Raw genomic sequence first — 72,089 nt, 5'->3', positions numbered from 1 at the left:
TCAGGATGTGAAATGTTATTTCCCAAATAGCAATTATTATACTAAAAGAACGATTCTTGTTCTGTGTATTGGTATCTCTCAAAATAAATTTTTCCATTCTGGGTTTTATTCAGTGGAAGGGAGGAGCTGAAAAAGTGAAGTTTTAATTTTTTTGGTTTTAAAAATATTGCTTGAAGAGTAGTTGATATTGACCGTTTCTGGCATTGTCCAGTGGGACTTTTCTACAGCTGCAGAGAAAGATGTGGTATTTTTCCTATTTCAGTCATACTAATTTTTCATGATGACAGTCACAACTCAGTGCTCCTCAGCAATCTAAAACAGCCAAGCTCAGGAAGAGGAAGTGAGCAGCACTGGGACAACAGATGTGACCCATTTCTTACCTCTGTTACAGGTGAGCCAATAGACTCAGACTGAGGAGGAGCACCTATTTTTTCTACAGTTATTCATCATTATTTACCTTCCACCTGCACTCCCAGTCAAAGCACTCGACCACTGAGTCTACATGTTGGTTTTACTTTACTTAATCTAACATGTACTATATGTATTTGAAGTTCATGGAATAATTGATTTTATAGGGAAGGGACTTCTGGCAAGGCCAGTGTCATGGTTTGATGTGGAGGGGGGGTGGTTCTGGTGGCAGGAGAGGGGTTTTTTTCCCTGCGACCTCCCCGGTTTTGGAACCAGGTTAGGCTTAGTTCTGGCCACCAGATCAGACTGCCATCCCCCTCGGGGTTGAGCCAATAGGGCGCCTCTGTGAATTGCCCTATTTAAGTCAGGACAAAGGAACCGGAAAAGGTGCTTCGCCCAGGATCGAGCAGAGAAGGGAGGAGGGCACTGCCCCTGCTCCCTGGCTCCCAGCCGGGCAGCTGCCTGCGTTGGGCCGGCGCCGCCCACGGAGGATGGCATCGGCGGAGCCAGCTGGGGATCTTGGGGGCACCCCACTCCCGGGGTGCCCACTGGGCTGAGTTCACCTGGAGAGGACTGAGATCTGAGAGAAACAGCTGCATCGACAGCAGGTCAGTGAGGATGGAGCGGGAGGAGGTGTGCCGGAGCCGAGTTTCCCCTGCGGCTGATGGTGAGATAGCAGGCGGCCCCCCTGCAACCAGGACGGCCTCAGTGGAGCAGAGACCCACTCGCAGCCCATGGGGAGAAGATGCCTGAGCCTGAGGATGGTCGTGTTGGGGTGCACGACAAGGCAGAGAGGCATCTGGAGTCTGCGTGACGACCCACGCCGGAGCGAGTGACTACAGCTCCCTAAGTACCCGAGACTGTGGTAAAGCCCACACCGGAGCAATCTGTGGGGAGGATTGTTTCCAGTGGACTGGACTCACGCTGGAGAAGTTTGTGGATTTTTCCTCGTGGGTAGGGGATCCACTGGAGCAGGGGAAAAGGGTGTAAGGACTCCTTCTCCTTTAAGAAAGAAGCAGCAGTAACAGCACGGAATGAACTGACCTGCACTCCCCCAGTCCCTGCCCCCTGTGCTGCTGGGGGGAGGAGGTAGAGCCAGGAGGAAAAGGAAGGTGGGGGGGGGAAGGTGTTGGTTTTAAGATCTGGTTTTGTTCTTTCTGTCCTCTCGAGTAATCGGTTTTTGTTTCCCTTTGTCCTTCTAAGTAATCATTAATAAACTGTTTTGCTTTGAGAAAAGCCCTGTCTGTTTTGCCCAGGACCATGGTTGGTGGGTGCTCCCTCTGTTCTTGTCTCAACCCTCAGTCCCTTTGTTGTTTTTTTTTTCTCTCCTCTCTACTTTACTGGAGAAGGAGAGACTGTGTGAATTTTAGTTGCTGGATCAGCCTAAAACCACGACAGTCTTTTTTTGGCGCCCAACGTGGGGCTGAGGAATTCAAGATAAGAATAGTGATTGGGAGAGGTAACGGGCAAAACATGGACTTCACAGTGCTGAAAAACAGAAGGACCTTGGGAAACTTTGATTGTTGTGACTGGTGAAGGGACAAGGGGTGGATTGTTTGTAAAAATGTGTGTTGTTCTTCAATGTTCTTGTGATACTGTGTTCTCTTTCTGTAACTAAAGTTGTGCCTAAATATGGAATTCGCAGAGGTGAGGGGTGGAATGTCATGGTTTGATGTGGAGGGGGGGTAGTTCTGGTGAGGAGAGGGGTTTTGCTCCCTGCGACCTCCCCGGTTTTGGAACCGGGTTAGGCTTAGTTCTGGCCACCAGATCAGACTGCCATCCCTCTCGGGATTGAGCCAATAGGGCGCCTCTGCGAATTCCATATTTAGGCACAACTTTAGTTACAGAAAGAGAACACAGTATCACAAGAACATTGAAGAAGAAGAACAACAACATACATTTTACAAACAATCCACCCCTTGTCCCTTCACCAGTCACAACAATCGAAGTTTCCCAAGGTCCTTCTGTTTTTCAGCACTGTGAAGTCCATGTTTTGCCCGTTACCTCCCCCAATCACTATTCTTATCTCGAATTCCTCAGCCCCACGTTGGAGCCTATTCATGCTGCAGTCAATGTGAATAAGAGAGTCTATAATCACTTCAGTATCATGTTATTGCTATGATTATCATTAAATGCATCAAATGTTTCTAAAAGCTTCAACTTCCATCTTTTCAATGGCAATGGGGACAAAATATGTAGGTAAAGAAGTGTTCCTATGCAGGACATGCATGACAATTGATAGGCAGTCCCATATTCTTCAGCAGAACTCACTAGATGAAATGTTTTTGACTTATGGCTATTCCAGAACATGCCTCCAACAGGTAGATCCCAGCTTACATGGCTTTTTGCACAGGAAATTGTCTGGAAATCAATAAGTTTATCTGTGATAAAAAAAATAGTCGTATCAATAACAACTTGGTTCTACCCACAAGCTTTCTGTTAGTTTACTGAGACTGGGGAGTAGCCAGTTGTCGTGGTTTTGGACTGAGGGTCGAGACAAGAACCGAGAGGGAGCACCACCCACCGTGGTCCCGGGCAAAACATGACTCAGGCTTTTTTTTCTTGAAACAAAACAATTTATAACAGTTACTTAACAAGAGACCAAGGGAAAAAAAACCAGTTACTTGAGAGGAGGAAAGAGAAAACAAGGCCAGATCGTAAACACAACAACCTCCCCACCCCTATTTCCTTTCGTTCCTGGCTCTACCTCCCCCCCGGCAGCGGCGGCGCAGGGGACAGGGATGGGGGGAGTGCAGGTCAGTTCATCCATGTTGTTACTGCCGCTCCTTTCTTAAGGAGGAGTCGTCCTTACACCATTTTTCCCTTTGCTTCGGTGGATCCCCTACTCACGAGGAAAAAAGCCCCAAACTTTTCCAGCCTAAGTCCTGCCCGCAGGATTGCAATCCTTCCCATGGATTGCACCAGTTCGGGCTTTACCAGTCTCGGCCTCTTAGGGAGCTGCTGCCACTCGCGTCGGCGTGGGTCGTCCCACGGACTCCAGATGCCCCCACGACCTCGTCGTGCATCCCCTGCTCCACGACCTCTCCTGGGCTCAGGCATCTCTTCCCCGACGTGGGTTTCTCCATGGGCCACGAGTGGGTCTCTGCTCCGCCGAGTACACCCTGGCTGCAGGGGGGCCGCCTGCCATCTTCACACTGATTTGCAAGGGAAAGCTTCAGCTCCAGCACACCTCCTCCTGCTCCATCTTGACTGACCCGGTTGTTGTGGTTGTTTTCTCTTAGATCTTAATCCTCTCTAGGGGAGCTCGGCCCTGCGGGCACCTTGGGAGCAAGGTGCTTCCCGAGCTCCCCATGTGGCTCCCCCGGCGCCATCTTGAGCACATGGCGCCGGCCCAGGCCCGAGCAGCCGCCGGGCCGGGAGCCGGGCAGTGCCCTCCTGCTCTCTCCTCGCTCCTGAGCAAAAGACCGCGAAAAGGCCTTTCCCGCCCCTTTGTCCCAACTTAAATAGGGCAATTCGCAGAGGCGCCAATTTGGCTCAACCCCCGGGGGGATGGGACTCGGATCTGGTGGCACAAGGAGCAAATCCCCTCTCCTGCCACCAGAACACCCCCCCACATCAAACTATCACAACATAGTACTCCAGATGCGATGTTGCAAGAACCAGGTAGAAGGGAACAATCATTCCCCTTGACTTCTTGGCTATGCCTTTACTACAGTTAACATCAAGCAAGCATGTCAAAACCCCAGCTAACATTAAGGCATAAGTTATTGACTGCTTCTGTCTTGTTCATCAGTTCTCCCACCAAATGTTGTTAAACGCACCTATTTCCTCAGAACCATTAGTTCATCAGAACCTCAGAACCTGGACCTGGCTTAAGGGGTTCTCCAGTTGAACTGCAGCTGGTTTTGCATACCAGCTTTTAGATTTCTCCCTGGATACATCCCTTAATGCTAAATTCAAGTTTCCAGGCCATTGCGTCCCGACATCAGAAGCTATATGTGTTCTGCCAATCATAATAGTTCCGCTCACATGCTAGGCAACGAGAATTAAGAAAGTAGGTGGTATTTTCTCTCAATTTGGATGGTAAACAAATCTTTGCAAATGTGAAGAGATAAGCATTTCCAACTTCTTCTCTGCCTCATCTCTTGGGAGCAGTGCCACTTTTCAGAGCAACAACATGTATACTCCTGGAATCCAGAACCCTCTAAAAAAATTAATTTCCTCAGCAGCTGATCTACAGATGAAGAAAGAATCTGTCAGAGATAAACAGAGTTGGAGATGTTCTCCCTACAGTCAGCTCCAAGAATTCAATCCTCTGATATCTCAACATCTTTTTCCTGTGTATCTTACATCATTCCACTTGTTGCATACTCATACCGCTCTTCTCTTATCTTCTCTTATCTTCCCTGATAAGACAAACATGTTAACTTTTCTCTACTTCTTGTCCTCCATCCCCTTTAAGAGAAGAAATTGTGCATTTAACACTATACAGTGCAAGATGATACATTGATTCAGTAACAAACAATGTCCATCAAAGCTTGCTGCTGCGTTTCTGAAATTTAGGATGATGTTACAGACAGCCATGAAGGTGGCCAGCCACTCTCCTTGCTCCTTCAGGAGTCAGTATCCAGATCATACAACTCTTTAACGGGAGAGGGGCTGCAGCGTTTCAGATGTCTTCTGGTAAACTTGCCTCTCCTCACTGATTAGAGTGGACTGTGTCAAATAATGCAGTCAAGTGAGTGTGGTATGTAAAGCTTGATAATATGAATATTGTATTAACAACATACAAAGGGCTTTTCTGCAGGGCTGGAAAGGAGTAGTGAACTGCTATAAGCATTTGTCTAGTTTTCTGGCAGAGGTGCACTGAATTGGGGAATAGATGTTTTTTCCAAACTTAAAGTGGAAAGTGCAAGTCCTAAAAATTAATTCATTGTTTGTCCTCTTTGAAAAGAAGGAAATAGATTTTAAAAGCAATGCCATTGATTCTTCATTATAGTGTAGGATTATGAGATCCTAGCCGTAAAAAGCTAAGGCTCTTTCAGCATGTATTGGATTTAGAATCAATAAAATAATTACTTGATTCAATCTTCGGTACTAGGTCAATTCATTATATTTAAAATATTATTTCTGGCTTCAAGGATTGTTTTACCTATATTGCACAGCAAAGTAATGATATAATTAGGAAGAAATTAATCACTTGGCCAAGGTAGTTTTCCATTGCATTGAACAAAAAAAAAAATAGAATGAATGAGTATTTCAGTCAGGATCACTATATATATTTTGCACACCTAGCTAACTAATCAAGAGTATCACCATTACGCCACATGTACAGGGAAAAATTCACATTGTCTAAATCAGATAAGGATCAAAGCAGTTTATTGAATTGCTAATGCATGTAATTAATTGGCATCAGGAACTATACATTCAGGATCAATATCAGCAATACAACCACATAAACCATAATACTATGCACCCTAAAAAATGTTATCTAGGTGCAATAATTTCTAAACATTCCTTTATAACTAATTCCAGGATTTAGAATCGCATATGCACACGTTCGCTTACACGGTTATGTAAACAGACACCCCCCACACACACCTCACAGGCCATGTGGGCTACCAGCATCCCTCTCTTTGGGATGTACGGTCCCTGCTTGCATCCCTCTCTCATGGGAGATGTGTATGATCCAGCTCTATGTGCCCATGTTGCTCTCCCTGCAACCCCCCAGGCCCACGCAGGGCAGAAGCCCCTGCGAGGCCACAGGCACACGCTCAGGGGTCCCTGCTTGCTGCCTCTGGCTCTCCCTCTCTGGCTGGGTGTCATTTTCCCCAGCGTCCCAGGGGAGGATGCTCAACCCAGCCCGGGCAGGGTGGTGGTGTCACAGGGTGACTTCTGGCAGCATTAAACCGGTTTTAAACTACTGCTCTGTTTCAGTGTCTCTTATTTTCATCTTAATGACTGTAGCATCAGCGTCCAGGTAGATTCTGACTATTCCATTTACATTTTGACTAGACTGGTATATTCCGTTGTGTTTAATTCATGCCTTTCTGTGCTGTTGATAGAATGACTGTTCATTCTATCTCTTTTAAATTTCTTTTTCAAGACCAAAATTCATACACTATATTCAAAGAGGTCAGTCCCTTGTTCTGAAATTGCTTAGAGTTATTTTTCCTTTTTCTTTTAGAAAAAGGTCTTTCTATCTGCCTTATAAGTGTGTCTTACTAAACCAACCACAGCTGCCTCAGCTTTGTTCAGGGTTGGCAAACTGTTTTCTAGCCTCAGCACCGATCTGCATGGTGTGGTTTATCTTTGCAGACTGGCCTCAGGCTCACCATCACCGGTCCCCATAGTACCAGCTGCTGATGGCACTGAATGGTAGAAATAGGATAATTGTGTGGCAAGAAGTGAGGAACCTGAAAACATTTGCCTTGCCTAGCATCTTGAAACACACATTCGCCTTGCCTTACCCTGAAGTTTTCAGAAAAAAATACAAATCTGAAAAATTTGCACAGATGTTAGTATTCTCTCTTCATCAGATTATATTGAGATAACAAAATAAGACAAAGGAAACTTGTGAAACTAGGAATATGGAGGAATTAAGGAAACTTTTCCTGTAAGTTTCATCTCGTATGTTATTGACTTTGATGTTTAAGAACATATGGACTTTGAATGAAGATTTTCCACAATTGCAGGCACTTCTAGTGGCTGTATTTTGAGAGGATTACCTACTGTCTAAGGAGAAATAACTATATCCTGAAGCATTTTTCTGAGTGGCAGCATGTGAGAGATTCCTCTGCTCTACCTACCTACTATATTTAATTAAATTTGGAGGAACTAAATAGGTCTGAGATGTTTACTCTCCCTGTAGAAGTCAATCAACAAGATTAAACTTTATAAAGGAATTGGAGGGACAGACAGGCAGACACATACATACAAACTGTGTGATGATTTTTAAGATGTTAGATTAAAAAAGGAGATAAAGGGGGAAATGCTTTGAGGATTTCGCAAGTAGACACATTTTTTCTCATCATTGAAGAAATAAAATAAAAACAAATCCACATATAAAATTAGAATGGAAAGAAATTTTTTTTTTTTTTTATCCTGCTTGGTATTTTTATCAGAAGCAGATACATCAGCTCTACCTTTTAATGATGTTCAAAGCATAAAATATCGGAGGATTTAAAGCATTCTAACTTTTATTTAAAACTGTCCTGCAGGGACTTCTACTACTGCCAGCATTTTCATTACAGAAAATCTCCCATCATGTTGAAAAAATCCTCTGTAATTTGAAAGAAATTAAATTAAGTTAGTTCTATAATATGTAAATAGAGGTTTAGATTAATTAACCCCAAACTGCACAAAAAAATAATGAAGAATACGAATATGGAGTTAAAATCATCCTATAGAAAACAATATAATATTATATCATTACTCTAGGGAAAAATATCATCATTAAAACTCTAAAAGTTTTATATATGCTAAGAGTTCTTTTATGTAGAATTTCATAGTACTAGCAGAGAACATTCGGAAAACACAGAGCTGTTTTTAATAAAAAATCTACTTCTTAAAGTCATTTTTTATTGTCCCTCCCTTATCTCCTCTAATTTGGCAGCAATATTATTGTTAAGGACCAGATTCTCCAGGGTTGTAACAACCTTCCATTGAGTCAGTGGATACTAAGTAGCAGCTTGTAGGGCTCTGTGCCTGGTTGCAAAAAAGACCTCCAATCAACGACCCGTTTGAAATAATCAAGCAAAGAGTTCTGTGTTGCACCCTCACATTATGCAGTGGTACTACTTAGTGATCCTGGGAAAAGTACTCTTTTCTGTTCTATAAAGATGTGAAAGTTGATTGCTTAGCATAGACAACATTGTATTTATATTTTTTTTCTATATTTTTTTCCAGACAAGCTGTATTGAAAGCTCTTTAGGAGACAGAAGATTTTCAGCTGTTTACTTCAAAAAATTAGTTGCTTTTTTCCCACTGCTAAGACTGTTGCTGTCATCAGCTAAAAGTGTATAGTGGTACATTTTTTCCATTTGTTTCTAGATATTTCAATGTATATTGCAGCATGTTTGGCTTGTACATTTTCTTCCTCAGCAGGTAATTGACCTTCCTTTTGCTGAGACATCAGAAATAATTTTAAACTCTTCACTTTGTGCAAGTGCCGCTGAACCCAAAATGAAATAACACCAGTGAAATGTCAGAAATGGGTAGTGTGAAACTATCAATCAGATGCTAATCCAGACAATATTAACTCTAGCTAAGCTCAAAGAATACTTTAGGAAGAAGATTTCAGTGCTACAACTTTTCAAATTAAGAAAAATTATTTCACATGTGTTTAATGCTTTGTGTTAATTTTGCAATAAATAATAGCAACAATACTATAATTTTTATAGAAAGAAATTACCCATCGTGCCCTATGCAACCTAAAGTTTGACGGAGATCATCAGATACTCAAATTCCTAAATAATGTACTGAACAGACAATCTCTTTGATACCATAAAGAATAAGCTTACAGAAAAAGATATCCAAACCACACTATCAGCCAGTTAATTCTGAGTTCTGCCGGGCAGCCTGATAACTAGACTTTTTGTGTAACTTCTCAGTAGTAAGAAGAAAGGAAAGCAGCTCAACGATTTCAAAGCTGAAGGCAGAGGTGACAACTGGTTTGTATTATGTCAGAAACAGCTATATGGACCACAGATACATACATACAGTCCAAAGGAATAAAGGACAGAGGATGTGTCTAGACTGCTTAGGTCGCTGATAAGCATCTCTCATGTTCACATTCAAAAATCATAAGGCCCTAGGTGTCTGATTTCCTAAACAAGCCGTGCTCTCCTGTTTTATTTTTTCTGCTTCGATCATTCTTCAAGCTCTTTTTCACATTTCTTTCACTGATTTCGTATTTCTTGATAATGAGTCATACGCAGTCAGATATAGAAAAAGTCTTGGCTGCGCTTTTGTTGAACACTTGCTTTTCATCACTAAATATCCCTTGACTGATACATCGTAAGATTGCACTTGCCCTGTCTGCTCTTGCATCAGATCGGTGGTGCACATTGACCAGACTATCAACTGAAAGTGTCATCTCCGCGCAACAAACATCGTTCGTGCTGATAATTCTTCTTAGTAGTCACTAAATTTATCAGAATGCCTTACATTATTAATTGACTTATAACATATCTTACTTCAGTCCTTTGGGTCTTTCTATGGTCTCCATGTTTTATTTCTCATTCTCATCACTGCTTATGTCTTCAAGCACTATTATATGGTCATTTTATTAGCACATTCTTATGGCAAAGTCATTAAAGGAGGTACAAGTTAAGCTTGATCTCAGCACAGTTTTTTTGAGAAAAAAAAAAACCCACAAGTCACCTCTTTATATTCCTGAACAACCTCTTATCATTTCCCCTTTAATCAGTTCCTAGTCCATCCTTCAATTTCTACTACTCTAATCCAGTTTAATAAGTAGCCTATTAAGCAGCATCAATTTCCTATGCTTTGCTGAAAATATAATAGATATTTTTCAATTTCTTTGTCTAGAAAATAAATTATTTTAACAAGCAAAAGCTATCATGTCAGTCTGTCATGTTCTTCTGCATTGCATTTTTTCCCTTTCTGTATATCTCAGTATTTCTAATTATTCTTTCCCATGAAACCTGCTAGTCTTGCATATGGCTGAGGCTAGTGTCTATTTCAATTACTCCCAGCTGGCCTTTGTAAATATTTATCACATGTGCAGTTCTGAAATCAAGCTTTAATATCCTCAGTATGATGGATATTGATACAAATTTACAATTAATCTAGCGTACCATTTATTTCAGTATTCTGCAGTAGTGTTTATCCATTTTACAATTTGCACTTGCAATTTGGTTTACCTTGAGTGTGGTAATTCAGTTTATAATTTTCTTCTTAATGTGTTTGTCTCAATTATATAACCTCTGTGTATCTTGCTTTGTACCACATCCTCCTTTTCAGTGAAAGACCAGGTATATGTTTAAGGTTTGGACCATACCTATTATTGTTCTTTTCTTGTTTCTTTTCTAAATATAGGTAAAAATCTTTATTAATCTCTATTTGTTCTTCACAAGGTTGGACTCAGCTTGACTTTTGACAGCTTACATTTTATACTTACTTTGTCTGAATCAATTTCTGATTTGTAGGACTTGCTTGGAGTTAATTTCCCTTTTTCCATTCATTGTAGATGCTCAGTTTATACATAATATCATTGTTGAAGTTGATATTTATCCAATTCAGTGTGTACTCCTTCTCTGCTTTGCTACCTGTTCATGGACTACAATTAGCAGATAATTTTATTTATTTTTTTTTAAAGATATTTGAAGCTTCCAGTAAATTCAAGCCTTTGATCTTGTTTTACTGACTAGTTTTCTTGATTTTTTGAAGTTTGCTGATTTCAAATCACAAAGGGAGAAGGCAGGAAACATATTCACTGATTAAAAAAAACCCAAAAATTTAAAATGAAGAAAGAGATTGTTTCAAAAGGATGAATGTCCATGCCAATGCAAATCAAATAATGCAGAAGACAGACTTAGGGCTCTGTTAAATGTTGCTTTCCATTTCATGTGTGTAAGGCTTTTTATCTGTCACTCTCAGAACAGTTTGTAAAATTAATCAATTGAGAGCCATAACCCTCTGCAAGGTAGACAATTATTACTCTCATTTACAGATGTGTAAACAAACATTCAGGTTAAGTGACTTGTCCAAAGTGAATCAGTGGTGGAAGAGCAACTTCACGCTCCTGAGTGACAGTCCTGTAGATTATACCTTCCCACCCACTTAATGTTACCTATGCAAACTACTGATATGAAGGCAGATTTGCATGTCATTTTTCTACGACCTTTTTTTACCTATCTCACATTTAAATTTACCTGCTCCAAATGGACACCAATCAACCGTTATCATCACAACGATAGCATGAACATTCAACAGACACCTTTGCAAAGCCAACAAAGAGAGCTCAATGGTGACTGAAAATCAATAGAGCAGAGAGAAGAATAAAAATTATTTTTGTAATAACTTCTTTTGAAACGAGTATTCGAGTTGCATGAGAACTCATGACTCAAATAGTGTTGCATGGTCTTATGAATAGTAATGAAATCAAATCCTAAACAGAGGTATTAGATTTTAATTGAGCTATTCTTTAAAAGACTTTTTTTCACAGTGTCAAGGTCATATTCTCACAGATAAGGAGTTTATTATACAAGAGGAACAGTGATAATAGGCACTGGAGACATATTGAGTACATGTGGCATGCCACATGAAAGAAGAGAGAAAATATACTAAAGGCAATAATTGAAGTATACACAGAAGACATTCTCATTGATAAGTAGTTTAAATTATTAAAGCATATAAGAGGTTATTAAGTAGAGAGTGTATAAATTACTTTTTTGCTGAATATAACTTTTGTTACCCTCCAAAACTTATTCTTCTTTTAAAATGAAGTTTAAATGCAATTCAATTTTTAAATGTCTTTTGAAATTTCTTTTAAGATGGATGAGTTATTACAAATGTAGCCCTGATGCATTTGTGATCAGGTCACCTGTACGAGATCTTTATTGTCTTTAACTGAGAGTCTGAATAGCACTGCTTTGAACAGAACAGACATCTTGGCTCTGAGGACTTCCCAAGGCTTCCCCAGACTCAGCAAAGCCTTTAAGCATGAGCTAAACTTTAAATACATTAGAAATACCAACTTCCTTAAGGATTTAATCATTTACTACTGAAGTCAATGAGATTTAAACCAGTGCATAAATGCTTTAGTATAACAACTCCTTTGCTTTCCTATTTGTCTGCATTACATCATACTAGGATTCATGCTGGTTTATATTGCCCTATGGAGCATCCAGCACGTAGTGTCTGCCTTCTCCAAAACTTGTGCCCCATATAGCCATTATTTCTGGTATTACATCTGGACCCTTTTTAGGTTTCAAAGCACAACCTTTTTTCAATATTGTTTTTTGTTAGTTGATACAGTTCAGGATGGTCCATTCCACAGGGAAAAGGAAAAGTCATATGAGTCTGTGGCAAGGAGTTTCCAATTAAGCTGTGGACTGTGCAGAAGAGTGCACAAAAATGGGTTCTCCATGTTAAACTGGCTGTGTCAAAGGAGCACATACATTTTCCTGAAATGGAGTCCAGTTTTAACTCCTTCTCCAGAACCTTCCACCTGAATGCACACCAAACCATCTGCCTGCTGATTTGCAATGCTTCACAGAAAATGTATTTTTAAAAATGTGAGTGTCAGAGTCCTTTCTGATTCATTGGCATAATTTCTATTGCAGAGAGGATACCATTGTCTTTTTTTCTCATTTAACCTTCCAATAATCATATTTTGTTTATTTCAGCCAGAAGCCGTACTAATAATTATAACACAATGTGCTCATACAAAAAGGAACAGATAATAATCATGGAACAAAATTAGAAAATATTCATGTGCCCATATGGCACACAGAAATTACTATCCCATTAGCTGTTAGCTCTCCATTAGTAAAAATTGGAGTCAATTTACTACTGACATGTCCATGCAAACAACCTAACTTCTATAATAACTTATCCATAATTTTCTAGTCAGGAATCATTTCAAGCACAGCAACAGAGTATTATCCGTGTCAAGATTTCACTTCTTGCAGTCTCACATCTTCACTGTTGACATATATTTGTAATCACAATTGACATCAGCATTTGCAGAAAAACTGGTTTTATCTCATTGTTTGTCTCATTTTCACTTCTTGCAGAATTTCTGGATGCATTTTCTACATTAGTTTTAGTTCAGTATTAGATTTGGAACTGTCTCTACATCAATTCTTCATTAAAAGTTATTTATCAATACAAGCACTTAAGCTAAGCACCTAGACATATTTCTAGATTTCAAGTAAAAATCTCTTTCATTGCATTCTGGGATTTTCTCCAGTATTTTTCTGAAAGTATCAGAAAAACGTGTTATATATTCAGAATGTTTTTTTCCCCTTATATCTCACATTTAACAGATAATTAAAAAAAATGCAGATATTGAATTAATTCATATATAGGCAGAATCTAATTCCAAAGATATAAATCTTTGAGAAGACGAGGGGTAATGGCTTTATACTGAAAGAGGGTAGGTAGATATAAGGAAGAAATTCTTCACTCTGAGGGTGGTGAGTCACCTGTTTCTGACATACCAGAAAATTTAACTATTTTGCTTGTGTAAGGAATCGAAGCATTAATTCTTATTCTCTTAGTGGAGTACAGAAGGATTAACTTTACTTTTTTTTTTCCCCTCCCCCCTCCCTGTTTTCTCTAAATACATAATTTTCTTCTTGACACTCTGAAAAGTTCATTAAATTCTGAAGGAATATGAATATCATCACCAAGTGCTGAAGACCCTAGTTGCTTTTGTAAAAAGCTTTTATCTATTGTTTCATGGCTATGTAGGATTTTTCTGAGCCATGAGACAACGGATATCTCCCCGTAGTTCCTCCAAATAGCATGGAATTCTAAGTGGCAGTTAGAAGGATTCTCATGGCCATGGTTCCCATTGCTCTGAAAATATCTGATATTTATTTCAGAGTGCAATTTTCATCTACAATTTTTCTGGTAAGCACTCTACCTTTAGATGTATTCAAGCTAGCCATAAGCATTAAATTCTCTTCTTTTTTTACTTTCATACTCTATTGCGGCAGATTCAATTACCACAGGAATGAGAAAATATTACAAAAGTTTTACAATGACATATTCAGTATTTGCTTTAAAATTAACCAGAATTTCTAGTGATTTTCATGTACTGATATACGAAATGCCACTGTTTTCACTGAGCTTAGAAATGAATATATGTCTACAATGCCTTATATATTATGTAGTCTAAGGATTAATTTTGAGCAAATACTAATTATTAAATATGATTTCTTTTTTCATTCCTCTTAGCCTTGGACACAGTGTGATATTCATGTTGATCAAAGTTTTTGTATATTTACTGGTTTCAAAGACCAGCTCTTTCTGTGCAATGTTACTTATTAATGACTGATTTTTCACCTTCTTTTATACTTACCAGTATGGTATGTTTAAGAACAGTATGGATGTTTAAGAATAGTGGTGTTTAGATGGATAGAATTTACAGAAACTGTATCATAACCAGTTTTTATGGTGTGAAGACTTTAATACCTACAACAGTCTATGTGGCAGAGGAAACATGACTGAAATAATTTCTGCTTACACTAAATCAAAGACAAACCTTGATATAAAGTAAGGATCTGCTCATGTGGGTAAGGTATTCAACATTGTAACTAGGCCAGATGGTAGACCAATAACACACGTTTCACTGAAAGGTCTGAAGTACTGAAATAGCCATCTCAAGGCCAGGTTGGATGAGGCTTTGAGCAACCTGGTGTAGTGGAGGGTGTCCCCTCCCATGGCAGGGGGGTTGGAACTAGATGATCTTTGAGATCCCTTTCAACCCAAATCATTCTATGATTCTATGATTCTATGATAATGTAGATTATGTCCCTACATATGTTTTCCACTGAGTGGTTGAAGACCAGCATAGAAGCCTTAATGCAGCGAGATTTATATCCTTTCTTTCTTATGACTTTTCTAAATTCATTAAAGTTATGGTAAATGTATGAAAAACTTTGACTGGTTTGGTTTTCAGGAAACGTCATAATTTGCATTTGATCTTTAACTCCGAACACATTAAACCATGGAATAGTATTGGATGGGTAGTAATATTCATCTTTCCAAAAAATTACTGATTTTTCTACTGAATACAGTGCTTCTTTCCTGTATTCCAAATGAGTAATATATATTGCAAGGTCTATTAAAAGAATCACTTGGAATTTTGGGGCAGCTATATCTTTTTTTTTTTATAGTTATTAAAATTTAAAAAATTACCTTCTGAAGTTACTTTCAATCAGTTTCAGGTGTACTAAAGAGGAAACATTTCTAAGGAGTAATTCTTTGACTTTTAATGGTGTTTTCATGCATCCAGTTTTAAGAAATTATTATAACCCAGTAGGTTATCTAGCTCCTAATTGCTCCCTGTAGAACCCGGAGAGTGACAGACACTTCCAGAGAATGATTCAGGTTAGGAACATAAACTAAGTGCTTGCACAAGGTTACCCAGCTGCACCATCTCAGAGCCAGCCCTGAACGTCAACAGCCAAACCCCCTGGAGTGGGGGAAGAGGTTGAGGAGCTGCCAGAGCTGCACTCAGAGCCCCAACAGCACCAATCTGTGATAGCCAGTGAGCCTGAAAAGGCTGCACCTGGTGCTGAACCCTTGTGATTTCACTGCTGCAGGAATGAGACATAATGAGGTACATTCCAAAGATCAGATGGAAGATGCAGAGGTAATTTGTGCTCACACGCATACACGATGGAGTCTTGCGCGTAAGATGTGCTGAGGTTTCACCTACATGCCTTTCATGTCTCCTGTCATCTGTTGAAGAACTGCAGGCAAATTAACACTCAATCAATGTGATTGACAATAGGTAGTTTTTATTGTGTTCCCAATGACAGAAAAAAATAGCCTACAAATCATCTATTCCCTGCGTTTTTATCTTTTTCCTTTAAAGCTATTGTCCATACAGATGGTAGTCCTCATTTACTTGTTTGTTACAAACAAATGTCAGATGACACTGTAGAATAAGGGCTTTCTGAGAGCTGTTTGTGGCAACCAGTCAACACTTGGTTTGTGTGATTGATTAACTACTCTGGGATTTTCAGAAACGAGCGGGACTTGATGTTCAACAACCAGAAATGGGAATGAATTTTGAAAATAACCTAGATGGGCATAGCAAAAGAATGATAAATAAAAGGCTTTCTATGTCCTTCTATCTCTCTGATAGTAATTCAGGATTTTTAACATGTGGGCCCACTTATGGACATTAACTTTAAGTGGCCCACCAGTTAAAGGACATTTTTTCCACAGTTTTCAGCTTGTACTTATTAACACTACAATCCATTTCTGCAAAGAAGATTGCAGCTTTTGCTGTGTTCATACCATAATAAAAACTGAAGGCTCATTTAGGTACCTAAAAAGGCCATGAGCATGTTGAAACTGTGGCCTTAAAAGTGAGATTCAGTGGAAATCTACCGGAAGTTCCAGCCAGAGCTCATTTCATTCTCACACTCTTTGACTGATACAATTTTTATAAGAAGGCAGAGATCTTAATTAATGCTGTAGGGTCTAAGGAGCATGAAGGAGATAGAGATCATAACAAGATGATAACTGGGACTATGGAACAGGAAAACACTGTAAATCATTCCCTTTTCCCTTCTCGTTTCCCTTCCTCTTCCTCCTCCCCTTTTTTCTTTTATCTTTTTACCTTTTTTTATAACCTGTCTTTCTAATGATATATATGAGAATTATCAAAATGTGTCATTCCTTCCCTGACTGAATGAGAAAGCATTTAGCTGCTTTTAAATTTTATATTTTTCTTGACGCATTAACTCAGAATAATTTCATTAGAGTGCATTAAATATTTCAAAATGTTATTGTTGACAAAGTTTGTCTTGTACGAACATTTATGAAAAACTAATAAAAATGGATATTATTGAAGTATATTTATGTGTTTTGTTGAAGAAAAAAATTGCAGATACTGTATCTTTTTATGGTCTTCATATCAATATCAGTAGAGCAGTATCAGTGGAACATCAGACCTCATCTGATGAAAGCAGCAGGTAAGGTCTCCAAACCTCTTATTCATCACTTACATCAGCCCTGGGGAAGGACTGAAAACTGTTACTTACTAAAAGGTTGAGGGACTTCAGCTGCTTCTTTGTGTATTGTTTGTGTACCCTAGCATTTCCTACATCTTCTAGAACATTTCTGGTTTTTTTGTTCCTCAGGTCCCCTTTCAAAACTGTATATTTATTGCGATCGAATGTACATAACTATATGCAGCTCTGTGAATAAATGTTGGAAATTAATATTTCACTTCACTGAATGCTCTTTCTTGAGAAAAATAAAGCAGCAGTTCCAGGAAAGACATGGACTTTCCTACTACAGTCCACTATAGTCACCGAAAGATACAGTTTGAACAGATTTCTACCTCTTCAGCTGTACTTTGCAGACCAGTCACAGGGAGATATGGTTAAAAGCAGAGACACACACTGCAAATGGGATTATTCACTCAACTCCTTCATGGGTTTTGGCTAACACATAGCTCATGCAAAAGCCTGTTGTGTGTTGAGAGCACAACGTTAGGTCAAAGTGAGGGCAACATGTAGGCAGGACACAGTAGCCAGAAAGGGCTAATGGTCATTATGGAGCTATTATCGCTGCAGTTTGCTGTCTCCTGCAGCCATAATCCTTGTCTATTGATTATCTGGCAGTTTATAAGGCTAATACTTCTGTGCTACTGTACTCTGTCTTCTCGCTCCATCTATCTCCACTATCTGGCTGTTTTCTCTGTGTCATGTCTCTGCATGATATCGTTGCCAAGTACCTCATCGGTTCTCTGTATGCGGCCAGTATAAGAAACATCATTAACTGTTGTGATATTCTAATATTAGTACTGGTCAGTCAAAGGTATTTCTGATGTAAGAAAAATAGAAAAAATACATGAGCTTCTTGAGTGTATGCAGAGGTCTTTGTATACATTTATGGATTTTGTTGATCTTCTGTTGATGTTGTTAGTAGCATACTGAAGAGCTACAACCTCTTTTGCCCTTTCATTTGGTGACATAAGAACAGGGAACATGGCTTAAATGCTCTATTTCCTGGCTGAGTTCAGGTACACAGATGAAAAAGCAGGCTGATCCTCAGTCTTGAAGAAGTACCACATGGTGAACATCCACATTCATGCTGATGGTTGTTTTGCATATTGTCCTTTACTTCCTCCACAACAGCTGCTCATTTTCCTGTAGGCTTTAAGGAGAAAGTCATATTTGCTATTTCCCTGCCAAAAACCTCCTTCCTCCTTCTTCCAATTCTCAACCCACAGAAAGCTTTCAAAAAGGTCACACAAGCACATGTGATATCAATGTTTGTGTGAATACATGCTTGTATGCATATTCATGAAAATTTCACTTTTGACAAATTTTCCAACAAACAGAATTTTTCTCATATGAGTGCTTTAAAGCAAATAAATAGGGTCATAACTATCATGAAAATATTTTTCTTGCATTTGAGGGGAAATGCTTGCAGGTACCATAGCATTTTGCTGGGCAACGAACAGTATAAATGAATGTGTCATGTAATGAAAACTGAAGGCAATGAGAAAATTAAGTCCGTGAAGCTATATCAGCATATAGACCAGCCAGACATTCTTAGGAGAGAATACTGAGCACATACTATATTCAGACTAACCTCAAGAGGAGCATAATTTACCTATACAGCAGCTCAGATATTTCAAGCCTGTAGCACTTCAGTTTCTTTTTTTTTACTGAGAACTAGATCTGCAACAAAATGTCATAAATCAAACTCCTTTTAAAAATTGATCCCTCTACCCTTTTCCTTGTTTTCATGAGGTCACAAGGAAAGAATATAGCAGAAAATGATGTTTATGGCATATGAAACATCCATTTCAAATGCAGTGTCTTACAGGAAATGACCAGGAAAAAATGTAGATCAACAGGAGGCAGATAGAAAAAAAAAAGTTAAAAAGAATTTCATTTATTTTCTACAAGTGTGTAAGATCCAGCAGAGTGTTAGGTGATTTTCTCTGTAGAGTTCCATAGCCCGGTATGAACTTCAGACAGATACACAGTGTGAATCCCTGCGATTTGTGTTAGTTTGCCGTACTTTTCCACTTCTAGGAGTCAGGGGACAGATACTGAGCGCTATTTTTGTGGGAAATAGGAGCTAGCATCATACTTGTTCTAGCATAGTCTCGCATTTATGATCTTCAGAAATATTAATTACAATTTTATTAAAGAAAACTAACAGGCTAGAGACTGAAAGAATAAATATTGGTATTAGGACAACAGTAAATGTTGCAGAAAAGACACTAGCTAAAAACCAGGAGATAGGTTTGGCCGTTTAGATGTATTGTCAAAGCATAGACCAGTGACTTCTCTGATATCTTTTTTACCTCCCACTCTTTCTCTGTAATAGCTGCTTAGAAGGACAGCTTGCTGAAGTATTGTCTGGCATATTAGGGTCTGAGTCTCATTATGTAAATATTATGTAGATTTCTAAAGAACCAGATGCGGTTGCAAAGTCGAGAGAAGGAATACACAGTTAAATGACTGCTTTCATATTATGGGACCTAGCATATATACATCTCTGCATGGTGATTTTAAAAGACAAGGTGTAAGATAAACTCTATAAGCTTTCCTTTTCCAAGTATATGGCTACCAATTAGTATGTGACTAAGAATAAATTTCTTGCTTAATTACTAATTTTTTCCCAATACTGTTCTCATAATTTCATTTTATTTACCGTTATCTTTCTCCTTTGGCTCTTTCCTCCACTCATCATAATCTCATCAGAGTCATAAGTTTTTATTATGTTTTCTTTTCCAATATGACTAACTCACATTCTCCTTCTGAGAACATATTTAGTACTCATTTATAACCACAAAATACAAGCCAATCTGTTGGATTTTAACAATTTAAATCAAGGGCAAAAGAGTCTTTACTGTGCTCTTCTCTCAAACAGAGTAGAAAATCAACTGTTTCACAAGTTATAAGTTAAATTCCTAGCTACATTTTCAGAAACCTTTTTTACAGGTGAATTTATTCCAGAAAAAGATAATCAAAGCCTAATTTCATTCTAAAAGAGAAGCATATTAAGATTTGGATTTATTAGATAGGCAAAAAGAAGAAACAAAAGCTTCCATTTTCCAAGAAAGGAAAAATGGTCTTCATAAGTTAGGAATCCTGCTTTACACTAACCTGGTAGCATGTTACGGGTGACTACTTTTATTTCAGCAAAAGAATAACATGATACAAAAGTCAGTTCTAAGTAGTCTAAGCCTACTTAGGTGCCGAACAATGGAGACAGTAGTATCCTTTTACAGTAATTTATCTATATTGCAAGAAGCAACAAAGTAGCTGTCTTTAAAAAAAAAAAGGAAAGATCCTCCTCTTGTTCTAGTTTCCAGGTAATTGTTAAAGATGGGGTATCTGGCAGTTTTGTTGACTAGATTTGATTGGTCTAATGCTCTATACATGTGGATGTTCACTTGTAGTTTAACCAAAAGAGAGAGAGGAGGCTAGTATATCAAAACAATCAGAAATTCCTTTGCATAAATTGAGGTGTTAGCTGCCCTTTGCAGTTAAGATGTTGCCTCAATGAATATTAGTCATGAGACAATGACAATGTTAACTTTTTCAAGTATAGTTGTTCTTTTTAACATACCTGCCACCCACATAGAAGCAGTTTAAAATGAACTACTAGACCTTTCCTGTTGGCATCGATTTGTCATTATGCAAGTTGGTATCAAACCAAAGGACTGCCAACTCTTAGTTGTGATCAGCATGCACATATTATATGTTCACATTATTTATTCAGATCAGGATTCCTGGTTCATAGGTTTCTCAGATGAAAGAACTCATTGCTGAAAATTGGAGTTTTCTATTCATGTAGTACCCTTAAATAAAAGCATGTGTATTTTTTCAGTACTTCAATATTTGTTCATGTAGTGAAGAATGTAATTCCAGCAAGTACACAAGGGAAGTAAAACAGCTGAATATGTAGGACAGATAAACTCTAATACTGAATAAGCAGGACTTAAGTTACTTTTACAATCACTATGGCCCACTTACTAGGATGCTTTCTAGTAGCAATAAAATAAATGTTTTCTGAAGGGAAGAAATATTGTGGTTTGTGTTGCCTGAAAACCACTGTGCAGCATATTATTGTTCTGGTTGTCAAGTCTCAACATCTGTTGTACAGCTTAAAGACCATCACAATAGATACCTAAAGCCATACTCTTTGTCAGAAAGGAAAACAAGGTAAAATTTTTTGTTCTCTTATACTGTGTTTTTATTAAAATATATTTAGCTTAGGTCAAATGCTGTTCAACAAATGCAAGTCAGTGATTTTGCTGCTTTATCATATAATTTATTCACCTCATTCTTGTAGTATTCAGGCATCATGAACAGAATACATTATTCAACAAATACCAACAATTACTCCTTGAATAATTTAGTTGATGAATATTTTATTCTTGTGTTAAGACCAACTCCATGTGAGAGAAGTAATACTCGTGCACAGCCTTTTCTTCTGCTGGATCTTTATGAAAAGTTAAGATAAACCCAACAGCTGATATAGAACTTCTTTTGTAGCTTTGGGGTGCAGAGGAAGGTAAAATGCATTATGATGCATTCTGAATCTTGTAGAAAAATAAGTGACTGGATATCTGGGTATTATTATTTAATTACTGCCTGGGTTTGATTGTAGTAAGTAACGAACAAACACAAAGTACAGAATGACTGACATCAAAAGGATGAATGTTAAATATGGCAGGTAACTGAAGGAGAAATAATAATATAGTCCATTTGAAAAAGAAAAACATCGAGGGGAAAAAACCTGAAGCAAGAATTCAAGAAACCTTAAAATGTCAGGACTTAATGGACTTAAGTTTTGGGATTTCTTTCTAAATAAAATACATGAAGATTTCTATGATTTGACTGCAGCTACATCTTCTTCTGTCAAGTCAAAATATTCCATGTGAGACCAGGTCTTCTTGCCTCTTCCCAGACAGCCCCTTTCAGGAGTCAGATAATTCATATGTACTCAGTACAGCAGCATTCTCCAGATCTGACAGAAGATTTGCTAGATATAGATGAACAACCTGATCTGTGATTGGCTGAGGCATTTGCCTATCCCAGAACAGGCAAGAAATTGTGTGTCACACAACAGTAGGAGCACGCGTGGTTTTTAATAGAAACCCTCTCACAGTGCAACCTCGCTGGAAACAGATTCCCAGCTGTGAGGATGTGACACATCTGGGAGCATGCATCCCAGATAAAAGGACGTAAATGCATATGACAATCATGAAATCGGACACATCAGATGCCTGTCAATAGGCTCTCCCTATGTTGTATGACCCACTGAGTAGTCTCACACACTGGGTCTCTATGACAGTAAAAGAGCTGCACACAAGAAATCTGGAAATGAATTCACCTGGCAATTAAAACAGAATTTTGTGAATCCCAGTCCTATGGCTTCATTACAAAATCAATAATTTTTCCTGGGTACTAGCATATGAATTGGTTAAGTTCTTGCAGTGCATGCTATATATTACTGACTCGGTGTCTACTGATGGATAGTTTATCAGGTATCTTCCTTGAGAGTGCAGTGGCTGTTGCCTTAAAATGTTCACTAAATGTAGACCTTCATCAAGGTGAGACTGTCTTCTGTTTAGATAAAATGATTATAAGTGTTTGCTTTTGAGATTGTAATATCCTCTGTATCAGTTCTTCTGCAAGTACATAATTAACCTGTCAGCCCACCCTGCAGTAGTAAGTGTGATAGACGGGAAATATATTAGGAAATAACCTGCATGTGATATGCTTGCAAGACCTACTTTATCCTTCAACTATTTTTCTTCTTAATTAGCACCCAGGTAATGACAGACCTTAATGAATTAGCATATAACTGCTATCAATATACATTATTTTTTCATTCTGAACTGCTTATTCAGATGAGATGTAAAAGATCTGCTCTGGGTATTTTGGAAAAGATAGCAGTCTAAAATAAGATGGACATGTACTTTTGAAAAGTCCAGGACTTCCAGTATTTGCAAAGACTTCCTTGATAGATAAGATGTAGCATGAACTACTAAGTAAAAAATCCTGAAGAAGAAAGACCAGCAAAAACAGTGTCTCAAAAATGTTATCATCAGAAAAAGAAAGTGTTTACGAGTCAAATGGAAAATGTGTACAAAATCTAGCTTTGAAATAATACACTGTCACAACTACTGGAGGGCAAAACAGGTATTTGGTGGAATTGATGGTCTGAAGATATCTGAGTAATGTGAAAGTTTGTTTCTACCTGCTGCTTTTGTATGCACTTCACCATTCAATGTCAAATGAATGTACTCATTTATCTGAGTACCTTTTCACTAGATAAAATTTTAGAGGGTTCATTTTGGATTATCTCTTTTAACAGTCAAGAAATGGCAGCAGAAGCAAAGGTGGGGGTTGTAGTGGCTATATCTTCTAAATCTTAGAAACTAAGTCTCCCCCCTTATAATAGTGGAAACAATAAAAACAACCAACTAAAGAAAAAAACTATTCAGAGGCTGGAAAACAAGTCTTATGATGTGAAGCTTAAACAACTCGATTTATTGAATAGAAAGGTTGAGAGGTGTCTTGATCACTGTGAATAGGTACTGACCCAAGGAACAAATACTTGATAGTGGAGGTCTTTCAGTCTTGGAGACAAAGACCTAACAAGACCAAATGGCTGGAAATTGGCCAGCAGGTCGAGGGAGGTGATTGTGCCCCTCTACTCTGCTCTCGTGAGACCCCACCTGGAATACTGTGTTCAGCTCTGGAGTCCTCAACACAAGAAGGACATGGAGCTACTGGAGCGAGTCCAGAGGAGGGCCACGAAGATGATCCGAGGGCTGGAGCACGTCTGCTATGAAGACAGGCTGAGAGAGTTGGGGCTGTTCAGCCTGGAGAAGAGAAGGCTCCGGGGTGATCTTATAGCAGCCTTTCTATACTTAAAGGGGGCCTACAGGAAAGCTGGAGAGGGACTTTTTACAAGGACGTGTAGTGATAGGACAAGGGGCAACGGATTTAAACTGAAAGAGGGGAGATTTAGATTGGATATAAGGAAGAAATTTTTCACTAAGAGGGTGGTGAGGTACTGGAACAGGTTTCCTAGAGAAGTTGTGTCTGGCCCATCCCTAGAAGTGTTCAAGGCCAGGTTGGATGAGGCTTTGAGCAACCTGGTGTAGTGGAGGGTTTCCCTGCCCGCGGCAAGGGGGTTGGAATTAGATGATCTTTGAGGTCCCTTCCAACCCTAACCATTCTGTGATTCTAAATTGAAGCTAGACATATTTATTCAACCTTGAAATAGCACAATAACTGCATTTTCTTAGCAGTAAGGGTAATTAAACATTGCACAACTCACCAGAGCTTCGAATCCCATAAGAAGATTTGATGTCCTTCTAAAAAGGCATGCTCTCATCTGACTTCTCAGGAAAAAAGTATGACCTGAAAAAAAAAACAAAAATCAAACTTAAGATCGTAATTTGTGAGTGAGAGGTCTATATATGCTACAGTAGCCACTGTCTTCTAGTGATAGCAAATATAGTAGACACAAATCATGAGACACAGGGTCAATTCGTGTGGGTGGAGAGACACACTAGGATGGCTACACTATCATAGAAATAGTCTGGATAAATATAGACAGTTCTACACACCACGTTACAACCAAATGGATTTCTGTATCATAAAAAGCCTTTGCAAACTTTTCCAGGGAAGGTGGAGAATGTGTTTTCTACTCTGAGATCTGTTGATGGCACCATCAGCTTTATTTCTAGCAAGTCCTGCTGTTATGACTTGCAGAGCAGTTACTGGAATTCTGGCCCTTCTACATGAAATGGTGGTCGATCTTCTGCGTTGTTGCATACAGTCACGTTTTAGTACTGTGGTGGGTTAGGCCGCTCCGGCAACTAAACCCTACGCAGTCCCTCTCTCACGCTCCCCTGCTCCCAGGGATGAGGGAGAGAATCAAAGAGGAAAAAGAAAAGAGACCTGTGGGTTGAGATAAGAACAATTTACTACTACTGCTACCAATATATATATACAGATATGTACAAGGATAAGCATATACAAGTGAGTGATGTATGGTGTAATTGCTTACCACCCCTTGACCAAGGCCCGTCTCATTCCAAAGCTGCCATCCCAAAATGGATAAAACTTGATACTGCAGTCCCGGATGAATGGGAGGCCCCGAGACAGAGAGCGAGAGAGAGAGAGAAAACACTCTTAGAGCCCGAAAGTGAGAGTCCCGGAAGGGCAAAAAGCCCTTCTTTCCGACTGACCCTCACTTTTACACTGGGCATGACGCTGCATGATGTGGAATACTAATCGGCCAATTTGGCCCTCAATCTTAAGTTCAGGTACAAATCGTAAGGAGAGTCGTGGACCCCTTGTCCTGGCTATGCTCCCCCCTTATCCTGTTGTGCTCCTGCACACTGGCAAGAACACAGCAAGCTGAAAAGTCCTTGAGACCTCAGTGCCAACTATAAACATCAGCTTGCTATCAACATTCTTCTCAGAGTGAGCCTCTGAGTAAAACCAAAACACGGAGCTCTTCTAGCTGCTAAAAAGAAGAGCTAACTCTTTCCCAGCTAAAACCAGGACAAGTACACCAGATGGAGTGACCACTCTTTGTGAGGCTGTTAACTCTTTTGTGTCAGTCCAGGCTACCCTTTATTCTCTCACCTGGATTTCAAAAAAGGTGATAATTGTTTAGGCTTATTCTCTAATAAAGGATAAAATTAAACACTCCTTTTAAATAGAGATGTTTTACCCGTTTCTGTCAATATTTTCCTATTAAGCAAAAATAAATACATCTCAAAAACTTGCTAGAGAATATATGCTGCATTTTGGAACACTTACTGGATCTGGATAGAAGTCATGTTTTTTTGAATGAGAGTTTATATCATAAAAATATGTGATACTTCGTCCTCTGTAAAATCGTGCTGGATAAAGAATATATGCCTAAAACTTTCATCTTCAACTGTGTAGCAGTAATTGCCATCTCTTTCCTCCTCAACTTTCTAGACTATAAGTGTAACTGAGCAGCTATACTTCTCTGGGAGGAAACTGATTAATAAGCTCTCCGTTCTGCACAGATTGTCAAACAGAGTTTGTTTTCTGTCAGGAGAAACACATCATTCACATCACACAGAGCCTGAAAAGCGTAAGAGAGACTGGAATTCATGGCCAGGTTCCCAGATGGAGCTGGGCAAAGATGCTGCAGTCTAGACTTTCATGAGCATTGTTAAAATCGCCTTTCTAAATCTCAGCTGTAGTATTGTTACATGGTAAGAAAAAGAGGAGCCTGAGAAAGACATAGGAAGTGAAAGGATGTTGGACAGGGACTTCTATGAAACCACATTCCCTCAAGCATTTGTATTGGAGCTACTCTTAACATACCTCTACAACAGATTTTGTTAAGTTCAGGAAGCTGTGAGGACTGTATATTGCTAACTTGACGTGACGTCTCAATCATCTTATCAAAGGGTTTAGCTGGGACAAGAGCAAGAGATGAGCAGCTCATGTACATCCGTCACAACTAAGAAATGTTTGGATTACAGGAGACATAAATTTGGAGTATTCTAATCACAGCTACAAGACAGAGAAGGAAGAAAATAATGGATTATTTTTAGCTATTCCTATTGTTAAAATTTGCATTTGAAATATCTGAGGGGCAGGTCAAGAGTTTGTCTTTTTAAGTCTTTCCCAGATATGACACGTTAGAGGAAATGGATGGATAACTCGTGCCTTCATATGACACCTATTATTTACACATAATGTTTGTCCTCCAAGGTGATTTTATTTTTCATTTTATTAATCCTTATTAATATTAAGAGAGAATAGTAAAATACTTTTTTTTTCTGGAATGTATAAATACTATAGCTAATCATTTCCCAACAATTTATCATAAAACAGCAGTGACATTTTCAGCTCTTCAAAATTATGCAAATTATTGAGTGGGTAAGTACAGTAGCTCTTTTCTCTATTAGAGCACTGCTGTTTTAAAGTGGTATTGCATGTCAAGGAGGGCACGATGTGAGTAGTTTGATTAGAATTATCCACCCTCCACCCCATCTCTCTGCTTCATGCAACTACATGGTACAGACACCCACTGTCCTTTATTTAAATCACATTTGCATTTGTACATCATGGAGATGGGCTAAAAAAAAAAATGTTATGGAAGGAAAGTAGGCAATTCCGACCTGCATTGTTTCATATTCCACAGCACCATCATGCAGTGTACAAGTAGGGAGTCTCCACACTTCCCTTTATAGCATGAGGAACAAAAAAAAAGGAGATTTTGCAATATAAAATCGAGATTAGATTTTAAACCCGGTAGTTCATTTTGCTCTTCATAAGCTGAACTCTTTCTCTTGTCATAAAATTATGTTGATTGTGGAGTTACTCAGATGAGGGCTGGTAGAGCTGAATGGCAAAACAGAAAGAGCGGACCACAGTCTTTTCCTGTTCAGTTCAACTCTGGAATGGTGGAAGTTCATTTCCATTCACCTGGAGGTCAGTTTCAAAGATGACTGATAAAAAACACATCCACTGTTTTCCACCTTACTAGACTTAGTGCAGTAGTTCTTCCCAAATCCCTGAAAGAAGTAATAACTTTCTTCACCCCTTTCCTGTCTGTAGTGCCTTAGCTACCCAGCCTAAGAACACTCACAGCAAAGCTGCTGCTCTAGACTGCTCCACATCATCCTAGCTACGTGCATCCACTTGGGATTCTCCCATCTGTTTTCTGGTAGTGTTTGTTTGTTTATTTGTTGTTTGTTTTGAAACCATCTGCCGTCTCATACCTTCCTCTTCAGCTCCAGCTCCATTAGTGCTTTGGAGGAACAGGCTACTCTTGAGCTTACTCAAGGCATTGGTGCTTCAGGCAGTTGCTGTGTGACCTGGTGCTCAAAAGCCCTGCATGTACCAGTGTGCCCACAGCATACAGTGCAGCTTTCTTCAGAGGTACCAGCCTGAGGAATGAAAGTGGTGCTGGCATGAGGTTGTTGCCTGATGGAACAAATCCTGCTCATCAGCAACACTCTTTGGGTCAAACAGATCCTGTTCATGACTTTGGAGTTGTCTCTGCATGAACACATTTGATGGTATCTCAGTAATGTTCACTATGCAGCATAGATATACCTTTAATTTGTATACTGTCAGAGATGACATTTCTGTCTCAATCTGTTCATAGAATCCAGTACTATAGGTCCATTCAAGAAACCTTTTAGTTAAATATAAAGGTCTACATGCAATTAACAGCATGAAACAAAAGGAAGTCAAACTTGAAAGAACCAGCTCTTCGTCCTTTAAAAGCTAGCTACCAGTTGCTTTTTCCTGTCCTTCTAAGCCAGTTAAGTGGAAACATAGCTCCCTGGAACAACCTACATGTGAAGGCTGTTAACATTACCTGGTGCACATTCCTACTCTGTCTCTCAATGTCTCATCAAGATATTAAATTCTAATAGCTAAAAGGTCTCATTTCCTTTCTAGCATTTGGACAGATGGATTTTTTAAGCTTTTCAATAGAAGAAACAAAGCCAACTATACACTTATCTTTTATTTGCATTTAGCTTCAGAAATTAAAATTTCTACCCTAATTATCTACAACTTTCCAGTGCTTTTTATTCTGTGTAACCTGAAGCATTTTTGTTTCATTTTAGCTGTTTTCCAAATGATTTCATGGTCACAATGGACTTCCATACAGTCTGTTTAAGAACAACGAAGCGTCTCTCCTTCCAAAGTAATGCTGTGGTATTCATTGCCAGTTCATGCAAGCAGAAAACAAGCTATAACATAAAAGCTCTTCCTATACATGGAAAAGTACTAGTTCATTCAAGAAAAGTGAATATAAACAGAAAATTCATTTGCACATTTTTATAGAACCATACAGTAAATTTAAAGAGTTTTGGGGTGTTCTTTTCTGTCATTTTTCTTTCTTCCATGTTGAAAATTAAACTCTGTAATACAAGCCCCAACCCAAACACTGATATATTATATTCTTAAGACAGAATAGACTTTGTTTGCATATTTTTTGTGTGATTTGTGTTTTCCCAAGAATTTACTGAAACGGTTGGTCTCTGCCTTGCAGCCATATTCTGCCCTCCCCACCTCCAAACCCCTGACTACGGAACTTGAATTCGATAGTGAGGTACAAAGACAACACACAGTAATATCTGAAATCCACAGAAGAGCATCAAGGTAAGTTTATGTAAGTGAATGAAACAGTGTAAGGGCTCAGACACCAGGCAGCTCAGACATCTACACTGTTCAGCTGTTAAACTGCTCTTGGTGCACTTTTGTCCAGGGCCAAGTTAGCACGCTCCCAAAGCGTTCCCAAGGGTGCTCAGGGGGTCAGAATCAAGGAAGGGCAATTCCCATTAGACAGCTGAAACTCAACCTCCTGGTTTTGGAAGATGAGTATTTAGTAGAATGTATGTGGCTAGATGGTACCAGTTTGCCTCAGGGTCAAAAACCTGTTGCCCCCACTATTCAATTTACCGGTATAGGTGCTGTCGCAGGCTCCCACCTATTTCCAGAGACAGAAATAAAGTCTATACAGGCTTTTCTTTTCCCTATCATAAGGACGCAACACTCCTGTTGACATTTGTGTTAGATGTGAAATTGGCAGGATGTAACCAAACAGGAAAACAACAGAAGGTATTGTCCAAGCTCCATCACTTGAACAGCTGGTTCAAAGCAAAAATTGCACTGTGAATAAAGAACTTAGAAACTAGTGAAATCGAGGCTTGTCTACCCCTTGCAGACAGTCCTTTGAGCTCCATGCAGACAGAACTGCCATGTTTTGAACATTAAAAACAAAGTGCTTTTTTTTCTCTGTCTGTAGGGGCATGTGCTCCATGTTGCATTGCAGACATGAGACCGCTTGTGCTTTCACCACACCTTGTTGCTGTATCTTTTTATGTCTGTTGGTTGCACTGGGAGCAAGGATATGGCAACCTTCTGTGTAGGTACCACAAAGATGAGACAAATAATATCATTGCTAATACTAGACATACTTTAAGACATCTTCATACAGCTAAAAAGGCTCTTCAGTGAACGGAAGGAGAGTGAGAAAGACCTAAAAATTTATCCGTCACAAAACATAGAGCTGAGGAAGAAATGTTCAAGAGAAAGTTAATACATAAATCTCACACCGTGAAAGAAGAGTAGGTACTTAACTTCGGGGCAGGAAGGGATGAGGGTGGCGAAGGATATTCTCCATGTTTAAGCACCTAACCCAGCTTTCCCCCTCCGCCCCTTAAACATTATCATTACTCTTTTTGACCAATGACAAAGCATTTACTCCAGAAATATTCTGGTTCAGATCCTACCTGAAAGTTTTCATGCCCTACGTACCAATAGGCAGAAATTCTTTCACACAATTAATTTCTCTTTTGGGGCTGAGATCTTCTAAATTTAAAAAAAAACGTGAGTGATTCAGATTTTAAGTTCCCAGCTTGTGAGGTGGTTATGTTTTCTTCAGGAAAGCAGAGTCAATAGCACTTGGATTTAAACTTAGGTTCAAAGAGTATTTTACTGAATCAAGGCTGTAGTAGCTCTGACGACGTTGATTGCTCAGTCCATAACAGTCCAAAACTGATGTAAAGATTTAAAACAACAAGAGCATAATTTTCTTTTTACTTCTGACATTTAAGGAAGGAAAAAAAAAAGTAAAAAATGAAAGACCTCAGTTCATTTAAACTTGTGTAAGTTGGTCTTAGGAACCTGGACCCTCAGTAGACCTCTAACAAGGAGGGCTACCCACTTGCTCTCCAATACTGCCTGCCTGTGAAAGCACTGAAATTTCACCACGCGTTATTCATGCTCTGAAATTTACTTACATATGTGCAAACGTGGGGCACAGGTAATCTTTCTTCTATCCTTCCAGTTGCGAGCAGTGACACTGGAAGAAGCAATGCATCTGGTCGATTAATATGTGGCTAGTGTCATCGCCACAATTATTTCAGCTTTTTCGATAATGGGATGGGCTACACAACACCAGACCTACTGGCACCAGATGGGACTTGCCTTTCTCAGAGAGGAACAAGGGTCTTAGCGCAACAGCTAGCAGGGCTCATTCACAGGGCTTTGAACTAGATTCGAAGTGGGAGGGGGAGGTAATATCAAGAATGATAAAGACATGCTGGAAGTACCTGAAGAACAGCAGAAAGGAATTCCAGCCACTCCAGCCAGGAAGTCAGATTCATCTGGGGCCCAACTTAAATGCCTTTATGCCAATGCATGCAGCATGGGGAATAAGCAAGAGGAGTTAGAAGTGTGTGCACGCCTGTTGGAGTATGATCTTATTGGCATCACAGAGACGTGGGGAGATGAATCCTATGACTGGAGTGTCAGAATAGAAGGGTACAGGCTCTTAGGAAGGATGCGCAGGGGAGAAGAGGAGGAGGAGTTGCCCTATATGTCAAAGACCAGCTGGAGTGCGTGGAGCTGCACCTGGGACTGAGAGGAGCCAACCAAGAGCTTATGGGTCAGGATTAAAGGGAGAGCAGGGACAGGAGACATAGTAGTAGGGGTCTGCTACAGACCACCTGACTAGGAGGACCGAGTGGATGAGGCCATCTTCAGACAGATAGGAGCAGCCTCACATTCACGAGCCCTGGTCCTCATGGGGCACTTCAACCACCCCGATATCTGCTGAAGGGACAACACAGCAGGACATAGGCAATCCAGGAGGTTCCTGGAATGCATGGATGATAACTTCCTTCTCCAAGTGGTAGAGGAACCAACAAGGAAAGGTGCTTTGCTGGACCTTGTTCTCACCAACAAAGAAGGGCTGGTGACGCTCAAGGACAGCTTTGGCTGCAGTGGTCATGAAATGGTGGAATTCAAGATTCTTAGGGAAGCAAGGAGGGTGCACAGCAAGCTCACTACCCTGGATTTCAGGAGAGCAGACTTTGGCCTCTTCAGGGATCTCCTCGCTAGAGTACAATGGGATGAAGTCCTGGAGGGAAGAGGGGCCCAAGAAAGCTGGTTAGTATTCAAGGATCACCTCCTCCAAGCTCAGGAGCGGTGCATCCCAACAAAGAGAAAGTCAGGTAGGAACACCAGGACGCCTGCATGGATGAACAAGGAGCTCCTGGACCAACTCGGACACAAAAGATGGCCTACAGAGGGTGGAAGCAAGGACAGGTAGCCTGGGAAGAATACAGAGCAATTGTTCGAGCAACCAGAGATCAGGTTAGGAAAGCTAAAGCCCTGAGTTAAATCGGTGTTTACGAGTGGTGTTCCTCAGGGGTCAATACCAGGGCCAGTGCTATTTAACATCTTTGTTGGTGACATGGACAGTGGGATCGAGTGCACCCTCAGCAAGTTAGCAGATGACACCAAGTTGTGTGGTGTTGTGGACACGCTGGACGGAAGGGATACCATCCAGAGGGACCTTGACAGGCTGGAGAGGTGGGCCTGTGAGAACCTCATGAAGTTCATCAAGGCCAAGTGCAAGGTCCTGCACGTGGGTCGGGGCAATCCCAAGCATAAGTACAGGCTGGGAGAAGAATGGATTGAGAGCAGCCCTGAGGAAAAGGACTTGGAAGTGCTGGTGGATGAGAAGCTCAACATGAGCCTGCAATGTGCGCTGGCAGCCCAGAAAGCCAACCATGTCCTGGGCTGTATTAAAAAAAACGTGACCAGCAGGTTGAGGGAGGTGATTCTGCCCCTCTACTCTGCTCTCGTGAGACCTCACCTGGAATACTGCGTTCAGCTCTGGAGTCCCCAACACAAGAAGGACATGGAGCTGCTGGAGCGAGTCCAGAGGAGGGCCATGAAGATGATCCGAGGGCTGGAGCACCTCTGCTATGAAGAGAGTCTCAGAGAGTTGAGGCTGTTCAGCCTGGAGAAGAGAAAGCTCCGGGGTGATCTTATAGCAGCCTTCCAGTACTTAAAGGGGGCCTACAGGAAAGCTGGAGAGGGACTTTTTACAAGGACGTGTAGTGATAGGACAAGGGGCAATGGCTTTAAACTGAAACAGGAACAGGTTGCCCAGAGAAGTTGTGGATGCCCCATCTGTGGAAGTGTTCAAGGCCAGGTTGGATGAGGCTTTGGGCAACCTGGTGTAGTGGAGGGTTTCCCTGCCTATGGCAAGGGGGTTGGAACTAGATGATCTTTGAGGTCCCTTCCAACCCTAACCATTCTATGATTCTATATACACACGTGCAGAATACCAGTTTTTGCAAAAGAAACACTTAATTCTTAGAGCGGACCTGAGGCTGCACCTGCACTGGAAAGTTAAAGAGGGTCAAAGTACATGGATGAGCACTCTCATGTGGTCATCTGTAGTGTGAAATCAGTAGGAATGAGGCAATTTTAATCCAGATGCATTATAACACTTCAGAGAGCAGACTCGGGAGCATCACTCTGTCTCCTTTTGTTGAAATCAGCTCTTACTTGATGGTCCAAGCACTCTGTCAGACATGGAAGATATGACTGAGCTGAGGGAACTGGAGACCCTCACACTCTGTAGGGAAAAGATACAACGGGGTGATAAATGGGCAATGCTGACATAATTTTTTTTTAAGGGAACATTTCTGTTAGAAGCTATCAGTAGAAAGTAGCTCACGTTTCTTGTTATTTCCCTGCACTGTGAGAAGAAATATTGCGCTTAATTTAAGCAGAATGGATCACCCTGTAGTTTTCTTCACTGACTTTATTGGGAATGTAGATTCCCACTGACCTGCTGAAGATGAAACATCATCTTATCTAGGTGCCTAGGTTACATACACAACCAAGGCTCTCTGCTCACTACAGACCATACAGCAAAATTCAATTTCTTTGCAACTGTGTTCCTTTGAACTAGCTCTCCTCTTAACCCCACTGATGTTATGATTGAAACTTGAAAGCTAACCCTCCCTTTTTGCTCCCAAAAGAACAGAAAAAAAAAGTACTTCACCAGGTCACCTTTTCACTAAATTCCTTTAGTCTGTTTTAGTTTCTGTCTGTCAGAAGCACATAAACTTCATGTACCAAAAGGGAGGAAAGCTAGAAACTCCCTTCAGCATTTTTCTAAAATGTTTATCTTTTAAAAGCTTCATACTATCCTGAATGGCCTTGAATTCAATTCACTTTTGACTGGGATGCTATATTACTATTTTTTAAAATCAATTTCTCCCCAGGCTCAGTGGGCTAGTGACTGAAATCTGAAAGCTTTGGAGAAAAGTGTCTAAAATAATATTAAAGAAAATGTTCATCCTATTTACTGCAAGTCCAAAGTCTGTTTTGGTGAGTTTTCCTCCATCCTCGTCCTTTAAGCATCAGGAGACTAAAGTGTTTGTCTTAAAATATAGTATTACCTTGATATATCATGACATAGAACACCAAGTTTACAAATTACTGCACTTTTCTCTTTCTCGTGACATCCTGAATGGTTTTAATCCACAGCCATGTTCAGACATGTCATCATTGGTCAAACTTTCTTCACAGCTTTGCAAATTGTTACAGCCTCTTGTGCAGACATTTACCTCTGTAATGTGGATGTGAAACAGTGCTCACCTGAAGTTATCTCTGTACCTACTGCAACGGTATTAACAGCAATCCAACACGTAAAGCTGGGGAGAGGAATGTTTTCTTCTTTCTAACAGTGGAATGCAAAATGGTCTTACTCATGGTAACATCGTGCCATTACAACTCAATGGGCTTCAGCAGAGACCCTCCTGAATTACTTCAGGTAGATTAAGCTTAAGTCTCTAAATGTTGTATTTACTGAATATCAGTCATCCAGCAATCTTAAAGAATTTCAGGAACATTAGTTAAGCTGCAGAATCTCTCCTTCCATGGTTCCCAAGTGGAAAATAAATTATAATACAACTGGTTATGGACATTTAAATCAGCAACCGGGAATACTCCCCAAATTTCTGCAAGATCACACAGCAAATCACCAGCAGGGTCAGATACAGAACCGAACACCCCACCTGCTCTCTTGGGCTCTGGTACTAGACATTATATTCTCATTTGGAACAATGGATTTAAACTCTTATAGATTATATTTTCATCTTAAACTCTCTCTTACCTCGACTGGCTGCTGAGTTCTCAGTCGGACCATTTAACATAAGTGCCTGTTCTAGTTATTCAGTCCATTAAAACAGAAATCTGACTGCATTACCCAGAACACACTTAAGCCTCCCACAGCCCTGCTTAGTGAGAAAGGTAGCCTGCCAATGTTCTCTCTACAGACTTGCCTACTAAAATCAACTGGGAGTTCCATATTAAAATGTATGAATACATATTTTTATACAAACCCAATAGCCAATATCAGAATTATCAGGTAATTTAGTTAGGTAAGCACTTGCTTATGCAGATTGAGTTAGATATTTCATTACTCAGGGTTAATTCCCAGGATGCTGTCAGCAAGCTGCTTAACTCCTTTCTCTATCTGTGTAGTGCTCCACTGTAAAAACACAGACTTCCTTTTCTTTGGTTGTAGGATATCCTTGCTATTTGAACTAATGTGGACAATGGGGGCACAGGTTACTTTGTGTGTGTGGTTCCTTGTCACATGAAGGCAGTTAATGTACGCATGAGAAAGACAGGCAATTCCCTAAACTAATATATAGGGGGGGAAAAAAAATCCAGGATAGTCCTAACGCCTGTTTTACTCAAGTCTTAAGAAACTAGGTTACTTTTCATCATTGTCACCACTGAAGGAAGTTTAGAGCTGTGAGAGGAGATAGGTGCTGCCAGGAAGTGATGTGTTTAAAGAAATTGTGTAGATGGCAAAAGTCAAGGCAAAGTCGCAGTCCTACTTTCCCTGCGGAGGCAGTGGAACCAGTAAAACTGATTCTGAAGTATTCTTCCCAAGCTCTTCCTTCCACCACTTCTGCTTCACCTGCTGCTATGACATGACCATGATTCAGTCCCTGCTCTTCATCCTAAGAGCAGCAAAATTAAATTTTGCCCTTACTACCCTGAACTGACTCTGAGCACACACCTTTCCTTTGTAAATTCAGCAGTCGGTCAAGGAATACGCATGCCTTACTAGTCCACAGTCCTGAAGATATTTGAATGCTCTGAACACTCACATACAAATGTGTGCATTTGCAAGACCTGAGCTCTATAAGAATAAACATAATCAAATTCAGGCAGCATTTACTTGCCAATTACTGGCAGATTTGCACTATTTATGGCCAGTCCGTTATTACATAGCACTACAAATTGAATTTGTTACAGGAGATGTTAGGAAGGAAGGATCTTTGGCTTCAATCTATCCAGAACAAATGGGCAAATGGAAAAAATCAAATCTGAATTTGTAGTTACAAGATAATTTGGCCAAATGTTAGGCTATACTGTCCTAACTGTGAAGCAAAACATGATCTAACCTATCTCAATGCATTGAGATTATATAATTTGATGATAACATCTAACACTGTGGTGGTACAAGCAGCCCAGTGTTCAGGACATACAGTTTTGATTAAAAGCCTTTTTTTCTTTTCGTTCAAATATCTTTGTTGACTTAAATCACACATTTATAATGTAAAAATGAAAGAAACTGTTCAAAATGAGAGGAGAGATGCCTGTGGTACAGCTGATTTGCCAATTGCCTTGATTACTGCACAAATGTTCAGTACATTTTCCTCCTCAGGGAAATTTTATCTTGAAAAACTGCAAACAGACAGACAAACACACAAATGCACACACATACAAGATAATTTGTATATTAAAATACAGGAAATAAAAATACCCAGTGAATAATGTGGCATTTGCACTACAATGCATGCAAATTAGTGAGAAAGGATGTAGCTTTTATCATTTCTACTCTCTAAGCTAAACAGTCCCAACTCTCTCAGCCTTTCCTCATTTGAGAGATGCTCCAAGCCCATAACTGTCTTCATGGCCCTTTGCTGGACTCTCTTCAGTAAATCCATATCTCTTCGTACTATTAACTAGTACGAAGGAGAAATTCACAGGACAAAACCAGTATTGGCATCTGCAAAGAGAACATATGCCACCACAAAACTGGCATGGGCCTGCAAATCTCTTGTATAGGATTCATCTCATCCAGCTTCATGGATAAGATCCTACTTAAAACTAATGACGCCTAAATTCAAGTCCACATGGAACAGTCTAAATGTATGCTAGGAGGTGGAATTTGACAGTTTTAATACAGTTGTCTACAGAGATGCTCTAAGACATCCCACCTACCTCCAGCTATTACTAGCTCAAGAAGGGGACATTTCCACTAATTCCCTTGTCATATCTATCTGCCAGTCTGGTGTGGATGCACTGAATTCTTTGGGTTTGTCTCAGACATAGTTGTGTGGCTATCTAAAGCAAGCCCTTGCTCTTCATTAACTGTAATGGGGTTATAATATGCCTGTAAAATGCTAAAGGTAGATGATTTACTCTCAGTTTGAAACCCACCACCACTGAAATCGACAGTGAAGATGTCTACATTGAAGCCGTTTACTCAAACTATCCTGCAGATCTTTGTGTAATCATTGGAGAAAATGAGGCCATTCTAGAATGTAATTTGTCTGATACTTCTCGTGAAATGACTTCTCCCTCCTTTAAAAGGAGATTTTCATATTTTGTCGGAGATATTCTGTTCTTTATTTCAACACTTGTAGTACTTCAGTGTGTATGTGAACATCCACTTTGCAAAACCGTAGCTGACTGACTTTGTTCTTTCCAGGCTTTGCTCCTTGGGCTTGTAGAAGCACAACACCTGCTTCTTGGTACTGCAATAAGGTAAGCTTGTCCATGATTCTTTCCCAGTGAACTGCAGAAGGTTGTTGCTTACCCTCTGGGCAGTCACAGGAACGTGTTTGAAGGAAGGTCTGCTCCCAGTTGTTCAGGTAGAGCATGTCAAAGCAGTGTAAAGAAAGGTCATCCAAAGTAATGGAGACAACAGTAGACTGGGAGTCAGAAGCAGTATAACGCTGTTCCAATCAGTATTGTCTCTGAGTTGAAGAGCTGTAATGAGAAAAAGGGATTATTAACTTTCACATGTTAAAATGACAGCTAGGTTTTTCCCTGTGGATGCACGGTATCCACACATGGCATAGCACAGAACAACGAACACTTAACTAGGTGCTAAGTATAATATCTTCTTACAATTCCCTTTGCCCAAATCTTGACTGAAGGGTGGGCGAGAACAGTTTCTGACTAGGGTGAGCATAGTATAAGGTCATCTTTAACCCCTTTGTGCATATTGCCATGATTTACAGCAATGAAGAACATAAGGCTCAGCAAAACTTCCATAGACAAATTATTGTCCATAAAATTGTATAGAATATATTCATTAGAATTCTGGGACTGGTTTCAAAATATTTAATTTTTAAAGTTTCTGAGGTTAACCCTGAAAATTTCCCTTTCCCTTTGCCATCCTTTCCTGCGATCAAAAATTCTCAGCCATCACAAACTGCACATCACACACATTTTCTCGTAACATCTCGTATAAAACACAAAGTCACCTTGCAATTTTAGCCTCAGACAAAAACAAACACACACAAAAAAATCCTTTTGCTTATTGCCACTAAATTTAACTCTGAAAGGAGAAGTCAATAGAACAGGAAAGTCCTTTAATAAGGCCAAGTGCAGAGTCCTTCACTTGGGGTATAAAAACCCCAAGCATCGCTATAGGCTCGGGGAGGAGTGGCTGGAGAGCTGCCTGGCGGAGAAGGACCTGGGGGTGTTGGTTGACTACCGGCTTGATATGAGCCAGCAGTGTGCCCAGGTGGCCAAAAAGGCCAATGGGATACTGGCGTGTATCAAGAATAGTGTGACCAGCAGGAGCAGGGGAAGTGATCCTGCCCCTGTACTCGGCACTGGTGAGGCCGCACCTGGAATATTGTGTCCAGTTTTGGGCCCCTCGCTTTCAGAGAGATATTGAGCTCCTGGAGCGAGTCCAAAGAAGGGCGACCAAACTGGTCAAGGGGCTGGAAAATAAAACTTATGAAGAGAGGCTGAGGGAGTTGGGGCTGTTTAGCCTGGAGAAGAGGAGGCTGAGGGGAGACCTGATTACGGCCTTTAAATACTTGAGAAAGATGGTGGGGAGGTAGGGGAAGGACTCTTTACATTAGTGATGGGTGATAGAACAAGAGGAAATGGGCATAAGCTTAGTCAGGGGAGATTCAGGTTGGATGTTAGGAAGTATTTCTTCTCTGAAAGGGTTGTCAGCCACTGGAATAGGCTGCCCAGGGAGGTGGTTGAGTCCCCATCCCTGGATGTGTTTAAGAATAGGGTGGATGATCTACTTGAGGATATGGTTTAATGGGGATTAGGGATGGTTGGACTCGATGATCTCTAAGGTCTTTTCCAACCTAGAAATCTATGAATCTATGAATCTATAAGACCTCCATTGTAATCTTTTTCTTTCTGACCCTTTCCAACTCTGTCTCTTCTTTTCTCTCTTCTGTATCATTAATCATGCCTTATCGTAGCTGTCAGCAGAGTCATCCATCTATGGGACATGTCCATCTATGTCCATCCATCTGTGACAATCCTTGTCACAGACCTGTCAAGAACTTCACCTGGCCTGATATTAATAAGTTTTGTTGAAGAGATACAAAGTCTTATTATTTAGAAATGCTAGTTTTAATCTTCTTGTTTGCTTGTTTCTTACAGTATTGCCTAACTTTTTCATGACTCGAAATGATGGGATGGGAGGAGGGATACCTATGAATCAAATTTCCAGAAGACCACAGCTCACATCTTCGCTTTCAGTTATGGCCACTGGTCCTTGTCACACTTGACTTCCAGGGTCTTTCTCAGTACTTGACTTGCCACTCAAGGAAAAGAAGAGGGATACAAACACTGTCTGTTTTCTGAGACAAGTATCAAATAGACTTCAGTGGAGCATATATCTGACGGGAGACTACAGCTTTCGGATTAGGTGAAGGCGAAATCATACTGGACATCAAAATGTCTGGTCAAGATTGATCATTTATGGGGGAAAAAAGAAACCAAAGGGAAGTACGTTAGAGCTGTGGATGTGTTTAGACATAAAAGGTGGTGAAGGTGGGTGTGAAGGTTGCCTTTACTTGATTTCCAGTGATAGCACTGGTGGGAAATGCATTTCAGTATCCTTCATTGGTTCTGATGTGATACATTGCCAGTGAACGTTACCTGACGCAGTCAGTGTTCCATCTTCATCAGCTGAGATTTTGATACTTTCTCTTCTCCCCTAAATTCATCACACAAAGAATCACATTTAGAACTTATGCTACTTCTTTTTCACAGTATTACCACATAAAGATTCAAGACCTGGATGTACTCAGAGATATTCAGGAAGTGCCTGTCTTTGTGATATTGACACCCTTGGGCAGATACAGAAGATACAAAATGTGAAAAATGTGTAAACAAATTTGTACTACTCAGGTTCAAAATTAGGATCATGAAAACTTCTATTCATTTTCTTCCTGACCTCTAAAAGTACCTCCAAGTTTCCTGAGCATGTTCTTCTGCACATGTCTTAATGTCTTGGTAGAACTGAGAAACTCATCAGCTATCTGACATGTAATTCCAGTCAAGTAGATCCTCCTCTACTTAGGTACCCTAATGTTTTCAAAACCAGGATTGGATTCATCTCACATGACCTGAGTATCTAGAAACTAACAATCTTCTTATTAACTCTCTTCTACTGATGGAGTCTAGCACCCCTGCAGCTGGTTTGTCTCTTCCAAAGACATCCCTTACGAATCACCGTGTGACAATACCTGTCCTCCACTGCCTAGAGAGAGACATTAAAGTGTCAAGTTGAGGAAGCAATTCTATGCAACATTATGTTTGACACAATAATACTGACACAAGGCATGCTAACCTTCTCATGCTCCTGTCTTGTACCCTCTACTTCCTTCACATGCACTGAAAGAACTGCTATCTTTTTTCAAAGTTATGTTCTTAAGTTCATGCCTTAAATCCATGTTGCTGATAAATCAAATATCTTACCAAACCATAGTCTTGGACTTTGATAGCTGATTTGTGAATGCTTGCATGATATATCTTTTACCAACGCACACACTAGTCTAAGGAAGTCTGGAAGTTCTAGGAATCATACTTTTCTCTAGTAGGTTTACTTCTGATCCGAGGGCTGCAGCACCTCTCCTATGAAGACAGGCTGAGAGAGTTGGGGCTGTTCAGCCAGGAGAAAAGAAGGCTCCGAGGTGATCTTATAGCAGCCTTTCAGTACTTAAAGGGGGCCTACAGGAAAGCTGGAGAGGGGCTTTTTACTTTTACTATCCCTGTAGTGATAGGACAAGGGGCAATGGCTTTAAACTGAAAGAGGGCAGATTTAGATTAGATGTAAGGAAGAAATTTTTTTACATTGAGGGTGGTGAGGCACTGGAACAGGTTGCCCAGAGAAGTTGTAGATGCCCCATCCCTGGAAGTGTTCAAAGCCAGGTTGGATGAGGCTTTGGGCAACCTGGTGTAGTGGAAGGTGTCCTTGCCCATGGTAGGGGGGTTGGAACTAGATGATCTTTGAGGTCCCTTTCAACCCTAACCATTCTATGATTCTCTGATTCTGTCTTTACCTTCTAATGGTCAAAACTCAAATGACAAAGTTTCCTGCTTGTCTGGAGTGGGAACAGTCTCCCGAATCCTCTTGAAGCTCTTCCACTATAAAGAAAATATTTTATTTTTTTTTATTGGCCTAATGATCCTTTCGTCAATAGAAAGGGCAAAGTTCCTAGGTGTTGACCAATTTAAATTACTTCTTTTCCAGTAGGCTGATGTTTGTTCTTCCTGTTTGGGTCACCCCTTTTCCTCAAGGGAAATAAAGGTGACCAATTCATGCTTCGTTCTCAGAGCCAGGTACCTTGAAGTTAAAAATACCAAGAGCAAGCTTTACAGTGATTGATCTTTTCAGGCTTACCCCTGCTTAAAATAGAGTACATTTTCAATATGTTAGTATAGACCCTGCTTTTCAAATACCCCTCAAATATTGGGGCACATCAACTGGAGGATGAAGAAGGTCTAGATCAGATCCAGTGTAAGTCCCTAGTTTGCAAATAAAAATATTGATTTGAATGAACACTAATTATAATTGGGGAAAGTTCAGCCATGGATTCAACAGAGGGGAAAAAGGCTAATGCTTTTAAAATGTAGCCTGATTAATGAGCCTGTCATATAACTTATTTATAGGTATGCTGTACAAAGTATCATAATCTCTGGAAAGATTTACAGCAAATTAAAGCCATCAGAGTTTAAAAATCATAAAACTGATTTGACTCGAAATGATGTTCCATACACGCCAATCAGAGGATTATAGCTGAGCCAGAGAAGTTGTAAAGAGCAAATGATCTCAAACTTTTTCAGGGTGTGAGTCACATTTCAACCTCTCGACTCCCACTTTCCCCTTCTACTAGTCAACACATAGAACATTTCAGAACTAGGTATTAGCCTTGTTTAACAGCAGCAATTGCCTTCTTTGAATAGCAACATTCAGAAAATATTTAATGTAATTTTAGTTGGTTTTAATGTAAGACAGCAGCTGGAAATGCAGAGGAACCTGTGCTTTGCTAGGCAGTTCTCTACGGACCTCCAGCAATTGCTCCATGAATCACTAATGGTGCGTGGTCTACAGTTGGGAGCTATTGATTCAAAAAAGCCCGAGCAAGTAAACAGATAGACCTTGTAATATATGGTGAAGGTCACTAAACATAAGAAACAAAATATCTCCTACAGCAAAGTGCATGAAGTATTTGATATCCTGAAAGTTAAGAAAAAAATGTGGGATATTTGGGATACTGTATTTAGCGGAAAGGAAGAACACCAACACAAGCAGAAGCTCAGGCGTTTAGGAACGAGATATAGATTATCTGGGAAGTGAGAAAGGAAGGAATCTAAGCTCTTTTTTTTTTAAGAATGACAAGTCCCTTTAAAGTAAATAATCTTTAAATCCTGACGCCAGTGATCTCAAAGGCCATCCAAACTAAAACAAATGGAATGGGGGACAGATAAGCCTTTTGTAACTGTAAATCTGCATCAGAGAAGATGGTAGCCAACAAATGTGAAAATGTGCTTCTGATCTTTAAAGAGATAGAGCGGAAAAAATAGTAGTCTGGCAGGACAGTGCATGAAGCCGAGTGTCTAGATATGCTATCATACCTGGAAAAGGAGGAAAACCAACAATTATTACAATCACTCAGAAATTAACACAAAGTCAAAAGAAGAAAGTGTTTAGAAATTATTGATTTCCCAGCCTGCCATAATGCCTTTGGATATCAATATAACATTTGATGATACCAATGTTTGTCTTTTGTTCCTCTCAAAGCTCTATAGATGTTAACTTGCAGGCAGCCTTGCTGGCACAAGAACATAATGGCATATAGGATTTTGGCTGTATTGAGCACTGGATAATTCTGATGACTTCTAAACCCCTTCAGCCTAGAAATGCTTTATTTTCAGGTTCCACTATAATTAGTTACAAAGGTTATTTGAGTGAGACGTGAAGCAAGGCTGGAAGGTTATTGTTAAATGAAATCAATTTCACCTACTTTTTCTCTTGCTCTGATATTTTCTTTTAAATCTATAGTGAAGAAATAGACTATTTCAGACAGTAATTTACCAACAATTACTTGTTCAGTAGTTTCAACAATGCATTCAGAAACAATGAAGGGATTCAGCTGATGCCAGCCTTTGGTTGAATCCTTCTCTGCATCTGTCAGTCTGTTCCTCCACCAACATTACATATTCCAAGCATGGCAAACTTCTTCAGTTTGAAGGAAGACACTGCTGACCTATATAAACTTCTCATGCTTTAACTGAAGTTTAAGCAGAGGCAGCATGTCCCACCAGCTCTATTCAGCCTCCCAGACCTGAACAGCCTCATACATTACTGATACTCCATAGTTTGTAAGATCAAAAGAAAAAAGACGTATCTCCAGAAAACCTAGTCTAGTTTTATAGTGCAAGAATTCTAAACAAAGGTCTCAAGCGCATCCCATGCTCTTAAGTGGGGTGGATAGAAGAAACGTTCCAGCAGAAGCAGTCATGGAATCTTGGTTTAAGAACCATGCTAGAGTATTGAAATTTGCTCAGGGGTATCACAGACACGGTAGCTACTAACAGAAAAAGTGAGTCTCCATCTACTTACTTCCCTCTGATTCACAATATGTGAATGTCACAATTATTCCTATTTTGGATTCTGAAATTAATTTTTGTGTTTATTTGTTTGACTGAAACTTGGCAGATACAAAAAGAGCTAACCTGAGATGGATTTGTTTGCACTTGCATATACGTATACAGACTATGAGGAAAAAACAGGACAAATTTTAAAGCTGAAAAAATATGCTTTTGACAATTGCCTAATCCCTGACTAGAAAAGATAGCTGCTGAAAGTGTATCAGTGATTAGTCTCTTGACCTTTCTCCAACTTGAAGTCATCAGCTATTGTTCACCACTGATAATAATAATAACCTTTATTTTAAGAGGTGACTGACAGACAAGCCTTAGAGACCATGATCTTTCACAAGAGCAACATTCTTAAAAAAGAAATCATATTTAGCAGGCTCAATACAGTGAAATTAATTCAGAATTTTTATGTCAAGTATTAGTAACATTAAAGACTGTCTATGCAAAAAAAAAAAAAAGAAAACGGCTTTGAAAGGAAAAAGCTGTAGCAGAAGGTTGGGCAGCAGAGCAGTAGAGTAGTAAAATTTGTTTGCCTTTTATCCCATTTTTTTTTTTCGCTGAGAAGGTAGAAAGTTTCCAAAAGTTTTCTTTTCCTTTGCTGAATTTTGAAATGGGAAGAGGAGGGAAATCTGAGACTGTATGAACTGTCACAGGGAATATCCTCTCTTTAACAATGGTCAGTCCTGAATCCTTAGATATGAACGCTATTATAGTTCATTTAAGAGGAGGGGATTTCTTCCTAATCACAGCCAGCTATCATCTCATGACCTGAAGCTGCAGTGGCTGCCCCCTTCATATTTTCATTCTTCCTAGTGTAATTGCACATGTTACTCTAGACCACGTTCGAATGGAAGCCCCTTTAAGGGAAACCCCAGGAGGTGGGGCTGATAATAGAGTAGGTGGCTCTCATTCCTCAGAGTCTTTATTGAACCAATCAGACAATATAGTGTTAAGGGTCACAACGCAACAAGCAGTGCACTGTTCTGAATGAAACGTAAATTCAAAGGCCTGAATAACTGTGGTCATTAGACAGATTTTATTTTCAAGAGTCAAGGAGCTTGGTCCAGCAAGACCTAACCTGGAGTATTGTACTTTTCCTTCCTGTTCGTTCAATCAGTCCCTTAGTCTGTATGAGTACTATATAGGAGGTCTATGTGTGTTTAAATAACATTCTCCTTCCCCCGTGGAAGGAGCTGGTATTCACCAGTGGGATTTTCAGTTTGATAGAAGAATTTTATCCAACCTGATAAAACATTATGATCATAATTTTCCTGGAGGGCTGCAGAGTATTTGTCCTTAAACTCAGTATGCTTCCAATGTTCAATGCATTTACCCTATTACCTCCTATTAACCTGTGGAACGGAAGAGACAGCATGAATACTGGGAAGATCAGGAACTAGAGACTCATCTGAAGGAATGTCTCCTTTGCCTAGCAATAATTGTATCCCAGGCTAAAGGCTTTGAAATGTATAAAACCAGTTAGCAGCTAAAATGAAGTTATTAGCTCTAAAGGGATTCTTAGGTATTAGTCAATTATAACGAAACATTCATTGATCAAAGCTGGGATCTTAAAAGGCTTGAAGAACCTGATAACCAAATCCCACTGAAATTCAAAAAAATTGAAAATCTCAACCTAAATTGTAATTTGGATTTGGAGTCAGGTAGAAAATATCTGCCAGCAGAAAAGGCTCAACATGAGACAGCCATGTCTGAGTTGTACTAAGTACCTTGATATATATGAGTGCTGTGAAGATGTCAGCATTGTAATCTTCAACCCATGTAGCCAGAGAAGGATTCAAAAGTCAAATGACCCTATCATGTGGCTCATGTCAGTCTCCATAGACTATGACAGATCAGATGGCCACTGGACAGATCATCACCACTCAGGGAACTCTGTCACTGGCTTTCTGCAAGCTGATTCTTGCTGTCTCACCTACTTTATGTGCAAAAATTGAGATATTTTGACTTGAAAGTTGTTTCAAGAGCTACTAATGAAAGCACTGGACAAATATTTTTTTGTTGATGTGTTTTTTATGGCAGTTGTAACAGAACCACTCTTCATTCATGTGCAATTTACTTTGAAGAGTCAGCATCTGTTTCTAGTTATGGATGATACCAAAATATCAGGCATCCAGCTTGTAGCATTTTTTAATGTAGAGAAAATCCATTTAAAGAACATTTCTAATGTTTCTAAAATATACTAGTCATACCTTTTTCCACCTCCTAAGTTTTGAATACACATGGGAGCTTGAGCGTTCAGGTCTAAATTGAGTGGATCAGCAAAGTGTATTAGAGTCAATGAAGTTATGTGGGTTTATATTATCTAAGAGTATGGCCCAAAGTGATAAGGATTGGCAGCAGAAAAACTGCACATACACGCCCCCGCCCCCCTTGAAACACGTATTTGTAAAACTGCTGCAAAATATTATTCTTTCTGCTAAATATGTAGTATATGAAGGATACCTCAAATTTTCACGCTTGTATAAAGATTATGCAGTTTTAAATGCCTTTACTAGTCAGACTTAATCTACCCAGTCCAAAGACAAGCTGTTACAATTGTACATTGTACAGCACATTTGTGTGTGTCTCTGTGTGTGTATTTGTGTGTATGTGAACAAGAGAGAGAAATGCATTTACAACCATAGAAGGCCACCAATTAGGCAAATTAAAGTATACTTTTTTCCATCAAAATCTCTGATTTTTCTTTTGTCGTTTATTGTTTATTGGAAACAGTCCTTTCTCTAACACTACCCACAATGGATTTTGCAAATTTTGTGGCTTATGTTGACTGTTTTGCAATTTATACTAGTGTGTAAAATATTCCCAGCACATACACTTAATCAAAACAAGCCCAATTAAGCTCAGTACTCCAAATTCCACCTCATTAGCTTTCTGTTCCTAAAATATAACAGATGTGATTGCTGCGGGCCATGAGTTAAAGACGAATTTTTCAGCTAAGCACTTACAATACAACCTAAAGTTATATGAAGATTTAATTATTACTTTCATTTTCATGGCTTCCTGTAAAAGCTCATTTTTCACTTAATAGCAATAGCATTCCACTACTGCACTTTACCCACAGTTACAGAGAAAAGTATCTAAATGAGGAAGAAGGGAGAGGTCAGGGGTCCTATTTTTACTCTTGGCCTCACATATTGGATGGGTGACTTCACAAACTTGCAGGGCTTTTATCCTTTCAAAACTAGTAGAATTCAGAAAGGAGTCAGGATCTCAGCTTGCAGAATATCACTTCTGCCTAAAAACTCTGTGCAACTGTGTGAATGATTTTGCAGCAGGTTTACTTGGCATACTTCAAAAAGATCTGATGGCTTAGTGTAGCAGCAATGGCTGGCTAGTACTCCCCTCAAGTAATTCTTGGTAGTTCTTAGCTGGATTTTAACTTGAGAATAACTAGCTTTCATAGTATCTAATATAAGGAAAACTACTATCTTTTTTCAGTAGTCAAAAGGCCAAAGAGGATTACTGTAGGACTGACAGCAGGGATACGAAGGGGAACACTGCCAACTGTCAGTAGCTGTATTTCTTCGTCAATACTCCAGTGCCAAGCTGCTGAACCTCTCCCACACTTTGTCCTTGTTATGGGAGCTGAAGCATCTGGTGGATCAAGAATAATCACTGGCCAAACCAAAGCAGTTCCAAGAATAGTCCAGATGCAGTGATCTGACTTGTCTACAGCACAGCTCATCATGGAGATTTCCAAATGACCTTGCAGCTTCCAGTAAATGAAACTTCTTCACAGATTCTGTACTGATGCGTTACTCGCACCATACTCTGTTCTAATTTCCCAGTAGACTGGAGAGTAAATCTCATGTAGTCAGGACCCACTTTCTCAACCTGTTCAACCAGTGTGGTTTTTGGCTATATTGCATGAGCCAAGAAGACAACACTCCCAGGGTTCATGCACTGCAAGATCTGCCCCAATGCCTCAGCATCCTGGTTCAGTGAAGCTAACTTTGCATAAAATTGTGTATATAATATATATATGCAAAACCAGGCATAAAACAGTCCCAACAATATCCGTAGCAATACCAGAGACTCTAAAAAGGCCTTTAAGTACCTTCTTTGCATAAATTATTACATAAGGTGCAAAGCAGAACTAAAGATTAAAATTATATAAGTGGCCTGATTCACGATTCTTGCTACATTTCTGTGTTGGACGACATTTTAAAAGTCCGTGGTTGCTCTCTCAGCAGGATAGGTATCTGAGATAACATAATTGAAGTCAATGGAGCTACACATTGACATAAAACTAGTGTACTTAATAGCAGGTTAATGCTCAGAAGAAAAGAGAAGCCAAGCTTTTTCTTGAAAGATTTTCTCATGGTTGAGATCTTCTCTTGATTGTACTTTCCCACTGCATTATTCTTTCTTTTCTTCTCCCCAAAAGATTCATCAAAAAAATGAGCATGTTTCCTTTGTGGAAACACTGAAACGAGGACATAGCTTTTCTGTTTGTTAAAATGTGGAAGGAGATAAATAATGAAAATTTCTAGTGATTAGTCCCTAAGGTCTTTATTTATGGATCCCTGGCACAGACACACTTCAGATAATAGCCCAATTTAATATTTATGATGTGCTAGGTTTCTCTAAATATATAAATTTGGCAATTATCATGGGAGTTATCCCTTATTTATCTACTTTTGACTTTTAATTAGTAGAATTGCCAGTTAATCATTAACTGTCTCCTCTTCCAAAAAACACCCTATCTGCTGCTTCTTTGATGCATGTGTCCCCATTGTGTCACTACTCCCATTAGAAGATCTGTCTTAGTTATTCAAATGACAAGATTTCATATAAAAATACTAGATCTACAGAAGCAGTCTCTCAAAGTGACGTCTCACGCTGACTGGGCACCCTGCAACTACTATACTGTTAGGTATACATCAGCCTTCAGCAGACCAGGCATTAGGGGACTCACTATGGTGACTGATGAACCCTCAAATCTTAGTACTCTTTTTTTTAAAAAAAAGAAAAATATTATATCTATGTGAGTGGGTAGGGGAGGAGGAAGCCTGGCACAGCCTGCTTAATTAAACATAATAATCTTCAATGTAAAGATTATCCCTCTTTCTTTGACAATATAAAATAATGTCACAGAAATTATACCTTTGTTAAAAAGTTCTCTCTAACATTAATCAAGTCACTTCCATAGAGAGATGAAACTACAAGCTCTAACATGTTAACATTCAGCAATGTGTTACTAATAGCATCATTAACACATACCATATATAGCTGCACAGAGTGTCTTATACTGAGCCAGTGCCAAGTCCCAGTTTGTCAAGTTGGGACATGGGAACGGCAAAATAATTTCATTCGCTCCACCAGCTAATTAAGATGGAGCTTAAAGCATGGAAGCTGAGAACCTTAGCAGGTCTGCTGTGCCATTCCTCCAGGGTGACTTTGTAGGGAATAGTAAAAATACTTAATATAGTCACTGTTGCATGTTAAATGATTGTCAGGGAAGTGCAAGTGGTACAGGTTGAATCAGTAAAGGGTGAACACTGCCATTATTGTACAGTACTCACTTCTCCCCTCCCTCCACTCATTCCTGGTCTCATATTTGCCCATGTTTCTATAAAAGAATAGATTTATTTTTATTTTTTTTTAATATAGAGGATCTTGAGAGTTACTTTAAAATCAAATTATCGTCCTACGATATGCTGTTACCTGATGCGTATTGTACAATTTTACCCATGAGAATGTGATGGGGAATTAAGACCCGTTCATCTATTAGGTTTCCTAGCAATTTCCATTATGAAGGAATCTTGTGGTCTTCTCTTCTGAGGAATTCTCTCACCACCCATCTTTACAGCAGTTCTTAGCAAATGACAGAATGTCATGTCCAGGTTCTTGTGCACTTGACTCACTATGTTATTTTTTAATCTTACACTGATATAACTATTCTATTCCCAAATCTGCCCTGTAAAATCAAATTATAGTACACTTTAGCCAACTGTGTGTTCTCTAACATCTGTAGCCAGCTTGTCATAACACCAGCATTATCTAAATAGGTCTTAGCTCAGCATGCAAGACCTCAGAGTGGTGATGTGAGGGACCATCTTCAAAACACCATGTATCCAATCACGAAGAGAGAGAAGCAGGTCTACATAGTCATCCTGCAGCTCCCTTTGTACCAGACACATCTTAATCAATCCCATAGGTAAGTCCGTATGTGATTGCTGCTCAGAATTCTGCCTCTCAGTTAAGAAAGTATTTGAGGCATTCTGTTTTATGATATTTCCTCCTTCATGATGACTTACTTGAGAACACACTAAATTTCACAAAGGTGAGGTATATATGATAAGTTAAGCACCAAGAAAAACAAAACAAAACAAAACAAAAAAGTTCAATTAATTCTTCTTTTTATTTCACTTTTCTCCTGGCTATTTCCTTTTGTTCTGTTCTAAATCTTTTGTCTGATTTCTTGGTGTAAAATTTTAGAGACTGCCAGCACACCTTCATGTGGCTGCCTGGCTTTTGCTGAGGCAGTTTTTATCTTTCTTTTCTTCATGTAAAGTTTGACAAATACAGCAAAAAAAAAAATTAAATTTAAGGATACTTCATTCTGTTGATATATGTCGTGGTTAGCCTGATCCGGCAACTAAACTCTACACAGCTGCTCTCTCACTCCTTCCCTAGTGAAGTGGAGAGGACAAAAATGTAAAACAAGGACTGAGAGTTGAGACAAGAACAGAGAAGGAGCACCCACTGACCATGGTCCTGGGCAAAACAGACTCAGCTTGGGAATAAAGCAAAACAATTTATTAACAGTTACTTGAACACATAAAGAGAAACAAAACCAGTTACTTGAGAGGATAAAAAGAAACAAAGCCAGATCTTAAAACAACACCTTTCGCCCAGTGGATCCCCTACTCACAAGGAAAAAAATCCACAGACTTCTCCAGCATGAGTCCTAGCCGCAGGATGCAATCCTTCCCCATCGGATTGCTCCAGTGTGGGCTTTACCACAGTCTCGGATTCTTAGAGAGTTGTTGCCACTCGCTCCGGCATGGGTCATCACACGGACTAGATGCCTCTCTATCCTGTTGTGCATTCCATGCTCCACAACCGTCCTCAGGCTCAGGAATCTCTTCTCTAATGTGGGCTTCTCCAAGGGCTGCGAGTGGGTCTCTGCTCCACCGAGTCCATCCTGGCTGCAGGGGGGCTGCCTACCGTCTTGCCACCGGTTGCAGGGGAAACTCAGCTCCGGCACACCTCCTCCCACTCCATCTTTGCTCACCTGGTGTTGGTGTGGCCATTTCTCTCAGGTCTCAGTCCTCTCTGGGTGAACTCAGCCCAGTGGGCACCCCGGGAGCGGGCACTCCCCGAGTTCCCCAAGTGGCTCCGCCGCTGCCATCCTCAGCGGGCGGCGCCGGCCTGGTGCGGGCAGCCCCTGGCCAGGCGCTGGGAAGTGGGGGCAGTGCCCTCCTCCCCTCTCTCCTCACTCCTGGGCAAAGCACCTTTTCCGGTTCCTTTGTCCCAACTTTAATAGGGCAATTCGCAGAGGCACCGATTGGCTCAACCCCGAGGGGGATGGGAGTCCGATCTGGTGGCCAGAACCGGGTCTGACCCGGTTCCGAAACCAGGGAAGCCACAGGGAGCAAATCCCCTCTCCTGCCACTAGAACCCCTTTACATCAACCCATCACATATAGTTCTTTTAAGGCCACTTCTGCCACACCATACAACAGCAGGAGGATCTGGCTTTTTACCTTTGGTGTTGGTTTTCTCATTTTGACATTTGATCAGTTTTGTTGCTCTCTTTCTTTTTGTTTCAGTTTTGTTTCTCTTTCTTTTGCTACTTTCTTTTGATTTATTCCTCCATTTCTAGTTATGTCTCATTCTGGTTTGAATCCAATAAAATCAAAATAAAAAAAATCTTACTCTATACTATTTTATAGGTTACTGAAGAAGACAGCAGAAATGTTTAGTATTTATTCTGATACTCTAGCTCCCACAACATTTTCTGGTTAGTTTTAGTTTTATAATTTCTCAATGCAATAGCTGATTAAGAGTCACTTGCAGTAAAATTTCTTGTAGTCAGGGAACTAGAAAGTTTGCAACACAGTCCTGTGTATTTTGAAACACCAACCATTAATGCCAAAGTCAGAGCTGCTAATGTCTGAAAACTTTTGCTTAGGGATGTAAAAGAGAAAAAGAGATTTTCTGAAAATCCAGTCCTAATTTGTGATGCTTATCACCAAAAAACATATGGCCAGATCAAAAGGACAGATTCTAAGCTGGTACAAATTGGCCAAGCAGCACTGTCAGCAGGGATACTGGATTTATAACAGCTGAGTATTCAGCCTATTTGTAGTTATCTGGCTGAGAGTATGTACGTTATAATCAAAGATCCCAAGTAATAGTCTTTCAGAAAGTCACAATGCATTTTTCAGCACCTGAAAACTCACAAATTTGTTAGTATTTTTTTCCCACTTCAGCTCAGATTTCATATTACTCATATTTTAGTTCTTTATAAAAATGAACTGCACTTCATCTCAGTCTATACATTCAATAAACTAAATCTAAAAGCCAAAACTGTCTTAGAGACAAAGAGAATTATTCTGCTATAAAGCAGTAATCTTTCTCTCACTTTTTTGAATTTCAGTAGGATGAAAAGAAGCTACATTTAAAAACGGGCTGGACAATGTTAAAAAAATATATTGCTAAGAACAATCTGGCAATGGGAAAGTGAACAGCCTGACCCATCAGCTTCCCTTCCATCTCTAGCTGTTATGATTCCCCAGGTGCTGAGAACAGATGATTTGGTAGCTTCAGAGATGAAACTGCTTGCTTTGCTTTTCAGCACATCTGTAATGCAGCGAACAAAACATATATATTTGTATGTATGAGATTTACATTAGAGACAGACAAAAGCATCTAGAGGGTGGATTCTCACTATCAATTAGAGGTATTATTTGCACAGAAGGAGGTAACCTGTTGAATATGCATTGATGTGAAATAAAAAGATAGCATGAAGAAAATGCAGATGATATGACTGGTTTAACAGAAAAGAAGAAAAGACTCGAACAAAATAAATTATAAGAATGGAGAACAGAGGTGCTTTTGGTACTGCAGAGGACAGGCAGGTGTTTAAATTAAGAAAGTTTCATTATCATGACATTGTGGAAGCTGAATAGGAAAAGTGACTCATGCTACCAACTTCTGAATCTCTTGATCAACTAGGAGAAAAATGATTGCTCAAAAAGTACTGATTAAAAAAAAAAAGAGGACATGAAAATAACAAATTTCTGTAAGATGGAGAAAGCAAACAAAGCATAATGTTATCACAAATTAGACCATCTTTAGCAGAGACTGAAGCAGCAAGAAATATAAAGGTCAGATATTGAAAGACATCACAGGCTGGATCCAATCTAATACTTAAATGTCTGAAAGCTTTAGTATTGCAACACCCATCGTTAATGACAAGGCTCTGTGACATCCAGCACTTCAGGTGGGCATGCAGGTACCCCCTGCAGTGAATAGGGGCTTTCAACAACCTCAACGTCCATTACACTTTGTACAGAGGCAACACAAAGATACTCATCATTAGTCAATTGGAAAATAACAGTTTCTGCTCCCAGGGCCGTTCCTGTGGTCAAATTAAGCAATGATTGGATATTAAAAAATTCCTTGCAGTCAGTCCCTTTTCTCTGAGGCAGCAGTATTCAGCACTGAGGTGCAGTTACACCACTATGCTCTTTCTCTTTTTGGACCAGAGAAACTTGAAATGTTTTATACACATTGACATCGCTTCAAAAAGGAAAATAGAGCCAAGAATTCCTTCACTTTTTATGAACATAACACATTCCAGTGGGACACAGGTAACATCCATTTTCAGGCAGAAAAAGGAACTGAACCTGGGTCATCTACTTAATGATCGCATGTTTTAAAAATACTAGGCTACTATGCAGCAGCAGATGGGGCACTGATCTGATTACAGGGGCTGGACAGCAGTGAGGACACTTCTATTACTTAAACAGAAACATGTACACCTGGATGAACATCTGGAAATATTGAGCAACTGTATCAAACCATCTTATTCAAAGAGGCCTTGTTGAAGTATATCCAGATCTCCAAAACCATGCATAACTCTTTCTGTACTATTTTCAAAAAAACATATTAACACTTGCAATTACATTTTGTGCAGACTCTAATCCTTCCAGAAGATGTTTAGAGGTGTTCTGCAAATGGCTGATGAATAAACATGTTCAGCAGAGACAGGCAGAGAAAAATCCAGTTTCTGCTATACACTAGGTTGCTTAAATGCACTTAACTGGAAGTACTTCTGCAGATTTGCAGACCTCAAGCATGATAGGAATATGAAGGACATGAACTGAATTGTCTGGGGTGTAGGAGCCTATATGGAGAGGTAGCAGCCAAAAGTGAGGAGCAGGAGCGCTCAGTAGCCTCTCTCCTGCTGCCCCATTTGGCACCCTGCTGTGCCTCTCAAATGCAGAGAAGAGGTGAGAAGACAAGAAGCAACAGAAAGCTTCAGTTAAAGCCCTTTCCATCTCCTCCCAATCTTCCCTTTCTCATCATCCTGTTGCAGCAACAGACCGGCTTTAGTGTTGAAGGAGAAAGTTGCTCAGGCTGCATTTGTTGATCAAATTGTCATGCCCTGGGGAAAAGCTAGCAGGGCAGATAGAAGGATCCTTGAGGCTGGAGCTTGTCTGGAGGCCATCTGTTTGACTGACCATGATGACCTGCAAGATGAAATCTACAGCACAGCTGACACTCTTACCAGACAGTTGGCTAAAGGAATAAAGATAGTGGGTAAATACAACTTAGTTTTGATTTAGAAATGGTATAAAGAAAAAAAAAATCTGTGCTTAACTGAATCAATATAGATACTCAGGATTTGATTTCACAGCAAAGTAGCTTCATCAGCTACTTGTGCTAAAGGTTAATTAAGATTCTATTTGTCAATATATAAATATGGGTATGTACATTTCTGGGAATTTTCACCAACTGCAAGATTACATATGCTATTAAGTGTTCCTGAAATAATGCTTTGGTATGTTTGGGTACACATTTCTTAGCTTTTATTGCCACATTATATTAGACAGCGTGATCCCAACTATGAATCAAGACAGTCTCATATGTAATCAGAAAATATGCCAAAAGACTCTAAGTCCAATATTCATGGAGATAAATGCAATTGTCTCTATTTAATTCTATGAAACAGGTCTAGCAGGATTCCAGATCCTTCCAAATGTATAGCTTGTTATAAATATAGAACACTCTTGATAAAGCTGTACGTATGGCAGGATAAACAGAATGTTCCCTTCTGCCTCTAAAAATGTAATATTTCCCATTTTTATTTCAATGTGAAACTCTGGAGGAGAACTTAAACTTGGGAATTATCAGTCTCAATTAAAAATTAATTGATAGGTGGGGATTGTTTTCTATATTAACATTTCAGGTGTTACTGAAATTTCTTCAGGAATCAATCAACCTATTGATAGTAAAAGTATGCACAGGGAAACAGTATATGCAGAATATACCACATAAATCCAGAATGCATCTAGAGGAAACACAAAATTGTTTTGCCTTTATGGTGGAACATTTTGCCATCATTACCTTTTCTGTTTGCAGGTACAGAAAAATAGAGACACGGGACTCTTTACTATGCACACAAAAAGAAAACACTTTGAATTATACTTCACATAGGAAAATGGAATGGTCTGTTCTATTTATTTTTATGAAGTGCAGAATCATAAGACCCTACTTTTAATCCTATGCCATAATGAATCAATAAGGGATGTGCAATGAAATAAATGGAAGGCAAAAGTAAAGTAAAAATTGTGAAAGTGAATACTTTTCACAGCATGCTGTCATCCCTTGGAATTAACTCCAGCAGGAGATTATTAAGTCAAATATTGTTGAAAGATTTTTAAAGGGCTGAATAATTTTATGAGTAAAAACAACAATATGAACGTTAAAGTGATCTATTACTATGCTTCAGAGGGTAAATTGATAGCTGCAGGGGTCAAGAAGATATCCCCTTCTCTACCTTCCTTTCCACACAACTGGCTAAGTGCATTAAGGGCTTTTCTTCAACTTCCCCTCAAGCATCAGACATAGGTCACTTCTGAAGGCAGCAAAAATGCAAGACTCAACAAATGAGAAGAAACATAGGATTTGTCTGATCCAGTATGACAAATCATATGCTCCTTCTCATCATCGTTATCATCATCTGAACATATTTTACCTCCAGCGTAAGAGGAGATTGCTTTTCTGTGTTCACCACCCCTATGGATGCAGCATAGGTACTTGGAACTTTGCTGTTCTAAGTCACTTAACATTTTAGTTCTCACATCTTATCAACACTTACCTCCGAGACTCTAGCTCTTCCTTTATTCACTTAGTAGATTTCATGAACTTTCCAAGCTTAGACTCTGAAGAAAGCTGAAAAGCCGAAGGAAAAAAAAAAAAGAAAAAACCCCAAACCACACCTCTTGATGCAATTTTCTGCTCTTGTCACCATTAATTTGCCTCAAGAGGAGGAGAATGACAACCTCTGTGACACTATTCTCACTCTGCTTTTGAAATCTTCCCAGTGACCAGCAGGAATATCAGGAACAAATCTTTATCCAGTGCAAATTTCTGCTGGTTGCACTGGCCTCAACAGTTGTCTTATGATGCATTTTTGAGATATTTTAAAAGTCTTTCAGATCTCTTTTCTCAATGTTTCATTTGTTAAAATTCTACGAATACTTCAAAGGGAGTTAACAGAGAATTTAGATTCTTGAGTAAGCAAACAATCTCTCAGCCACTTTTGAAGAGCAGTCTGATATAACTTATCTTTGGGACTGCCCACCACATAGTCATTGTGGGTTTTATGGTGCCGTATTATTGATTCTGAGAGTTTTGTGACCTACTATGTCTGATGGACGAGGTAAAAAAAATAATGATTCAAAACACAAGAGTAAAATAATGGGCAGGGATTTATTATTGTTGTTGCTATTGTTCATTGCAAAATTCACAACAAAGAAATGCAGTAATGTGTACAAACACTGTGCAAAATGATAGCATCACAAAAATCTAAGACAAAGGCTCCTCCTTTTACAAAATTTGTTCTCAAAGTTTGTGAAGAATTACAGATTCTAAATTCATGCCTCAGCCTTGCATTTAAGCCTGTCTGTGGATGACAGAAGTTTTTCAATATAGCCATCATGCTATATATAAACAGCTGAAGGATATGTTTGAAATACAGAATAGATATTTAAGGCAAGATTCACAGCATCTGCTGATGTATGTCTGAATTACACATCAGAATTCTTGAAAATGGAACACCTGGCCCTACCTGGAGCTCCTGGTTAGTTTTCTAGGTTCTTTGTAAGTTAGTGGGAAATTTAACGTTTCTGAAGAGACCTGAACAGAAATCAGATGTAGATAACAGTGCATCCAAACGCTACTTTTCTATGAGGTAAGACTGACTGGATGCTGCATCTGTAACATTCATATTTTCCTTAAAAAAAATGCCTAGCTGAGTAGGTCTCAACCTTTTAAAGGCATCATCAGAAGTGGGGAAGGGTAAAGTCACCAACTTTCATACAACCGTTTATTAGACATATAGTAAATGTAAGAAGCAATATTACTCTGGAGCTTATTGGTACAGACGTTTGGCAAGGAAGGTGTAGACTTGAGTTCCAGTCCTTTATTTCAGAAATCCTTAGTATTCTTTGTGCAGAAACTACATGTGACTTCCCCAACCAAGCGCTGCAATATCACTATTCTATAGTTAATTTACCATCCTCAGAAGATGGTAGTGGGAATCAGATTGCTGACCTGTAAGGAAAGTGCTCTGACCAAGACTGTTTCGATAATGTGAATGGAATACATATTTACAAACATGTCCTGCCAAACTTGAAAGTGACTGGTGAGTTTTAGGTGCCTTATGGAACAAGGTCTTTCTTGGTTATTTTTTTAGACTTTGTTTTTAGTTTCAGCTTTGTCTCAAATAAGTCTTCAAAGCTGGACTCTTGTACCAATGAACCAAGTGGAACCTGCAATCATGCTTACTAAGTTAGAAGTGACAATATATGAACCTTAAAAGATTATTTTCCACATATCAGATATTGCTTTATTTGACAACCTCAAATGCCTTTAATGCATGTATTCAGTAGTATTAAGCTTTACATCTTACAAAACAGAAAATTTGTAACAGATAAATAACAGTTTCAGAAAAATATAAAGCACCTTCCAGAGATTCATATGCAAACTGATTTTTTAAAAAGTTTGTTTTGTTTCTATAGCTCTTGAGCAAGAGGACAAACATTTTTGTTTTAATATATTGAACATATATAAACATTCCTGATAAGGTAATAAAATAGCTTCTTTTCAGTGATCTAAAGGGGAATAATAAATAGATCAAGGTTTAATGCTAGAGTTATTGAGAAAAGGAATATCAGCAGTAGGGATGCAGGTTGGAATCCACACGGCGTATATGAGGTTTGCATCATTCTGCCACTGTGGATTTCAGCTGTGGTTCCCAAACCAGTGTGAAGCTAGAGTAGGATATTGAGGTTAAAAGAACCCCAGAAATAAGGGAAACAACTACAAGAGTTTGTATTTATTAAAAGCAAACAAATTTTCAATCATCAAGTTTGGGGTTTTTTTAAATTTTTATTATTGTTTTTCATAACTGCAGCATCTTTTAAATTGTTAAATAAATTACTTTCAATTAAAGTGGATGGATGCAAAGTCAAGACTCAATCTGTCAGGATAAAACTCACTTAGCACTCGTAATTCTTTCCACATGTGCTGGATTCAAAGCTCCAGGTCACAAAGAGATATCGACCACCTTCTACAAGCTTTGAATAAATCCTGTCACGAGGTAAGGTGACTGCTTAGTGACCCACACTGACTTCACCTTTCTTCTCAAGTGCAAAATATTCCTTGTTTTCAGAAACATACCTGTTCTATGCAAGAACATTATGAGTAACTGTATACTTACAATAGCAGTGAAATCCTCTTTTTGCTATTCCTGTGGAAGTCCTGGCAATTTTGTTCCTCCTGTACAGCACCATTCAATACAAATGACTTGTGGAAAACCAAAACGACATATCTATTTCTAACAATAAATTGGACGTTTGGACAAAATGGTCAAATTGTAGGCAGGAATGAAAATAAGAGTTTTGCTATTTGATGTGTAAAGACTGTTCACAATTAATATAGGTAAAAGAGCTCTAATTATGTTATAAAGCTCAACAGTGAAATATTCCAGTGTGTGTTAAGTTGTTGCTGCTTTGTAAACAACCTTCTTGGCCTTTCAACGATGGGAGTTCTTTTTCTTCTACTTCACTTTGCATCACTGAGTGGTCTCAAAACTTTAGCTGTAGTAAATATACATTCCACTTCATTACAGCATATAAAACCCACTCGTTCTAAATTATCTCTGAATGCTACTGGCTTACCACCACATCAGTCTGAACCAGAAATCTTGATTCCTTATCTGTCTTTGTTACCTTCAAACTTCTCATCTTTTGAAATTCAAGTTCAAATGGTAAAAAGTCTTTTAGTGTTTAATACACTTAGCTACAACTTTTTTTCTTTAAAATCTACCTCTTTCCAAATATTTCAGTTGAATGTTTTTGTAGAAATGCAATAACTCGTTATGTATACCAGAGAAAATAATTTCAAAAAAGATCCTTAGTCCTTTAAAAAAATGTTTCTTGGTTTGTTTCAATGACTAAAGTTTACCAGGGTTTATATTCTATTCATGTAAATTGCACTTAATAAAAGCTTGTGTAAAACTCTTCTGACAAAGGGCACTATCCAGCTTGACTGCTCTAAGAACCAGAACAGACCTACCAAGAGACAGAAGAATGAACTATCAGAATATAGGAAATAAAATACATCATGACATAAGCTACTGACAAGTGTTGAATTCTTACAAGCATGTTCATCTTGGAAGAAATGGGCACTGAAAATACCCATTGCGCCTAGGCACGTCTCTGTCATTCTCATCTCCAACATTATTCTCCCGTTCAGAGGGACTTCAATGTAAACCATGAATCTATGTTAAGTATCATTTACAGAGTGCCAGAGGCAACTGTGCTCTGACCAGGACTGCCCATGCTAGAAAAGTTGTCAAGAGAAGCAATATTTTTTGACAGTCCTGAGTGAATCTAAGCTTATTCAGCTGCAACTCTCTCTTTTGGGATGGAGTAATAAGGTCTATAGCCTTAGTTGCTTTGATCTAGTGACCTATTGCACTATATTACTTGCCAAAGTAGACATAGTCAACAACATTAAATGTCCTGCTCTTCACTCTCCCACACCTCTAGGGGAACAGAACACTAACTGTGTGAATTAACAATCCAGCAAGAACTTCATCAGAAACACACATCTTCCTTGCTAGCTTCCTAGTAGTCATCATGGAAGGTACAGCAGCCACAGGACCACTTTATTCATTCACAAGCACCAACAGCAAATACAAAGGGACTCATTGTTCAGTAAGCTTAACTGTCTCTTTAAAAAAAAGAATAAAATGAACACTATACAAGTTGCAACAGTCACCTCCTTATATATCAAGAGACTTTCTCAAACAGCCTTTGTAATAGTTTTGTTGTAGCTATATTCCAGATGTTTTCCATTGCCTATCACAAAAGCAGGAGAAAAAAAATATCTGTAAATTTACTTCTCTGAACGTTCAACATTCAATTTTAGTTCCTCTGAGAGTAAGGGGTGCACACAATCCCAAAACAGCTATCCAGCCGCCCACTACAGTGCATGAGCAGAGCAGGACAGCTAATAGTAAAATACATGCCAACTATCAAGTTGGGTGTTTAGGTGTCTATATTAGGTAAGAGGGAACAAGGAAAGAGAGAGGAGGAATCCTAACGCCCATGTCTCAAAAATAATTCCAAACCAGGCATGGCAGGAACTTAACAAAAAGGCTCTTTTACTTAGATATATGAGTCCCTTACTCAATAGAGTGTTTTAAAACCTGTGAAGGACATGTGCCATTTATCCAGTCCTAGAATGAGCAGTCTCATGTTGTCTTGTATGCAATTCCTGATCTTCTATATACCTTCTTAAACCACGCTCAAGATAAAGCCTTTAGAGGAGATGGTCAAAGCGGAATTTCACATCAAACAGCTCAGTGGCACCTGAGTGATTCTACATGTGCTCAGGTTCTTACAGGACTCTGAATGCACCTGCTGACAGATGATCTTAATATTCAACTGAGGAACTTAACAGATTGAAAGGTTGCATGTACACAATCATATGTCTTTGAGAAACTGTAGAGACTGTATGCCATTTCCCACCACAGGCTGTCCTGAAGAATCTGATTTCAGTGCTGAGTTCAGAGTGATTGGATGTGGTCATGGTGTGTGGATCTCTTCAAGTTGGAGAAGGGATTTCATCATGGGTGAGGTACTTCTACTTATATCCATGTCACTATACAACCACCATAAATAAAGTTATGCTCCCCAGAGGCCTTGGCTCCACGTAAGAATAGAAAATGTGTGACTCGTATGAAGCCATGATTGCTCTGATAGTGTTCTTCACGAACCAACACAGCTGACTGCACTCTCAGTGTCAGATTGATTTCTGGGGTCGCCAGACTTTTGAACCAGCCCTTATTTTGGAGGTTTCTATGTCCTCAAAAATGTCAAAATTTTGACAAAATGGATCATCTATGCTTCTGTCAAGAACACCTAGATTTATTCTATTTTATTATGGGCACTCAACTTAGGTAGGCTGAATCTATACCTCTGTGATGGGCATTACAACTACAAGGTGAGACAGTCACTGTCTCTCAGCTGAGGAAATACTTTTATCGCACATGTGCAAGAATGAGTTTTTCTGAGGGCTGTTTAGGAATTATCCCATTTTCTTCATGAAGATTTCATTTCTTCACCTAATCCTAATTTAGATAAATTACTGAGTAGGGAAGCAATTAGTACTTAATGCCATCATTTTTCAACTGTTCCAAATCCAACTGTTGTGACTTTTCGAGATATTGAGAAAGAACATAAAGAGAAGTGATGCAGTATGAACAGTAGATTGAATTGCTATAGTTATTATTACCATTATAATTGTTATTATATGTAAAATATTAAGAGAGGAAGATATACATATATAGATATACTCTTAGTTATTTTCTTTTTCTTTCTTTTTAACTTGTTAATATGTACTTTAAGTATAATGCAGTCAGCTTTTCCATTAGTAATTATTTTTGAATGATGGCTTTTTCCACTCACAAAAAGGAAAAAAAAAGTTAACATGGAACATGTTTTCAAATAAAGAAGAAATTAATCTCAAGACAGTTGCACTTCTTGCTCTGTGACATGACGACTGCAAGTTGTTATGGTGATACACATGAAATAAGGAGTTCAGAAACGTAATGGAGTAACATGGAACCTGCAGCTTTGGAAGAGTTGATCTTATAACAAATTCAGTTTGAAGAATAATTTTTATTTGGTGAATATGTAATGTTGGTTGCATATATAAAGCTGAAAATCCCAAACCTTCTCTGCTTCTACACAATGCTAAGTAAAAATGTCTCTTGTACAGGAGCTCAGGACTGGAAAGGACTCATTGGCTTGGCAGAAGCCCACTGGAAGGGTGATAGTCAGGGAGCCCCATCAATATTAACAGTATTTCATTGTATTATCTCTGTTGCCACTGTCAACCAGTAAATTAGGATAAAGAACTACCAGGAAAGATGAAATAAAAATCTGAAAACCATATAATTAAAATTTAGGTGGGATAAAGATCATATGGAATGAGAATTGAAAACTTATCTTAGTGGCAAATGACACATACTTTTGTGGAGGGACAAGTTTGTATAATCAGATGCATCCTGTAGTGAATTCCCATGTTAGCAAGCACTGTAAGGAGAAAAAAAAATAATTGTAGTAAGAACCTAAAAATCTCTAGGTCTATCTGAACATTTAAAAGTATTGAGAAGGAGAAGCAAGGTGTTTAAAAAGGCAATATCTACTTTCCTTTTAATATTGCCTGGTTAAATCTGATTATTTCATATTCCCAAGTAGGAGGAATAGAATTGTTGATTTCACCTTTTTTTTTTTCTTATGTACAACTAAAAGGCTGACAGATATAAAAGTAAGGGGAATATAGCGGAACCAAACTACTTTGACCTGGAATTGTTTATTAAAGAAAAGATTTATCTGACACTTCCCCCCAGTGTATGGTATTAGAGACTAATTTTTGAACTAATCTAATTAAAGACAATTTTGGGATAGTGGTACTTCTCTAATTGTTTCTGAGAAATAAGCGTTAGCAATAGAGAGTGTTGTGTTGTCATAGCAACAGGCTTACGGTAATGACTTCAGAAATAGAATTGAATTATGTCACAATGGTGTTTTGGGAACAGCTGCTTCTGTGCAAGTTTGGTTAGGAGAGACAGAGATATGTATTGTGTTGGCTGTGATGAAACTACACAATGGTTTGTGGATCCCAACTTTAGGTGCATATAAAGAGCCCACCCCGCTTCTGTAGGTGTTTTGATGCTTGACTAAGGTTAAAAATACTTTTATTATGGATATTTCATTATTATTCCGCAGCTTGTGTAAAATCCTTTCATATAGAGGCACTTCATTCAATGTTGTAACTGCATACAATGACAGATCAGATGTATGGGTGAGAACCTCTGTACATTCTCTTTTTCCTACATGTGATCAACAAACAAAGTAGATGGAGTCCACTGTGATCCTTCCGTAGTTCTCAAATACTGAAGTATAAACAAAAGACTTAAGAGTACACCTGTCATATTAAAATTCAGGGCAGCAATGTACTTCATCAAATGGGTTGGCCTGTTGAGTAGAGTGTCTCAGGATGTTGTTTATGAAGATGCACTCCATCTGCTTTCAGATTGGCACTTGCACTGAGTGAGATGCCTGACCTTACCTTTCGTTGTTTCCTTTCTTTTTTTTTTTTCTGAGTTGTCCTAGTTTTAGCTGGGACTAAAACTGACTCTCCATTATGATTTCATGGTCTAGAAAAAGTGAACATTGTGCAAGATAAAAGGATTTCCTGTTCATTAATTATATGCTATTAACTTGGCAACTTTGGTTGTGACTTAGAAGGCAAATACCTGTCCAGATTGCAACACTGAAGTTCACAGAATTGCACAGCTCTTGTAAATGTGAGTCAGGGTAGTTTATAGAAAGCAGGACGTCAGATGGTAAAGTTAATCTCCAAAACATCTCCCTTTGTGCTAATGTAGGAAAGGCAACTGAACGTAGGAGTCCAGATACTGTAGAAGCCGGAAAGCGTAAAGGAAACTTCATTCTGGCTCACAGAGCTCCATAGCCAGGTGTCAAGTATGAACCGAGTATTTCTTAGTTTCTTGAGTGAGGAAAAAGAAAACAGAATGAGAATGTAACAAGAAAAAAGAACTGTTAGATACATAAAAAAATAGTAATAATGGTGAAATGTTCATCTGAAATATATTTCAAACAGAGACAGAAACTTTTTAAAAACTAAAACCCAATACTCCATGAATAGAGAAAATGATAAATTTTCATTTCCTATGGAGTTGCCTCTGTTGTTGTCTAGGAAGAGATGACTTCTACATGAAGTTTATCTGACAGTTGAAGTTTTCATAATGTCATTCTTCCATGTGTATTCCTTACTGTTTGCTAAAGTCTGAGGTCATACTGCAGACAGCTGTACTTTATTCTCTCACGTATTTAGCTGTCTGTTTTCACAATATGCCTAGGAACAGAGTATCTTCGAAAGGACTATGTCTATGTTAAAGTTCATTGAACTTGGTGGACAGGTTAAAAAATTATGGACAAGCAAAGAGGAGGAAGAGATAGACATAAAATATGATCACTTAAGTTCTACTTCTCCAAGAAACCTCAGTAGGAAAAACAAAACAAAACAAAGCAAACAGAAAACTAATAGCTCAGTGGAGACATCTGAGGCACAGTGAGAACATTTCCAAACAAAAATATATCACAGGACTAACACTTTGAGGTTAATTTCAAGCAAATGACACAAAAACAAAAGAGCTTGAATTTAAAACGGAAAGTAACAGGTTGTTGTACTAAGATACCATGTTTGATGACTTCATAGACCAGATGTCAGGACTACAGCTTGGGAATACCATCGCTGAGAGTTTGATTTGAAAGGATGAGACAGTAATTTTTCCTGGGTTGATAGAATTCTGTTCTACAGTCTGTTTTCTGACCCTCTTTTGGATACTTCACTTCGTCTGTCCTGATGTCTCTGGTGTGAATGAGAAGTCATAGTGAGAGGGATCTCCTGTTCATAACTTGACCTGGTATATGGCAACTTTCCTAGTAAACTGTTGGTGTTCGTGAGGAGGCAGCAGTTCTGACATGGGCATTAAAGTACTTATAGATGATGATACGATGATTAAAGTACTTATAGATGGCTTAGGGGTGCTACGGCATATCCATGGTAATCCCTAAATTGTGACACAAGACCAACAGATTTTGGATAAAGCAAAGCAAACTAGAGGACATCTTTATGTCCCAGTAATTTTTATTTATTTATTTATTTTTTAAATTCCTCATTGAAAGAAACTATGATTCATTAAAACATGTATCTGAAAACAGAATTTTATGGAAATGCTTATGGACATGCTCCATAATGTGGGTTTGAATCTGTTTAACGTTGCTGTGCTGTAGGAGACCCAGATTCAAATCTATGTTTCCCCTGATAATAAGGTGTTCCTGGCCAGTTTTCTATATGATTCTTTTTTTCATTAACAGTATCCAAAACACTACATTACAGTTTATCTCCAGACTCAAAAACTTCACAGACCAAAACAGAACTAAGATGAGGAAGAAAACAGGGAATGGTGATGAAGATCTCCAATTACTGTATATAAGTTTTGTGAAAGACTTAGATGCATTTCTGTGGTGTTGAGAGTTTAGCTTGAAACACCTGATAAACGCATCAAGTAGCAAGTACAATCTGTTTTTCTCTGTTAGAACAATCACACTGTTTAGATCACTGATTCGGTATTTGTCTGTCGGCAGCTGTCAATGTGTACAGCTAGTCAAATAAGCCCTGACAAAATAAAGTTACACAGAAACACGTAGTTGATTGAGTCCAATTGTCTCATTTCAAACATCTCAGCTTTAACAAGCTTTCACTGACTACAGAGCTCTGTTTGCAGGTAACTCTTTTTTAATTCTGGATAGATTTGCCATAGGGACAGGGATTCCACAAACTATGAAATATTCAAATCAGATTCATACAGCTACTCAAGGGCCAAGTCCTCTGCAACTGCCCAGTGAAAACTACAGTATCATCAGTTTAATGGCACGGATTATTTGGGAAATTGACAAGAACACCAATTGCCCTAAGCAGCTACAGTATTCAAGACCTACTACTAGACATATAGGGAGAGCAAATGCTTTTGATTCAGTCTGGACAGGAAACTAACATTCATTTAAAAATGTCTGTAACTTAAAATCCCTACTTTTTAAAAAGTTCTACACTTAGACTTGAACTTGTTCCATTCCCAGCACTTCCTAGCATATACTGTTCCTGAGAGTCATCCACACAAAGTATCCATTCAGGGACACCCATCTGAGTCAAAGTTACATAAGATACTACTAATAATCATAAGATACTAATAATAAACTATAATAATGAATGCTTTAAAATAGATTGTTTTTCCTTAAAACTACACTCATCACTTCCTTATTCTTCCTCACTTTGAGCAGAAGCTGCTAAGCATCACAGTCTATCCTGATGATGGTTTACAAAGTGTGATCTGTATCAAATTCAGAAGAATGACATTGTGAATTCTGTCAGAGGCTTGAGTGAAGCATTATGCCTAAGTTTCCCGGTTTCACAGTCACAGGAACAGTCCTATAATCGTTATTGCTTATTTGCTTATCCTTCCTCTCTAAAACAGTAGCTATTGGACTGTCTTCTACAAGTATTGAATTGTAGTACTATTGCTGATGGCTCAGCTGCATGATCTAAAGAAATATGAACACAAATTCAAAATTTGCCAGCTGCTACAACGATCTTCTTTCAAAGGACAGTGTGAAAATCCAGCCTTTAACTATGTTGGGTTCAAGAGTAAAAAGCCTAGAAAGCATATGCAGAACTGGAAGTAGTGTTCTAGAAGTAAGAAATATAATATCCTTTCAAATTCAGATAATATGAGGATAAAATGGGCTTAAGGGATCTCCAACTAAAATAATACTGTAAAATACAATAAGATTAAAAAGATGGTAACACTGCAAATATGTCAGTTATCTCAAAGTAGCCCAATTATAGACCAAAATTTAGCTTCTTCTTGTCCCTGTAACTGAATGGTATAGAACAGAAAGTCATATTTTGAGACACACGAGTAAAACACAGCTGTCCAGCCTCTCCAAAGAAAGTGGCAACAACGACAATGTCCTCTTAATGCTAAAGCTATTCTTATGGTCCTTCAGCGTTCATATCTGTAGATTTAAAAACACAAGCAACTACAAAGATATTTTTAAAATGTAAATCCAATGTAGTTTTTTAAAAAATGTTTATTTCTCATACACCAGTCAGTTCAAATGAAACTACACATTCACAAAAAAAAATTGTAGAGTCAGAACATACTCATAAAACAGTGAAAATAAGTCTTCTTGCATGGCTTTTGTCCCATCTGTCTGCATCCATCTGTTGTCTCTTATCTTATTCTACTTTTCGTAGTAGAGACAGGTTTGCTTCATTATTGATCTGTATGCATCCAGCACCAAGCACAATGGGGTTCCAGTCAACAACCAGAATTTTGAGACACTGTGGTTAGAAAATATACCTATAATAATACATGAAGAGGTATCATTTATGAAAATGAAGTGAACAGAGAATGCAAAAGAAAACTGCATAATTGAAAAGCACCAGGGAGAGATGGATTTTACAACTATCGGTTAATGATCTTAACAAATTTGCTCAGATTCTATCCACATAACATGTTAAGTAAGGGTACAACTAGAAGGATGGTAGAAGTAAGGATCATTTTCTTTAACTTTTTTCTGTTATATCATAAGAAAAGATTGATAAATGAGGTCAGGTGTGGCAGAAATAAGACGAAAAGAAATAGTCATTTAAAAAATTAAGCTACTTGCTGCTATGTTATAAGAATGTTAAAAATAATTTGAATCCTTCAAGAACAAAAAAGATGGGAAAGAAAACGAACATCCAGCAGTGCATATTTTCAGTAGGCTGTGTAAAGACTACAGCATAGCGTACCATCCAAGTAAATTATAAGACTATTTGGACTGATGTCTTGGTAAAATTGATGCAAAATTCTATAGATAAGTATCTACTATATCTGAAATATTAATTAAAATACTGGACAAGTTAGGTATACAGCCTATCAACAGCAACTCTTTATCATCCTATCTCTTTCTTAAATGCCCATATCCATTGACTGAAAAACACTGATACAGAAGGAGGACTGCTTAATGACTAAACAAAGGAGACTGGCTTCACTTTTTTTTTAAGACAGCTGACATTTGTATTAATTAGCTAAAAATTATTTAATCTGTGTTTAATTTCATGAGGTATTAAAAAGAATTGCACAAGTATTGCAGAAGATGTCAATTGATAATGAGACAATAGCAGATAATCAGAATATCGATTATAGGCTTTTGAAATTCCTTACAAAAATGTAATTTTAATAAACAAATGAAGAAAGCATAAAATGAATAAGCTTGAAGTACAAACAGATATATCAGGAAACAGTTTTAACCAAACAAGGAATTCACGACTATGTCTCAGTGCAAAAAATGATGCATCGAGAGGTGGAAGTGAGGATAAGCTGCAGGGGAGGAATACAGAAATATTGCCAGAGTGTGAGGGATGGTGTTAGGAAAGCCAAAACTGAATTCATGTTGAAACTGACAAGGGACATCAAGGGCAAGTGGAAAAGCTTCTACTGCTATATTAATAGCAAAAGAAACAAGCAAAATGTAGGGCAGGTGACTCAGCTACAGTGGATGCAGCTAAGACTAAAAGTACTCAATACCTTCTTTACTTTTGTCTTCACAAATACAGTGCCTGAGACTTTTGTGCCTAGAAACAAGGTTCAAGGAAGAGGGAACTATCAGTGCTGCAAGAAGACCAAGCCAGGGATGTCTTGAGGAATCGAATTCCTCTCAAGTCTATGGAAATAACAAGGATGCATCCAAGGTTGCAGAGGGAGGGGGCTGATATCATTGCAAGGCTACTCTTTCTCAACTTTGAAAGGTCCTCAAACAGAGAAAGAGAATGTTGCACAGATTTTCAAAAAGGTCAAGAAAAACGGTCCAGAAAACTACAAGACAGTCAACCTCAACTCATTCCTGAAGAAAACCCTGAAACATGTCCTTTTGGAAGCTGTTTCTTGACATATGAAGAGCAGAAAGTGACCCAGAAGAGTCAGCATGGATTCCCCAAAGACAAAATATGGCTGACCTACTTGATTGCCTCTTTTGACAAAATGACTAGCCTTGTGGATGAGAGGAAAGCAGTAACTTTTGACAGGGTTTCCTCCATGTCTTTAAGAAGACATGATATGAAGTTATGATCTGATGAACTACTAGAGGAACTACTAAATAGGTGAAATACTGCTTGAATAGTTAGGTTCGAGGAATCATAAATAATCGTTCAGACTCTACCTGGTGGGTGGTTACAAGTAGAGTTTCTCAGGGGTCTGTTCTGGGACTCATCTGATTTAGTATCTTTATCAGTGACCTAAAGAAGGAGGCAGAAGTAACCTTCTCCAAATTTTCAGGTGACACTAATTTGAGGTGGACAGTAAAGGGCAGGGCTGCCTTAGCTGACAGCAGTAATGGAGGCTAGCAAGATTCTGAGCTGTATCAAGAAAATCATCCCCAATCAAGGAAGTGATGATTCATCTTTTCTTTGCACTTATTTGACCATATCTGAAATACTGCTTAAAGTTTTGGACTTCTCAATACAAGAAGTGTGCTGAACAACAGAAATAAATTCAGCTGGTGGTCCCAAAATGGTCAGGGCTTGAGCACTTACCCTGTGAGGAGAGACTGGAGGACTTGGGCTTTTTCAGCCTGAAGAACAGGTAGTTTGGGTGGGGTCTAACTGCAGCCTTCCAGTATCTATGAGTAGCTTACCAAGAGGATGAAGCCAGTCTCTTTACTTTGGTACACAGTGAGTTGATGAGAGACAGTAGTCATTAACCGAAATGGACAAGTTCTCATTGAATACAAAGAAATGAATTTTCACTATGACAATTATTAAGCATTGGCACAGGTTACACAGAGAGGCTGTTAATTTTCAGTTCTGGGAGGTTTTCAAAACACTACAGGATAATTTCCTAAGTGACCCAGTCTGAATACAGCATTGACTGCTCTAAGCAGGAAGCTGGGTTAGAGACTTCTGAAGGTCCCTTCCAATCTGAATTATACTGAAGACATAGCTCTATAGAAAGAAGACAATAAAAATAAAAAAAGAAAAAATGTGCTATATGACATTATTCTACAGCAAAATGTTCAAATAGACATCTAAATATTGGAGGAACAAAAGGATGTTAGTGCTTTGCTAGACAATAACAAGTTCATATGTGAAAGGCTTCACGTTGAAAAGAAGAGTGAAAGAAAAGGTCTAAGAGCACTCTAGATGTTCTGGAAGAGAAAGATATAATGGAAGCAAATTATATGGAAGTAGAAGATCGACTGAGAGGACCTTGAATACTATTCCAAAGTGTAACTCCTAGTAAGCGTAAGTCATTAGACTGACAGCAAAAGCAAATTCAAGGAGGAAAGGTGTATCAAATAGGTTTCATGGAGATTTTTTAAAAAGAAAGAGAGAAAAAAAAAGATATGACAAAGTATAGCTTAGAGAAGTGTGGGTTGTTCAGGGCTTTTATGTTTATTTTGTCTTGTTTTTAAGAGGACACTTATTTGCTCATGAAACATCAAAGCAGCACAGAGGATAGGCAAGGTGCAAGTCCAAAAGATAGAGTATATGGTCAGTCACATTAAAGTGGATGTAACAAGCTGTCTGGAGAAAAGCCTGAATATAACTCTACAAATTTAGCAAAGCTATGTAAAATGCAAAGACTACAGAAAGGAGAAAAATATAATTTTAGACCACATTAGGTCTTCTAAGAGAACAAGACCATTAAAAGATTATGGAATTTTTCAATCATTACTTTGAAATGTCTAAATAAAGTCATTATAAAACGGAAGAGAAAAGCGATTTATCTTAAATTTGATTTTTTTTTGTTTGATGAGAATACTGAATTTAAAATAAAAGACTAATAAATACATTCATTTATACCAGGAACTTAAAAAATCCTTTGGAGTTGAAGGAGTATAATCACAATACTGATTCTTTGTGATGCTTCGGCACTGCGGGCAAATCACAGTTGCATTAGATAAATGGAAAGCTGGCTCTGTCATAAGCCATGTGTCCTTTCCTCAATCAGTATTGCTGGACACTTGAAAATAATGGGGAATTAATTAATTTCCCAAATTCACTAATGCTTTAGTCTAAGTTAGATTCACATTAAGATTCTTTTTCTTGTGAAAATCTGTGTGATGAGGATTAATAACTTCAACAGTACTTCTCCTTCTGCTTCTAATCACAGTAGTAATTAAGAAAAATCATACTCAGATGAAACAGTGCATGTGAGGACTTAATATTAATGTTTGTTACTTAGCAGGTTTTCTGATAGCACTGATAACAGCAGTAAATAGTACATGAGTATTTTTAAACTGGAAATATCCAGCTGCCAATTCTCATATCTGCTAATCATGAGAATGTTGCATCATGCTTTTTCTGTAAGCTCTGCTCACATGCACTACCCCACAGAATATTGTATCCACTCGGTATACCCAGGGCTACTCAGAAGTGGAATGATTTTGTCCAGTTTGATAGAAGAGTGATTAAAATCACAGCCCTTATCAAAGCAGTAAAACATATCTCCAGATCTTTACATTCCCAGTGGCTGCTGCCTCCTACT

Source organism: Tauraco erythrolophus, chromosome 2 (genome assembly GCF_009769465.1).
Source record: "Tauraco erythrolophus isolate bTauEry1 chromosome 2, bTauEry1.pri, whole genome shotgun sequence".
In the NCBI taxonomy this organism is placed as follows: Eukaryota; Metazoa; Chordata; class Aves; order Musophagiformes; family Musophagidae; genus Tauraco; species Tauraco erythrolophus.
The sequence above is the reverse complement of the archived record's forward strand: the minus strand, read 5'-3'. Positions refer to the sequence as shown.